At 37.3% G+C, this 68824-nt stretch overlaps 6 protein-coding genes and 2 long non-coding RNA genes across 13 annotated transcripts in view; 3 read left to right on the top strand and 5 right to left on the bottom strand.

The window, feature by feature from the left end:
- LOC109825047 (DNA polymerase alpha-associated DNA helicase A) overlaps nucleotides 1–5817 on the top strand; it is a 9462-nt gene extending 3645 nt beyond the window's left edge. Inside the window, 5 exon segments of the mRNA XM_020391744.1 lie at nucleotides 1–192; nucleotides 637–1668; nucleotides 2743–2911; nucleotides 4121–4278; nucleotides 5260–5817. The exon segment at nucleotides 1–192 is cut by the window's left edge and continues 10 nt beyond it. Coding sequence (XP_020247333.1) covers nucleotides 1–192; nucleotides 637–1668; nucleotides 2743–2911; nucleotides 4121–4278; nucleotides 5260–5502 — 1794 coding nt within the window. The 3' untranslated portion in view covers nucleotides 5503–5817.
- On the bottom strand, nucleotides 6650–7494 carry LOC109825700. Its single transcript, XR_002243076.1, has 2 exons — nucleotides 7204–7494; nucleotides 6650–7023 (listed from the first exon to the last, which is right to left on the bottom strand). It is a non-coding gene; the product is annotated as an uncharacterized LOC109825700 (long non-coding RNA).
- LOC109826366 (lon protease 2-like) lies at nucleotides 10933–12542 on the bottom strand. The gene has a single exon (XM_020393392.1). The coding sequence runs from the start codon at nucleotides 12379–12381 to the stop codon at nucleotides 11503–11505; it is 879 nt and encodes a 292-aa protein (XP_020248981.1). The 5' UTR covers nucleotides 12382–12542; the 3' UTR covers nucleotides 10933–11502.
- Nucleotides 16032–24149, bottom strand: LOC109825591 (WAT1-related protein At4g19185-like; the record flags this gene model as incomplete). Its single annotated transcript, XM_020392452.1, has 8 exons — nucleotides 16032–16311; nucleotides 16426–17094; nucleotides 18777–18928; nucleotides 21512–21667; nucleotides 22931–23216; nucleotides 23301–23417; nucleotides 23824–23886; nucleotides 24010–24149. Coding segments are annotated over 7 exons (1122 nt in total), but the record flags the coding sequence as incomplete, so codon positions are not given.
- Nucleotides 26306–29993, bottom strand: LOC109825494. Of its 2 annotated transcripts, XR_002242998.1 has the most exons (4): nucleotides 29968–29993; nucleotides 27963–28022; nucleotides 27763–27875; nucleotides 26306–27672 (listed from the first exon to the last, which is right to left on the bottom strand). It is a non-coding gene; the product is annotated as an uncharacterized LOC109825494 (long non-coding RNA). The 2 variants fall into 2 exon arrangements; XR_002242997.1 differs by lacking the exon at nucleotides 29968–29993 and having other exon boundaries at nucleotides 27963–29959.
- On the top strand, nucleotides 30983–44417 carry LOC109825004 (CRM-domain containing factor CFM2, chloroplastic-like). 4 transcript variants are annotated; one of them, XR_002242876.1, is made up of 2 exons: nucleotides 30983–31547; nucleotides 44047–44130. XR_002242876.1 is itself a non-coding variant. In XM_020391661.1 (2 exons), the coding sequence occupies exons 1-2, from the start codon at nucleotides 31350–31352 to the stop codon at nucleotides 44363–44365; spliced, it is 231 nt and encodes a 76-aa protein (XP_020247250.1). In that variant the 5' UTR covers nucleotides 30983–31349; the 3' UTR covers nucleotides 44366–44417. The 4 variants fall into 4 exon arrangements, 2 of the variants coding, with proteins under 2 accessions (XP_020247250.1, XP_020247249.1); XR_002242875.1 differs by lacking the exon at nucleotides 44047–44130 and adding an exon at nucleotides 43136–43754; XM_020391661.1 differs by lacking the exon at nucleotides 44047–44130 and adding an exon at nucleotides 44333–44417.
- LOC109825003 (ABC transporter G family member 14-like) lies at nucleotides 43624–48383 on the bottom strand. Of its 2 annotated transcripts, none has more exons than XM_020391658.1 (6): nucleotides 48144–48383; nucleotides 47360–47689; nucleotides 46064–46484; nucleotides 45448–45639; nucleotides 45162–45364; nucleotides 43624–44732 (listed from the first exon to the last, which is right to left on the bottom strand). In XM_020391658.1, exons 1-6 carry the CDS (start codon nucleotides 48264–48266, stop codon nucleotides 44082–44084), a joined length of 1920 nt encoding a protein of 639 aa, XP_020247247.1. In that variant the 5' UTR covers nucleotides 48267–48383; the 3' UTR covers nucleotides 43624–44081. The 2 variants fall into 2 exon arrangements, with proteins under 2 accessions (XP_020247247.1, XP_020247248.1); XM_020391659.1 differs by having other exon boundaries at nucleotides 45162–45343; nucleotides 48144–48381.
- On the top strand, nucleotides 62259–67248 carry LOC109826142 (succinate dehydrogenase subunit 7, mitochondrial-like). Its single transcript, XM_020393123.1, has 4 exons — nucleotides 62259–62401; nucleotides 62505–62564; nucleotides 66623–66725; nucleotides 67110–67248. The coding sequence occupies exons 1-4, from the start codon at nucleotides 62351–62353 to the stop codon at nucleotides 67154–67156; spliced, it is 261 nt and encodes an 86-aa protein (XP_020248712.1). The 5' UTR covers nucleotides 62259–62350; the 3' UTR covers nucleotides 67157–67248.

Here is a 68824-nt window from a genome sequence, read left to right as displayed (position 1 = left end):
CGGGTTTGCAATAAGAGGGGTGCTGGAGCGACTTCTTGCATACAGGGATTTGTTAATAATTTAGGTGAGGATGGATGTAGCATTACTGTTGCTCTAGAATCCCGTCATGGAGATCCTACTTTCTCTAAGCTATTTGGTAAAACTGTGCGCATTGATCGGATACCTGGACTGGCTGATGCATTAACTTATGAGGTACGTTTTTCTAATTACCGTTATTTTTTAATCCATTATGATAAGTGCAGATCCAACTGAAAAACATTGTGTCCCTAGGTGTATTGCTTTTCATCTTGCAAGATATTTTTCTACATGTTGACCATAGACAAGGGCCATGACACAGATATTGTTTTCTAATAGCATATAGCTCAAAGCAGTTTACAAGACATATATGTCTAAGACATTAAAATTTGAGGTCTACTTGTTAAGTTTCACATACACACACATGCACTCTCCCCACATGCCTATCTCTTGGTAGCTCATTTAGCGAAATGAGCCACCAGCTCATACCCATCATTTCTACACACACACTCCTCCATAATTATATGCTTGTAATTACTGAGAACCACCAGTATATCTTAACATGCTAGTTGCACATGATCTTTTTATGTTAGTAATCGTTTTGTGTATATTCTATTGCAGCGCAATTGTGAAGCACTAATGTTACTCCAGAAGAATGGTTTACAGAAGAAAAATCCATCAATCGCCGTGGTAGCTACTCTATTTGGGGACAAAGAAGATATAAAGTGTCTAGAAAAGAAACAATTAGTTGGATGGGGTCAAGTAGAACTTAATGGTTTGACGGAGAAAGGAAAGTTCGACAGCTCCCAATTAAAAGCTATTGCATTAGGCTTGAATAAAAAGAGACCGCTGTTAGCAATCCAAGGGCCTCCTGGTACTGGCAAGACAAGACTGCTTACTGAATTGATAGCCCTTGCTGTTCACCAAGGTGAGCGTGTACTTGTGACGGCTCCTACCAATGCGGCTGTCGATAACATGGTTGAAAGGCTTGCAGATATCGGACTGAACATTGTGCGAGTTGGAAATCCCGCTAGAATATCTCCTTCTGTGGCTTCGAAATCTTTAGGTGAAATCGTGAATGATAAACTTGCAACTTTCAGGAAAGAGTTTGAGAGGAAGAGGTCAGATCTAAGGAAGGACCTAAGACAATGTCTAAAGGATGATTCTCTAGCTGCAGGTATTCGCCAGCTCTTAAAGCAACTTGGAAAGACTTTGAAGAAGAAAGAGAAGGATACTATAATGGAGGTTCTTTCGAGTGCTCGAGTTGTACTTTCCACTAATACTGGAGCTGCTGATCCCCTTGTCCGAAGGTTGGGCGGGTTTGATCTTGTTGTTATAGATGAAGCAGGACAAGCAATTGAACCGTCATGTTGGATTCCAATTTTGCAAGGAAAACGATGTATATTAGCAGGTGATCAGTGCCAGTTAGCTCCTGTGATTTTATCTAGGAAGGCCATGGATGGTGGGCTTGGTACATCTCTGCTGGAAAAAGCATCAGCCTTGCATGAAGGCGTGCTAGCCACAAAACTGGCCACTCAATATCGGATGCATGATGCAATTTCCAGCTGGGCATCAAAGGAGATGTATGATGGATTGCTGCAGTCATCCCCAACAGTCTCCTCACATCTTCTTGTGGATTCTCCATTTGCCAAGGTATATTTGCATTTCACTTTTGTCGAACATTACTTGAATTGAGTTCTAAATTTTGATTTTCTCTCCTATTGTTTATTTTTATTGTCTGGAGGTCTACATTCTCCATTTGTTGTTACTTGTTACTTTCCGGGGAACATATAAACTCAAGCTTCTCAAGCCCAATTACAGGCCTCATATAGAAATTATCATATTACTTGGATTTACCTTTTCTAGCTTGTATTGCTATTTTTTTTGCTTTTAGGTTATTTTGTTTAGGGAAAATTTGCAAAATAGACCATTTTTATGAAATATATAGCGAAATAGACCACTTTGAAAAATAATTAGCAAAATAGACATCTTTTAAAAAAAAGGTCGATTTTGAAAAATAAGGCTCAGAAAACATACGGGACTACTAGTCCCGTATGTTTAGAGCCAACTAATCACGGATTAGTGACTCAGAAAACATACGGGACTAGTAGTCCCGTATGTTTTCTGAGTAGAAAATTTCACTAATCCGTGATTAAAACATACGGGACTACTAGTCCCGTATGTTTTCTGAGCTGTTTTGCAAAATAGACCTCTTTTTGGCCTGTTGGCCAAAAAGAGGTCTATTTTGCTAATTATTTAGCAAAACGGTCTATTTTGCTAAATAATTAGTAAAAACGGTCTATTTTACAATTTTTCCCTTTTGTTTAAAAGAACCTGACAGAAGGTAAAGTAATTTGGAGTGGTTGATAAGACACTTTATGGGTCAAAGACACAAAATCCCCATATTCCCACCAAAAAAAAGGGCCTCGCCTTCTCAGGGGCTTCTATTATTTGGCTTGCTTCCAAGTAATATTTCATATTGGTGTATCTGTATCAGCAATAGAAAGAGACAATAGAAGGAAGCATCCTTAAGTATATGTATCATGGGCATAGCGTACGGTTGATAAGTTATGCTTCTTCAGCATCCATAAGTGCATTGGTGAATTTGGAACATGGTGCATCTTTGGTTTGAAATTGCAACTTTAAATTATGATTGATCTGTGATCAGTTATATTTCTTTTATTTGGACTACTAACTGTATTTAACAATAGCCTTGATTTCATTTAGGCTACATGGGTTACTCTTTGCCCATTGCTCTTGCTTGATACACGAATGCCGTATGGAAGCTTATATGTTGGATGTGAAGAGCATCTCGATCCAGCAGGCACAGGCTCCTTCTATAATGAGGGTGAAGCTGATATTGTTGTGCAGCATGTATTTAATATCATATATTCTGGTACATATTTCGTCCTCCTACAGATATATCAGTTTCCCTTATGTTTATGTATTCCCTGTGATTTATGCTTTCTTGCCTACAATTCAGCAACCAAAAGAGTTTGTTAACGTCTTTGTCATGAATCAAATGCTTTTAACTATAATCTAACTGCTAGATATAAACTCCATTCCAGCCTAACCTAAATAAGGAAATAAGTCAAACCTTTATGACATGTGAGCTTCCATCTACTCACTTTATGTTGCTTCTGATCATCTCATGCCAGTGATTGCGTTAGCTACTAGTGTACTAAGGACATTTGTCTTTGAAGTTTTCTTACTTCTTGTTTATTTGAAGTCATAATTAAAGATTTGCAAACTCTAGTTTGTAAATCTTTAACATTGCTTTCCTAAATCATAATTTGAATATTTTTATTTTGTTTGGATAGAAAGTGGAGTTATCTCAAACTCTACTCTTTTGTGTTTTTTCCTTCCACATTTGGAGCTAAATTTAATCCAACCTGGGTTTTCTTAAATTCATTTGACTCCAACTTTAGAAGCTATCTATATTCCATGCTTTTGTCCGTGAGTGATAGCCAATCAGACCTTGGGTTGGTTTATTTGTAGTTAAATGACTTTTGACTACAAAATATAGTGTATAGTTGCACCTATGCAAACTTTAAGACTTATATAGAAAATGAGTGTGTTTTCGCACCATATACCATTCCAAAAACATTTGGTAATCTGGTGCATCTGCTGGATACTGCAAAACTAGATTCATACTGTCATACAGTAATTGTAACAATAGAAGTCTTTTTTTACTAGTCCTTCAAGTTGTCAATGTCCTACGTATCCAGCTTTGTGTTCTTGAAAGAGTAAATTTCACATCCCCGGGCCTACAAGCTCGTCAGCGCAATGTAACCCTTGGGACCCACTGAGTGCAACATGTGGTTTGGCTCAATCCATTGCCAATATTGGCTACCCAAAAGCCAATGTTGCACTGGACTCTCAAGACCCATCATTTAAATTCTCAAACTCTATCAATTTCCTGATGTGGGACTATCTTTTGTAGGGGTATCACAGTAAATCTCCCTAAAATGCACCTAGTTCGATAGGAAAAGGTCTACATGATCTTAAGAGATATTCCAGAGACAGCTTCAGTTTGATGGTAGAACAAATACATGATTGTGTAGTTGGTGCCCTTTTATCCTAATACTTGTTTGCTATCCTTCAGGGATTTCTCCAAATGCAATTGCTGTCCAATCTCCCTATATTGCTCAAGTGCAGCTCTTGAGGGAGAGGTTAGATGGTTTTCCAGAAGCTTCGGGAGTTGAAGTGGCTACCATAGACAGTTTCCAAGGGCGGGAGGCTGATGCTGTAATTATATCAATGGTACATTTTCTTAAACAATATAGAAGTTTCTAAAATTTTAGTTTCTGCGTAACAAATATTTTAAAATCTTTCTAGCTTAAAGACGGTGCTTTTTCTTTGGTGTTAAGCGTGCTTTTTCTTTGAGGCTGAGAGTTATTTAATGAATAATGAAGGGAATTTTTTCTCAATGGAGTAACATTCAACTTGATTTATTTCTAATGGATTGTGCCTTGATGCCTTTAATCTAGGTACCTAGTAAGCATTCGCGTGATTGCCTTGAATAAACAAACTTCAATACTTCGTTGTAGTCTATGAAACAGAACATGAATAATATTGAGAAGTTTCTTATTCAGCTGTTTTAAGTGGCTGAAAATGATGCAGGAAAATTGTTTAGCTGGATACTCCATTGCAGTCATTTATGTCTACTTGTCATATTAATGCCCCCAGTCGATCATCTTGTTAATGAATTATTAGACTTGTAATTTTTCTTTTGCCAAGCTTTATTTTTTCAAAATTTTTTTCTTCCCTAACCTCCGTTTTTAAATTTCAATATATTGGAGAATTTCGCTCTTATTTGAGCCTGGTGGGAGGCTCTGTATTTCATAAATTTTCATTAAAACTGTTCGGAGATATTAGATCTAGATTGATATTTACCATTGTGTTTTTAGAAGTGAATTAAACCCCCTCTGTGAGAGCCAGTTATTAGTATTGCCACCTTCAAATTTTGTTTAGAAAAATAACGCTTTCACGGCCTCACTTATCTTCATACTGCTGTAAATGGATAATCTTTTGCATTAAGAACTTCACAAACAAGATCAGGTGTCGAGAATTTTCTAAAAAACCAATGTCATTATGATAAAACTGTTTGTAATCCTTTATCTGTTTCGATATCATCATTATCCCATAGCAGGCCCCATGGACTTTGAATCGATAGGTTATACAACGATATTATACCCATGCATTGGCTTACAAAGTTTTTAAGGTTTTCTATTTTTCTTTTAGGTTCGTTCAAACACGCTGGGAGCAGTGGGATTCTTGGGTGACAGCAGAAGAATGAATGTGGCCATAACTAGAGCGCGAAAGCACGTTGCAGTAGTATGCGACAGCTCTACCATATGCCACAATACCTTCTTGGCGAGGCTCCTTCGTCACATTCGGCACGTTGGGAGGGTGAAGCATGCCGAGCCTGGATCTTACGGAGGATCAGGACTAAGCACGGATCCTATGCTGCCTTCCATAGGTTGATGATGCTAAAGACCTCTGAAGTTTCTCTGGTTATTGATCTCCTGGGAAGGTTCGCGTATTTCTGTTCAATTACAAAGAAAATCATTACACGTCAAATTCGATACTCATTACAGATTGTTTCGGAGAGCACGATGTATAAATATTCTTCTTCTTCTTCTTTTTTTTTTTTTTGGGTCAGTGTATAATCTGTTACTCTCCTTGACAAATACGTTTATTTTTCATTTGTGTAAACAAACGCATTCAATTGATAAAATGAAAACTCTATGTATATACTTATTTGTAAATTTACCGTTAGTTTGAAACTTCCGTTCGCTATGTCGCCTGTTCCCCCTTTTTATACTTTCTTTCTTGCTTTTGTTTAAAACTAGTCACTGTTGTAAAACAATTGAACTCAAATGATAAAAGAAGAGATGAATACACCACGTGTAATTTGGCCTTAGTTTGAAATTTTGTTTTGCTATATTACTTGTTCCTTTTCCCTTCTTCTCTTGTTGGATTTTGCTTCAAAATTATATGAGGAATATGCTTTGTAATTTTGCCACTATAGATCGCAGGCTGCGCCAAGACTTGTGCATGTTTCTAACCCTAAGCATTTATAGGCTTCTCTTCAAAGACTATTTAATGTTGCTTAGAATCACAATCGCAAGTCGATGATCCATTGATGATTCCCATCTATGGTCCTTTTTCGCTTTCTGATTTAAAAATTAAGCAATTGTATTTATTCCTTACGAAATAACAAGTTCATATTCATGCTAGTAAAGCATCTCGCAGGAAAATATAGCAAGTTTTGTATTGATTCTTTCCTTTCGAATTTGGATGTACTTATTTTACCTCTAAAGAGCGCAAGGAATACGATGCACTGCTTCACTAGGAAGCTTCCCATAGTCCATGTATAGGAACCAATACTGCTGAGCCATCAAAGAGCAAAGGCTTATTGTCGTGGATAAAAGTTGATTCTATGAGCAAAAGGTTCATTCCCTATGCTGTTAATTGTGTTACTTTAGATTACTCAATTTCTCATTTATATCATTAATCTTTGTAAATGATATATATCTCAATACCAAATTGCTTCTGTGTTTCTTTTTCCTGATTAATGAGATTAATTTGCAAATAGCATGTGAGACAAATTCAGAATAAAGCTTTCACAGAAAATCAAATGGTTCTCAGAGAATTTAACACGTTATCTCAAATAACTAACATGTCCAACAAACAAGAGGCATTATCTCAAATAACTAACATGTCCAACAAACAAGAGGAGCAAGGCACCAAAAATTGAGATAAAAACCCAATGATTGCTAAAATAAATCTGCAAGAAGATTGCATGCCACCTATGCCACCTCTTGTTGCAATACTCTTCCAAGTTCTTGTTTATATTTTCGCTGCTACTAGGCGTTTGCGTGAACCACACTCCCATGGTGAGGCGATTGAGGGAAGCTACTTCGCCACAACTTCCTGTTGAGCAAGAGATTATCTCTTTCTTCCTGAGCAATACCACGTCTTTGTCTGTATCGATGATATTATCTATAAAAAAGACAAAGTTAGTTACTCAATGCCTGTACCTTCGTGTAAGAGTTCGTAGGCAATGTAATTGAGGATTTCTGCCTCGGTGTTATTGGTGCAGTGTAGATGAGGGAGCTTGAATACTCCATTTGTGAAGTTAATGTCATTGTAGCAACTGGATTAGCTTTTCTCAAAGCTCACCCCTGCTTGGAAGAGCTCTATGGCGCGGCGAATGCTCCAGTTGTCATCGTGGTAGTAGTCTCCAGAAGAGGTGGAAATCTTCTTTTGAATGTCAAGCAACTAGTGGCACATTCCAATAATGGTTTCGTATCTTGCTGCTGGGCCTTCGCCAAAATAATTTATGAACGCAGCAGTATCCTCAACCTATTGATGATGATCAGTCCTTTATTTGCAGGGGCAACATCTAGGGTCGTGATCCCAATCGTGCCTTACACCAAGGTACAAGCATCGCAATAACTAACTTTGCCTTCTTTATGGATAATATCATCGATACAGACAAAGACGTGGCACTGCTCAGGAAGAAAGGGGTAATCTCTTGCTCAATAGGAAGCGATGATGAAGTGGCTTCCCTCTTCAATCGCCTCACCAAGTGAGTGTGGTTCACGCGAACACCCAACTATAGCGAAAATGTAAACAAGAACTTGGAAGAGTACTGCAACAAGAGGTGGCATAGGTAGCGTGCAATCTTCTTGCGGACTTACTCTAGCAATCTTTTTTGCTCCTCTTGTTTCTTACTGTACATGGTCACGGCTTACTATAAGAAATCTTGATTGCCCTCAACAGCCATACCGACTCTCGAGGCAATTAGGTTTCCTAGCAAGGAAAACAAAAAAGTGAGCAAGCATTAATGCTTCAAGCATGAAAAGAGTAATTTGAAGATATAAAAGCAACAAATAATTGTGGTCAAAGGATCATTAAGCGAAAGATTAATTAATTAGATTCTGAATATATGTGCTAATGTAGAAGTTGCAAAATTTTATTGAGTGTTATCTTGTATCCTGTGCCTCATGATTTAGTACATATCCATCTTATTTACAACTTGGTTTCTCTCTTATGATGCTCGTGATGCGGGAGAAAGATAACAATTCAGACTGTATTTAAACAATTGGGAAAGAAATTTCTTTAAAATATTTAATCTCAATAACCATAAGGGTTAGAAGAAAATTTGATCTTACGCATGAAAATAGCAATATTCAACGGTCTTGCCAAACAAAGCTGAAATTAGGAAGCATAGTGATTACAAAATGCGATAATAAACACGTATACATACATGCGTGTTTTAAAACAACTTTGGCTTATAGCAGTATTTTAAAACAACTTTGGCTTATAGCAGTACCACCTTGTTTGTCAAAGCCGAAAGAATCGAGTTAAAAAGTTGAACAAAAACCTATTCCGTAAGGTAAATGAAGGCATTTGATCTATGTTGGAGACAGAATGCCTGCAGTATTGCCGATGTTGTTTTCATCAGTAAACAAAAGCAATCATCCAAGTGCTTCTCTATATCTATAATATGAAGTCCTCCCTCATGTGAAGGCATGTATTTGTATCTTTCATCAAGAAAATAGTAGCATATAACCTCATTATCAGTAAATAAAAGCAATCATCCAAGAGCATTAAACAAACCAATCAAAAGATTTTAAAAACTTCTGAATTAAATTTAAATTGTCTGCTTTATACTGGTAAAATAATATTCTAGAACGACCTTGTGATACAAAGTCAAACAATCATGATGCATCCACTAAGCAATAACAAGGAAATCAAGATGGTTTTTGATAATCTTCACCATCAGAAATACATATCCCATTGTAAGACTTGTATTTGTATATGACAATTTTGTACCCAAATGTACTTATGAATATCTTGACGATCCTTACTATAAAGTATTTGTCGGATTAGGGTAGTAAATGGATACTCAAAATATCGAATACACTCCACATTTCAATCCATGTAGTTTGATATGACGGAAATAAAGTTCAAATAATACCTATATACATTCCGTACAACAACCAAACAACATATTTCAACATATTATATATATGTATTCCATATATATATTCACGGGACATGAATTAAACAATCAAAAAAGTTATTAGTACCCAAATTAGAGTAAAGACTGTAACCAATATACTACATAATGCAGCTGAGCAACTGAAAATTGACACATTTATCTTAAGGTGCTACACAATTGGATTGCTTGCTTCATCAAACAAGTGTCTCTCCTCCCCGACTTTGTTCGAGAGTGACATAATAACTGACCGAATAAAGAAATATTGACCTACATTTAAAGATAAGGCTTAAAATAATATTCATCAACCTACAAGACTATCAAACTATATAGACACCGCAATACACTTGAAATATCCTTGATAAAATATATGGCTTTTAACGAACTAAATATGACATGGATTACATACAATTATTGGATGAGAGGGAGATCTGTAAGGATTTTCCTAAAAAAGTACCACAAATTCTCATATATAAATAGGAGATTTTTTTTTAAAGACCAATTTTAAAAATTAATTAGCAAAACGACCTTTTTACTAAATAATTAGCAAAATCGACCTCTTTTAGTCTGTGCAGTATCAAATAATACACGGAAAAGTCGAACACACGGAAAAAAAAAATCAGAATCCGCAAATAAATCTTCAATTCATGTTTAAAGGAGGACATAAAGCGGAAAAAAAAAGAACTTTTGGAAGTACAGATCTAAACAAACCGAGAGGAAAACAAACAACAAACCCTAATCAAGAATCACTAGCAAAAAAAAAGGAAAACAAAGAGATTTCCTGAAGAAATCGATCCTAAAATCAGTCGATTAGTAGAATAGGATCAACTATAAGGTTATCAGAACGGATCAAAAGTCCCTCCACAACAGCTTCAGTATGATCACAAAAAAGATTTCTAGAAAGAAATCGATCTACAAAATAAATTAACGAGGCAAATAGCGCCATATAATCTAAACAAAACCTAGACAAAAATTTAAAGAAAAGGGGATAAAAAAAACTAACCTTGAGAGAATTCGGGAACTTCACGAGACAGAAATCGGGATGAAAATAGAAAGAAGGGCGAAGGAAAGAGGAAGGGGGAGGGGCCTTACTTATCGCAGGGGACAAAATTTCAAATTCCCCCCGTTTAGAAACTCAATTGACAAAAACTTTCCATTTCCAATTTAATTGCCAAAATCCACAACTACCCATTTCTAATTTAATTGTCACTGGATCGATTTTGACAATTAAATTTGAAATGTATCGTTTTCGACAATTAAGTATCTAAATGGGTCGAATTTAAAAATTTGTCCTATCGCAGGCCGGTGAGATTACCGGATACTGCATTAGAAAACACACACGAGCTACCAATACAGTGTGCATTTTGGGTGATTAGCGACGTGACTAGTAGTCCCATCTATTCTTCAACACTAAATTATGCAAAATCCATTTTTTTACCAGTCTTGGTGAGCTAGTCAAAAAAGAGATCGATTTTGCTAATTATTTACTAAAATATTAGTTTTTACCATTTTTTTTAAAAAAGGTCTTTTTTTAAAAAAAAAATCTCCGTATTAATACACTGAACACAGGTGCTAAAGATCTTTAATCAATATTGTATAAAAATGAAGACTCGTTCAAGGGTTAAATTTCTCAAACTCACCGCACAAACCAAAGTAATATCAGTAGAAAAATTTACATGTGAAGAAAATAGACCACGGGAACAATCTATCGATCATTAAAAAACTGAATGCTTGGACCTGAAGAAAGTCTCGGCGATATTTAGAACAAAAAAAAAAGTGAGATACAATACAAGAAGAAAAAAACATCAGAAAAGATTGAATTTTTAACACAAAACCGCACAAATCAGTCAACAAGGAGTACAAATAAATTTGATATATTGATATTATCAATTTGGCAGGGAAGAGGAGAATTTACTTTCATCATCAAAAGAAGAGAGAATTAACTGTAAAATCACATTAACTGAAGACGGAAAATATAAAATTTTGAAGGAAGTTGGTCTCTGACGGTGGCAACAAAACTCAAAAATACATTGCTGCTTCTCCTCTCTGATCTCTGGACCAATTCTCAGAAGAGCGTTAAGCAGGGGAAAAAAAACAAGAAGTAACGAAATTTCAGCGCCCATATCCCAAATATACCCCTCGAACCCCAATTAATAGTAGCGCGTAAAATTGGAATAACAAAGGATAAGCAAGGATATAAATGGAAACAATGTGTGAGCGGTAGAGGTCAAATTTTGGCACACTGCTTTCATGAAAGAAAAATTCCTTAAGGACCCAGAATATGTGACCAATAGGGGGGACAAGTGAGATGTCCACCTCCTATTGGATAATGAGTTAGCCATCATTCCCGTAGCAAAGCTCTTCCTGAAATATTAACCTGTACAGATTTCAAAAAACTTTGCAAAACCAAAGGCTCAATATATAGGCAGAGGCTGCTGCTATATTATTTGCTTATTTACAAGAATAACCGACTGCTAGTTTTCATTGGATGAAGAATACTGAAAGGCATCTCTAACTGCAGACGCAGCAACCAAATAATTGAGTGTGTTCCTCAAAGTTTCTCTCTCCCTCTTCAGCCTCAGACCTGTATCCTCCAATTCCAGCAAGGCCTGCTGCTCTCTAGGGGCACCCTCAAAAGTACTCCCAACAAAAAACGAAAATGGCGTCGGAAATAGATTCCTTCGAATATCCTCATATTTTTCCTCAAATGTGCCATTGAGCTTATTGGACAACCTGATCACATCCTTCATGCAAATCTCAACTTCAAGAGCGATCGACTCAAGATCTTGCTGCTCACTCGAAGAAGGCCTATCTTCGAGAAACCGAACCTTTGCTACAGTATAAGGTTTCGTCTGAACGAGACTGATAACTCGAAACCTCTCTTGCCCTTTGCAGAAGATGAAGAACCGATCGTCCACAAGCCTTTCGTGCTTTACTATCTCTGCTGCACATCCAACACCAGCTGCCCCGTTGAGTTTGTCCGAATATATGACTCCGAATCTTAGGTCACTTTGGAGGATCGTATGCATCATTATTCGGTACCTAAACTCGAATACTTGCAAGGGAAGAGTTACACCGGGGAATAGGACTAAAGGATGTGGGAGGAGGGGGAGTTCTACTAGGCTGTCCGAACCTGGCAAGTCAATTCGGCTCCGGTCTGAAGACGAGCATTTTAAGGGAGAGGGGCTACTCGCCTTCCTCTGGGAATAACTAGATATACTGAAACCAGGTTTGCGAGATTTGAAGTCGGCGTTGATGGTCGAGGAAGCTGCGCGGAGTGAAGCCGGGTGGTTGCGACACTTATCGATCGGTTTCGCTCTTAAGCAGGAAATGTGGCAAACATGAAATGCCATATATGGTTCTCAAACGTGGGAGTACGATTCACTTCCAGAAACAGGGATTGGGAGGATGGAAAGATAATGAGGTTGCATGTGCTTTGAAGTAATTGAAAGAGAACATTATGAGGTATAAATACGATAAGATACGGGCAGTGATGGAAATGATATAGACCGAACTTATCTGCAACAAAACCAGCATGAGAGTTCCTGATAAAAAGATAAATGCAGAAGATTGGAACTTCTAAAGTAGTCAAATTTTACTGACGAAGAAATTTTGAAAATCACCTCAACAGAATTTTTTTAAAAGAAATAGACCCATTCACTTTTAATTATAGAAATTGACCCACTTTGAGTTAATTACGGAACTAGCTAATTAGTCGGGATTGCCAACCCCGACTAATTAGTAGCCTAATTACAAGCAGGGTTAAGAAGCGGGAAAGGTTTGCGACTGCTAATTAGGCTACAAATTAGTCGGGTTGGCAACCCGAGTAATTAGTACCGTAATTAACTCAAAGTGGGTCGATTTCTATAATTAAAAGTGAATGTGGTCGATTTCTTAAAAAAAAAATTCCGTTAAGACGATTTTGAAAAAAAAAATTCTTTTACTGACAGAAGGGCAGCGTAACATAAGTAGACCGAATTTTTTATTTTATCAGTTGGATTTGCTTTGAGATTGATGCCTTACTTTGCATTGCGCACCAACATGAATCTCAAAGCAAAATCAAGTGATAGAGAAAGTTGGTGGGCGAAAGCCCTTAGGCCACTAGAGTTTTATTCTTATTTTTTTTCCCTATAAATTTATGCATGAAGATTAGTAGTTACATTATATTAAGGGTTAATTGCAAATAGACCCTCGTAGTATTACCTAATTACAAATAGACTCCATATAGTTCTATTTATTGAGAATAGACCCTTGTAGTATTCGCAGTTTGGCACAAGTGCGAATATACCTGCTTATTGAACTTTTTCAACTCTTTTAAAAATGAAAAAAAGAAAGAAAGAAAAAGCAATTAGAGGTCTATCTTCACCAATATATATACATATATATATATCAGCCTCCTCAAAACTTTTTAAGGATTTAAGAGTTAAAAAAATCAAGCAGGAGGTCTGTCCGCAACAAATAGTTAGTTAGAATTGTGCATAAAAATTAATTGGATGGATTCTCTATTATTTCACTCTGTTTAACACAGTGTATTACTTGTGTTTCCATTTTCACATCTTAAGTTTTTTTTCCGTGTAGGGGTTGTTTGGTTCGTTTCCTTGATACAGAGAAATGCAATTCCATGTAAAGAAACACAAGTTTTGAGTTTTTTAAACTTTTTCAAGAAATAGATTGTTTTGCTTTGGTTCGCACATAAAAAATGGTGAGAAACCAATGTATTTATTTTTTTTTGTTTGGTTCGTATAGAAAAAAAAAGAAAAACTTTTGTAAACAAAGCAGAGAAGGAAAAAAATCTGACGTGGCAGAGTTTTCATCAATTTTACTTGGTTGGGGAAGAAAACCGGAGAGGGAAAAAAATCTTAGTTGGCAGCGATTTCAGCAGAGTTTTCCCTCTTCCATTTGAGCGAACCAAAGCGACACAAAGAAATGGACGGAAACAAAAAAGCTGATGTGGAGGGCTAAAAATCTGACGTGGAGGGGTTTTCTGAAATGGACGGAAACAAAAAAGCTGATGTGGAGGGCTAAAAATCTGACGTGGAGGGGTTTTCTGAGTTTTTCACCCCTTATAATAGCGAACCAAAGGCTAAAAATCTGACGTGGAGGGGTTTTCTGAGTTTTTCACCCCTTATAATAGCGAACCAAACAGCCCCGTAAAAAAATTTATGAACAACTTCCATAATTAATCTCCAGTTATAACCCACCAAACTTCCCTAAATCAGGAATCAGCGTACACAGATTTTAATGGTAAAAAAAAGTTTTTCTAAGTATCATGGAAACAAAAGGTTGGGTTCTAGAATCAAGTCCTTAACTAAGATGGGGATGTTAAATCGCTAAATAAATTCTCCAAAAAAAAATTTACCAGCGAGGGCCCCTCGATCGAAGTTGGAAACTGGAGAGGATAAGAGCTAAAGAACAGTAAAGCTAAGATAAGCAAACGGATAAGGGCCTGTTCGTTTGTTTTCTAAAAACCAAGAAATGGAAATGGAAATGGTGAAAATCTCAAAACTCACCATTTCCTCCATTTCCATCCCTAAAACTCACCCACAACATCCAATAAAATATTTTTTTTTATCCAACAACTCATCCACATCATCTAATAAAATATAATTTTCATCTAACCACTCATCCATCACATCTAATAAAATATTATTTTTATCTAACAACTCATCCATCACATCTAATAAAATATTATTTTCATCCAAACATCACTCAACTCATCTCTTCTCATCATTTCAAATCACTCACATCATCCAATAAAATATTATAACAATTCACCTCATCTCATTAACATTTCATTTCTTCATTTTCATCCCAAAAAGTTATGAAAACACTTTTCTTAATCTTTCTTCACATCACCCAATAATACAATGACAACTCATCTCATCTCATTTCATTTCTTATTTTTAAGAATGAACCGAACAAAAGAAAACAAGAAACTACAGGAAATAGGTTTCTTATAATTCATTTCCTTATTTTTTTTCGTCAACCGAACACTCCAAAACTAGTTTTCTTAAAAAATCACAAACATCATCCAATAATAAGGTGACAACTAACATCATTTCAATTTCATTTCTTTGATTTCCTTCTTTTTTAGCCAACCAAACACTCCAAAAACAATTCTTCATTTTAATAGTTTTCCATTTCTTTGATTTCCCTCTTTTTTTTAGGCAAACGAACAGGCCCTAAGATGAAAGAAAGGAGAATATAAAGGCCACGAGCCACGTGTTTAGAAAAGGCCACCCAGTGAGAAAAGGGGTTTTTGCATAAATATACTCCTCAAATCTTCCATATTTATAGATTTACCTCTTAAATCTTAGTATTTGTAAAATTACCATCCGATTCTATCACATTGGTTTTTTTTACCTCTTAAATCTTAGTATTTTAATAATTTCAAATAAGATTGCAATATTTTCTCGTTTAAAATAAAAAACGCTTAAGCATGAGGGATAGAAAAGCTCAATACGACAGAATTGAAGGCATGAGCAAATATGAAGATTTGGCTGATTAGTATGCAAATATGAAAGATCTGAGAGGTATTATGCAAAAAAATCCATGAAAATGGTAGCTAGTTATGCACCAGAATTAAACACACATCTGCTGTTAAGTCACCCAATTCTTAGAAATTTGTTTCAAATTTATCCCTTCAATCAAATTGGAAGACCTAATGGCAACGTAATTAGACGTACTTATTTCAAAATATCAAATATTTAAGGGTCAAAATAACCCAATTTAGCTTAACACCCCAGCAAATGATACAAGCATCACGCTTTACTTTCTATCCCTTAGGCGTCACATGCGATCATGAATTGATCCTTTATGATGAGAAATAATCATTTCATAATTGACATCTATAAACCTAAATTATTTTCCGCTTATAATCACTCTTGCTTTTTCTCATTAGTGCACTAATCACTGCATCATCTCTGTTAACCCGGAGATGCATCATGTACTGCACGCAGTTAATAGAGACCATAAAATGCACTAACTAATAAAAAGGGAGACATTTAAGAAAATCAAGTAATTCAGCTATCATTTGCTGGTTTCTCATACTTTCAAGGGGGCAATTCACAAAAACACCCAAACATTACTGATATGGCCAAATAATGAGAAACCACAAGCTGTACATATACTAGTAGTATGTAACATGTAAGTAGGATATCACACCGAGTACTATGATTATCCCCCACTGATACATGAATCCAGCAACAATACCAAGATTATCGGTCAACGCTAACCCTCTCGGTCCCCTGATAGGCTTGTACAGCAGCACTGGGGACTATTACCTGCAACATTCATCAAAATCACTTAGCATGAGTTTCTCGACAAACATAGAACTTTATTGCACAAGAACTAAACACAGAGTACAACAAGCTTGACGTGAGTACGAGGAAAAGCACCTCTTCTGTTTGCTATGGCTTCTGTCCACCTTCTTTGCCTTTGCTTACTGAACCTATGGTGACCATGTTTCCACAGAGGGAGGAAACTTGAGGTTTTACCGCCTTTATTATGCTGTGGATTCCTTGACCTCATCAAGTTAAAGACATAAAACACTATTGTTTGATTGCTAACAGTCTTCAGGAAATACAACTGCCAAGCTAGTAACATACAGTTCCGCGTAAAGAATAGAGGTGTAGATAGAAGTTTGAGAAGTTTAATGAGTGATAAAAAGGCAAATGGTCCATGAGTAATGACCCTAATCTATTTTTCTTTTGAAAGGAGGGATAGATCAATCACCGGGAAAGGGTACTAATTGCTAGTGTGATGTGTCCAATCTCTATATCCTTTAAAAAAGGAAAGAAAAAAGGAAAGAAAAAAAAGGAAAGAAAAAAATGTAGTACAAAGTAGAAGTTCAAGATTTTCATGATTCATGCGACTCAACCCAAGGTCTAGGAAATGCCAAGGATGGGCCAGAGAAAATGCCAACTCTCTTCGAGGGTGATATATCATCGCGAGGAAGTTCTGAACTGCCCTTCATATAAGCAATCCCTGTGGCTGCCTGTCTCTCTTTAAAGCGAGCCCATGTAACCAGGTATAGGCCAGAGATGATTAAGAGCCCTCCAAGAATGCTGCCAGCACAAGCTAATGTCAGTTAACCGTATAAGGAAAAATTAATATTAGATAAAAACATGAAGTTTTATCTCATATTACAACCTGCCCAAAGATATCCTACAACAGCATAGTTGGAGTTCAAACTTAATTATGTGAAAAAATGTAAGTAATGCAAGAACGTTATACATACATTAGTGAACCAAACTGCAAAATGAATAAGAAGCATCTTAAAGGCCATACACCAGATTTCCAAGCTTAAACAGGGATAGAGTTAGACAAATGAATATAGGCAAAGCTAGTAAAATACAATATGCTAATTATCAACTTAGTCAAAAGTAGCATGCTCAAGGATAATTCAGTAAGAATAAAATGTTCTGCGAATTTCAGAAAGACCCAGTAAATTCAGAAAATATTGCTGCAATACCTCAAGCTTAAATAGAACGCATATAGAAATTGTTATCAGATGTATGTTGTCTACTTCTATTGGGATACACAAGCAGCTAAAAGACTTAAAGTGGTAGAAGCTCTGTAACTTTCTCTTTGACAAGGGTTCCAGCCTCGATGAATGCACTTAATGTCCTGCAGCTTTATTTTTGGCTGAAATCCAAAACATTATAAGATAATTTGCAACGTACACAAATAAAATGCGAATCTAATGATTTATGGTCAGCTGCTTAATTCACGAAGCAGCAAATGGAATTCAATTTGATTTGCCTGAGCTCTGAGTTGGTAACTATTCAAGTCTTCCAAAAAGTTATCATGTTCTGTGACTGGGATTTGCCAGTACAGCAAGAGATGGTTTTTAACAAAGTAGAGCTACATGGAGAAAAATAATGCATCCAACCCCAAAGGTTAGGGATCTAAACTTTCTTGCCTTGTTGTTCTACACGTTACTGCTAAACTACAGGTCTAAGTTTTGCAACTGCCAACTGTTCCTTTTATTACCCTTGATTAGCAACTAAAAATAATGAACATTTTGATTTGGTCTATGCATTTTAAAATAATATAGGCAAAGGCATCTGGTGACGGTTTTTGTTTTATAAATTGCATAACCCCGGAATTTAATTGCAAAACCACTGTACTTGTTTGACAAAACATTTCAAGTGTCTAAGGATCAAATTTCACATCCTCTGAAGCCTCCTACCCCTCATTAGCTTGTGGTCAACTAAATAATGGAAGTTCCTTTGTGCTATGGCTCAAGCTAAACGTGATCAGTAGTGTGAGATTATAATAGCATCATATACTGGAAGCACGCAAGATTAACCTTAAGAGTGAGTTTGGATAGCTTACTTTAACAGGGGAGGGGAGGGGTTGGAAAGGTTACAAGGGTAACCATCCTAAATTTGTGTTTGTTTAGATTTTTTAGCAAGAGTGTGGAAGGATTAGGAGGGTTAAAAAGAAGCAAATTTCTTCACTTTATTAACCCTCCTAAAGTGGACGGATTGGGAGAGGAGCAGTTGGATTTTAAGTGAATTGGTTCCTTCTCTTCCTATTTTCAACTTAAAACAAACACAAATTAGATCAATCACACTCCTCCCTCTCCATCCCCTAGTTGTCTACCCAAACATGTATATTATGCATGTATTACTGCCGAGGGTAAGAACTATTCCTTCAGATTGAAACGCTACTAACAATCCAGAAATTCATAAAAATAAAGCAAAGAGAAAGGAAAATAAAGATATCAGGAACTATGTCAAACCTTCCAAGATAAATGGTACTTCCAAGGAAAAGTCTTGACAATAAAGCAGATGCTACAGGCTGCATTGGCATGTATAGAGCCACCAGTGCAGGCCCCAGAATCTTATTTGACCATGTCAATAGCCAATAGTTAAGAGCAGATGCAATAATCCCCTGCAAAATCAAGCAATCCACGGTAAGCGTTCTGAAGTAGAGATGCTCCACTACATAATCCAATATGTATAAAATTTTAGGAGCATCATGAAAGTTCTGTTCATTCTACATTTTCTGAAGTACAGGTGCTCCACTAGATAATCCAGGATCTATAAAAGAATTATGCGCATCATGCAAGTTTTCTTCAGAGTTCATTCTACAAGTGTACTACGTTAGCTAAAACGCTCCGTGTGATTTCCTTACTTTTCCTGATTAGTAATAGTTAGTTATTTGATAATTAAACAGAATTATGGAACATTTGGATTTGCTAATGTAAAGCTATTAAAATTAAGGATATGTTTTTTAAGTTTGAGAATTCAAGTTACTGGTTCATAAGTTTAGGATCTAATAGAATTGTTGTTATTTGACTATTGGATTAGGATTCAATAGAACCCATCAATCGAGAAGAGAAGACAATCAAGCGGGTTATGATTGTGGGCCAGGAAGCTTGTAATTACTTATCCTGAAATTAGTTAACAAAACCAGTATTTTATCGGTATTTGATAACGAATTGGTCTTTGCAAATCCCAAATTCAATTCTTGGACATATGATACTTACTAGTCACTTCGTTAGTAAAAATTGGTACATACAAAAAATGATTCTAAGTTCCATGCATTTGCCTCCTCGACGTGGTGTTAACATAGCATATTCTATGCGCAAGTGCTAGAAAGAATAGGACATAGATAATAAAAGTTACTATCCCCATGCAGCGTACGATGTTTGTTTGAGAATTTTGAAGAACATCCTATCTAGAAATAGGAAATCGGTTTTCGGTGGCAAGATCATTCTGTGAAATGTTGTGCTTCACATTCTCAACCCCATAATGGACAACAATATTGTTCCATGCATATAGAAGCTTACCCATGCTTCATTCTCTCATCATTTTGTCGATGCTCCCTTATTAATGTTTGTTTTCTTATTAGCTGTCAAAAAGTTGAGCTTGATTTTGAATCGGATAATGATGATTATAGAAGTTTATCAATTACTTCAAGCATATTCTTTGGTTCTTGACTCTTTTTTTTTCCCCCTTCTTTTTTCCGCAAGTATCAGACTATGACAATCATCGTAGCACTTTGGTTGTTGACTCTTGTTATTTCATTCAAACCATTGCTTTATCGCGTATCATTTACTTTGAGCAGTCTCTCTACATTCTGTTGACTGCTCTGCTTAGGACATAGAAGCTGGCCTCCCTTCATTTTGGAGATTACACATTGCTTTAAACTTTTTTTTATGCTTATTTCTAATTCTTCAGGATCTGTGTGGAACATGTACTCAGCACAGGAAGTTGTATGTGGAACAATGGGCAAAAAGATTGTTATAATTCTGAGGCAGACATGACACATACAGTTACCAATCATAGTTTTTGAGAAATATGAAAATATTTTTTTTCATGTTTGAATAATCATGCTCATGTATGGAAAATTTGACGCTCAACCATTTCTTACGTTTTCTTTGTTTACAATTAAAAACAAGTGGGACTGCTGCACTGAGAAGTGAGAACACTTTTATTGTCATTTCTTAGCTTGTATACTGTGTCGAAACATATTTTGTTGCTCTGTTGTATGGGACCATGTTTCGTTCCCAATTGTAGCTTTTTATTATATAAGACGTTTTTTTTATATTCTGGTTTTTCTATATTATACTTGTACGTTCTGGTTCGCAACTGTGATGAATTGTTTGTTACCAAACAATTGTTGAATTAGTAACAAATAATTATTGGATAAGTCAAACAATTATGCATGAATTTGTTAAAGAAATATTTATGAATTATTACATACCATCTAAATATAAATGAATCAAACTCGAATGATATTTAGTATCCAAATCGGATTGAAATTTACCAAATGGACCAATTTCAAATCTGAATATTCTATTATTTGATTTGGTTTGTTTCCAGGCAATAAGGTATAGTGTCAATGACCTGGCTTATACCAATTTTACAACATGCATGCTTCCAAGTAAATCTGAGCCTCTGTCTGATGGTCATATGACCAACATGTCAGTAAAGACTGATTGAACTTATTAAGCCCTTGCATCTGAACTTAACTGGAGAAACAAAAACATCAGACTTAAAAGCAAGTAGAATGCTATGATCGACTCAAAACTAGAGATTGCTGATCTCTAGCTCATCCCCCTAAATGAAAGGGGATTCTAAAAACTGCAATGGTTCGCAAAAAGGTATAATAACTGTCTTAATGTTTGGTTTAAGTGTGGAATCTCAACTCCACAAGAACGAATTCCAGAAACTAAGGGATGTAACTGCCAGGATGAATAGTGTTTCCACCACATCAACGATGCTAAATCATAACAATTATTGTTCCCATATTTACTGCATGTTTTCTACACGCTATTTGATAATTTGTTCCTTTGCAGAAAATAGTCGGTGATAGCATATAACTAGGTCCAGGATTGATTCATGAAAAAAAAATTCTAATACTCAAGAAAAGTTTGAGATGGAAGGAAGTTAGCCAAGAACACTGAATTTGGCTGAGCTTTTGAAACCACGATAAAAAAAGTAAAAGATCTTAATATAAAAAACTTACAGCATACAAGACAGCAGCCATTTCAGATCGTGTCAATGTCCAATCTGCATAATCACTAGTTGCAAATAAACCAGATACTGCCATCAATAGTGCCCCAAAGAAGTACGAATATGCAGTCAAAGATAAGCTTGAGGGGTACTTTGCCAAGACTGGGGCCTGAAAACATTAAAGCATCATATGGAGAAGTGTTCAATATAAGCACAATCGTAAACACAAAAAAATCAAAATGCTTTGGGGCTTTTTTTTTTTGGGGAATTCCAAACTTATAACAGGTTAAGTAACAGTTTCACTTTTTTTGGGTCAAGTGTAAAATGCCTAAATTTATTAGAAGTTTAGTGAAATTTATCCATACAATTAAAAAGAACTTCGGAAACATTTTGCCTCTGAAGCTCCATCAGAGGCCCTATAGTCTAAGTCATAACCGCTGCTTCACTTTTCGCTTTCAACAACATTGCCACCCTAGAGTCTAAGATTTGTACTATACAAAAGTAAACATAAAAGAAAACATGCTTAGTGTGAATAAGTTAAATTGACAGGCAAACATGATGCAAGATTAGACCACTTACTTTCTCATAAGAAACTTGATTTAACAATTCCCTGAAAGTTCCAATAACAGCAAGGGAAACTTCTCTAAATGGTCTTAGATGATGAGCAGGGAAGGAATACGGTGGCGGTAGGCTCAATCAAGAAGATCTATAAGGATTTACCGTTGTTGGTGATGAAACAAGGACTCAAATTATTAATCTCATTGTTGCTAACACTTACTATAGATCCCTAAAGAGAGGAAAGATGAAGATAGAAGCTCACTATCCAACAAAATCCCAAATTCAACAACAAGATGCAGCATTCTCAAGCAGCAAAATTCAACACCAAGATGCAGATTTCCCAAACAGCCCCTATAGTTTTCTACTACTAAAAAACACTTCCAAACAAAACCTGGACCAGATAATAATCAGAATGGTGTCCTCTTTTTCTACATGAACTGAATGTTCATTAGCACCCTGAATAGCCTTATTAAATATTGTCAGATGCAGATCAGCTCGATCTGTTTGCAGTCTTATGTGCTTGAGCAATGAAAACCACCAAGTGCAAGGTTCTATGTAAGTGAAGCTGGCATTTATTACTTTTCTTCCACTTGCTAAGTATTAGTCTTCTGCAAACTACTATTATTTTTTTTTTCTTTAAATGGTTTTTTCCTTCACGTATCTTGTACTGCATTTGAGCCCTCTTTTCTCTTCTGCGCTAGATATTGCTGTCAAGCTTGTTGGATATTCCTGACACTTAATTATTTCTACTCTGGATGCTTTCAGACATCAATTCTACAGATAAGCTTTACCAGCCAAAGATATTGAAACAAAGCACTAAGCAAAAACATCAAATGACAACAATGCTATAAAAGAAATTTTCACGTTATAATACCTGTAGGGCGAGATAAGTAGCCATACACAAACAGTTCCCAATCAAGCATAAGACACCAATATGCCAATGTTCCAGACCCATCTCAATCAAACCAGAAACCAGCCATCCAGCTGGTTCAGGCTGAGATCTAGCACTTATTTCACTGTTAGCCGCTAAGTCATAGTCAATCTCTCCAATTACAGCCGGTCCCCTATACAAAACCATTAATATGGCACCCAAGACACAGATGATAGTCCCTCCAACCTTCGTTCTTCCTTCATTTGTGAGCAAGTTCACAGTCTCGGTTCTATAAGCAGTAAATTACAAATTAGTTAAGGAAAAAACAACTAGAAGCTGCATTAATATAGATATCTATGAGGAGGAATCTCACCCCATAATCGCAGCCAAAATAAATGTAAATACTGGAATCGAGGGCTGAATAGCTGCAGCATAAGTAGGGTTTGTGTAGCTAAGACCAATAAGAAACAAAAGCTGGTTGCCAAATATCCTGGTCAATTTACAATGCAACACAATTTCAGTTCTTTTAGCATCCTAGGGTTCTAAGTTCTTTACCTGCATATAATCCCCAAAACTAGCTGTATTTGCAATTTTACCCTCCAAAGTTAGATGTTTTGATATTCACCACCCCAATCCTACCACAGCGAGTTAAAATGACTCAAAAGTTATTTAACTGAAATTTAGATATTTTTCCGTTTTCATTTAGCTGTAAATTTCCCCGTCCATCATTGAAAAACAAACTCACAATTGCGGCCATTTTTAACTCGATGTGGTAGAGTTGGAAGACAAATTAGCACATATCTATATTTAGCTGTAAATTTGCAAATATGGCTCACTTAGGTTTACATAGGGTGCTAAACTTTTACTTTAAAAAAAACAAAAACAAATAATTTTACCCAGTTAATCCCAGAATGAAGAATGACGTAAGCAATCGCCGATTCAGCGGAGGCCGGATCTTTCTATCAAACATCAAATCATAACAACATTCAAACCAACAACAATTTAAACTCTAATTCTTTTAAATAATAATCAAACAGCTCAAAAGCTTCCGCAGAAAATCACGGCAAAAACATTATTAATACCGATCGATGAAAAAAGCCGCGGGCGCGAGAATCGAGAGAGCCAGCAGATCTCGGAAAACGCAGAACACGACCTGATTCATCCCAACATTTAGGGCTAGCTTCGCGATCACGTGATACCCAGCGCTGATCCACCCATGCCAACACCGCCATCACCGCGCTGCCACGACCGACCACGTCGCCGCCGCCGCCGCCCAGCCGGTGCTATCCAGGATCCCACCGCCCGCGCCGTGATCGCCATCTTCGCCTTTGCCCTCGATTTGACCTAAATTTGGTTGTTAACGAAGCTAATTGGGGTTTTGGTTGCTTTTTTTTAAAGGATTATCTAGTATTTTGTAACGGAAGAAACAGGGGAGCTGGCCCACACTGGTTGTGATGTCGTGATCTGAAACTAAGATATTTAATTAATATATAATCTATTTATTAACAGTTTATGGTTTATGTAACTTATCATAATAAATAGGTCAAATAAAGTCACTAGTTAATTGTATTTGGACGGTTGAGACTTGAAAAAATGTTTCGGTTTAATTTCCACGGAGTCACAAAAGCAATTGTGGGGAAAAAGGTGATTTGCACATAGACTCACCAAGCACGACGTTCTAATGTTATTATTGTTATTTTTTTAATTTTTTTTTGAGAAGACAATTTTAAGGATAACTAGAGAGTTTAATAATATTGATTGGCAAAATGAGATTATAGTGAAAGAAAGTTTAATAATATTGATCTAGGAAATTATGTGATAACCAGAAAGTGTTCAATTGCTCCAATTATTATCATGCATCCCAATTTTAAGGAACGAAATTAGATCACTATTATCTCGAAAATCATTACCTTAAAAATAACTATCACTATTATCTCGAAAACCACTACCTTAAAAAAAGCTATCGCAATAGCGGAAAGGAAATCCCACATAGCTTAATCACATTAATAGAGGAATGAGTGATAAAAATTATGGGCATTGCGCCCTCATTAATTACAACCTAATTAAAGAGGATCTCAGTCCAATAACATCATGTAGTAAAATGGGTGTGTGTAATATTATTCCGTCTTCTTTTGTTAATTCTATTTTAATTTCCTCCAATTTATTTAACAGTTTTTTTATTTTTTTTAACCTATTTGTCTATGAAATTAAGTTTCTCACTCCTAGTTCGAGGAAAAAATTAAATTCCCAAAAGTGCATTTTTGAATTATATAAGAAAAATCTGAAAATTTAACATTTAAAAAAACTCTGTTGTAAAACTCTGAAACACAACAGATTCAAAGAGAGAGAGAGCAATGAGAGAGAAGAAAAATTAAAGAGAAATGGTTTGAAAGAAAGTAGGAAATAGTTAAGGTTCGAAGAAAGTAGTCCAGTGATCACGAAAATTGCAAGGGAATATACAGTAATAAAAACATTGAGATGAAGATTTCGTAACTGCATTATGCCTCTGATTTGATCCAGTGCAACGCCTGAGCTATTTTGACTCAGAAAATTCTCTGAACTTTGAAGGTGTCCCAAACGACGGACAAATTTTCAAAACCAACCTTTTTGATTTTTTATTTGTAAAAAACGATCCATTTTCAAAATATTTGTAAAAACCGACCTGGTTTTAGCCTCAGCGCTGAAACCAGGTCGGTTTTTGAAAAAAAGTTTCCGAAACTTCTCGGGAGTTGAACTCCCGTGAAGTTTAGCAGCTTTTAATTAAACTGCTAAACTTCACGGGAGTTCAACTCCCGTGAAGTTTAGCAGTTTAATTAAAAGCTGCTAAACTTCACGGGAGTTCAACTCCCGAGAAGTTTCGGAAACTTTTTTTCAAAAACCGACCTGGTTTCAGCGCTGAGGCTGAAACCAGGTCGGTTTTTGCAAATAAAACTGAAATAGGTTGTTTTTTATAAATAAAAAACCAAAAGAGTTGGTTTTAAAAATTTGTCCCCCAAATGACCCCGCAACTTTTTTATAATCTCTAAACTCGTCCTAAATTTTGGAGCTTCTAAAAAAGCCCTTGAACTATAAACTTTTCTTAAAAAACACATCTGAACATTAAACTTTTCTCACTAGACATGCAGTTGGCAAGTAACTTACATTTTTCCTAACCTGTATGTTCTTGAGAGGGTTAGTCATTTATATGCAAAGTACCCCGCTAACCCCCAAGGGCGTTTAAAGGAGAATTTAGTTATTCGCAAATTACAAATAACAGGGATCCAGTGAAAAAAAAATTATCTCCAACACCCTTAATTCAGAGGTTTTTTCCGAAATTACAAACTCTAAGACAAGCATCTTTTCCATCAATAACGTGAAAATTTGATGTAAATGCGTGTATAAATCAACTTGAGCTGTGGATCCATCATTCATATATTTGAATTTCAACTTCTTAGTATCAGATACATCTATCTATGAGAGTTAAATATGAACAAAATACAAAGCTATTATAATTTTGGGTACATATGGGAAACCCTTGGGGGGGAAAAAAAGCAGAACTCCCTCACAAAGCCACAGGCATGCTGTCATGAACAAGGATCAAAGATCGATCTGCTAGTGTTCAACTCTCTTACAATTTGCTTGGCAAAATTGCTGGAATGCTAGATCATAGCTTCTACTGTGTACGCTTCTGATAAGGTCCAACTCGATGAACCAAAGGGCAAAGGTGGCCACAAAAGTAGCAGAAGTATCAAGTATGGCTTGCAACTGTAGAATACCTCGAGAAAGAAGCTGCAGCTATCATCAAGTACAAATACAGAAACCGAACGGTTCTTAACACTTGCTCCTTCAATCGCTGCTCAGCTTGAGGGACAGAGAGGTGAAGGCTAAAGGTGGAGAACGAGCGGCAAAAGATTTAACAATATCTAACTCATAAAATACCAACCCTCCACTTTCTATGCAGAAAGTGCTCACGACCACTCTCGGTCGGAAGTCGACATGGCTCTCGGCTTTCTCAGAAGCAGTAATTAAGGAATGCTCGGTATCTGGGGAATGGGTGGTGTGGGAAAGACCACTGTACTTCAGCACCTCAACAATGTATTGAACAACCTGCCACTAGGTTATCATTAGGTCTCATTCGTAACCTAAGCCATGGATGGCAGGGCTCTACCAGTTATAAAAACGACCCAATGAAATCCAAGCGATAGGTGGTTGGTCAATGCATTGCTAGGTGCTGAAAACAGTGGTCTCCCCAACCTCACCCACTCCCGTATGACGAGCACTCCTTCATTATTACTTCTGAAAAAGTCTAAAGCCACATTGACTTCCGACCAGATCTTTGATCCCGCCTTCTGACTAAGAGCAGCCGTGGGCACTTCATGCACAAGAGGCGGAGGGTTGTGTTTAGTGAGATGGATATTCTCCATCTTCTACAGCTCAGTCTCCATCATGGACTTCACCTTCATGACCCTCAAGCTGATGGAGTGGCTTGCCCAGCTATTGCAAGAGCACTTGGCTAGAACTAAGCAGTTACCGTTTTCATACATGAAGAGTTTTGTTTGAGCATAGCACGCCAATATGCCACTTATCTAGCTAGCTCAGGCTGACATATAGCACTTATTTCACTGTTAGATGGTAGATCATAATCACAGTTTCCAATAGTTGCTGGTCCCTGTACAAAACCATTAATACTGCAACCAATACACAGATGATAGTGCCTCTGAGCATTGTTCTGCCTTTCATTCGTGAGCAGCTTCACAGCCTCAGTTCTGTTAGCAGTAAATTCCAAATTAATCAAGAGAAAAAAAAAAGTAATTGGAAGCTTCATTGATAAGAAAAGCAATGATGAAGCATCTTACCCTATTATTGCAGCCAAAACAAATATGGACATCGGCATTAAGGCTGGATAGCCATGTAAGTAAGATTTGTGCAGCTAATATCGTTTACAAACAAAAGCTAGTTGCCAAATATCCTGGTCGATTACAATACAATACCAGTTCAGTCTTCTTAGCCATAAAATGCTAATAAAGAATTAATTAAGTGAAAAAAAATATATTACCTAGTTACCAGAATGAAGAAGGACGAAAGCAAGTACTGATTCAGCAGAAGTTGGATCTTTCTATCAAAGCAAAGCAAGATCAAATGCACATCAGAAAGAACTCTATTTTTAAATTGAAGAGATCTAAAATTTCTGCAGAATTGCAAACAATCTTCTCTTTTTAGAAACCATGAAGTCTAAGCATGCCAACATTTCAATAAAAAGATAATAATAAAATAAGAAACAAACTAGAAGGTTACTGTTGCAGCGGAGGGGCTTCACAGACACAGAAGATGTCTATACAATAGTGGACAAAGAGAACAACACACAAGTATTTAATGTGGTCCAGGCAGTATGACCTACGTCTACGGGCACTAATCACAAAAGAGAAGATTACAAAAGAGGAGATCACTCTCTAACCAGAGAAGAGAATCACACAAAGAAAGATTTCTCTTTCTATCTCACTCTCTTCTCTCTAACTAATTCTTTTCTTTTTCTCTCCGACTGATGATCTTAAACCCTTCCACACCCCTCCTTATATAGCTTACAAAAATAATAATATAATAAAAAAAATGTTTGGTGGAATGTTAGGTGGGGTTGCAAATTTTGAAAAATGTGACACAGAATTAGGCCGAGGTTGAATTTCAAAGTCACATGTTTAACAAATCTCCACCCTGACTTTGAAAACGAAGATCTTCTCTTTACTCTTGATGTCTAGCCCGAGCTTAACCTCCGCTTTGTTGAACTTTAAGCAATTCGAAACAGTGCTCGAACTTGCGCAAAGGTACGAGCTTCGTCATCACATCTGCTGGATTATCTGCAGTACTAATCTTCTCAATCTTGATGATTTTAATTTCTTTGATAAAATGATACCTGACATCTATATCTTTGGTTCTTTCATGATACATCTGATGCTTCGTCAAATGTATAGCACTCTGGCTGTCACAAAATACCGAAGTGACACTTTGGTGTAAGCCGAGATCTTCAACCAAACCTCTCAACCAAATGTCTTCTTTCACATTTTTAACAGTTACAAATGGCTTCTCTCAACCAAATGTGACTTTGAAATTCAACCTCTGACTAATTTTGCGTCACATTTTTAACAGTTACAAATGTGTGCGTATGTGAAATCTCATATATATAGTAGGATCTATCAAAAGGAAATAAATAAATAAACACAGTGCATATTCATAGGTAGAAACAAATTGTGCGCATCACAAAAATCCGTAGCTAGATATAAACTCCAATCCACACTATCATACGTCAGCCTTTTTCCGAAAAGAATTCAAATCCTAACCACGACAGCAAAGATGACTCTGAAACAGTCAAACGTAATGACTCCACCAAGATTACACTCTTCGTTTAACTGAAGAAAATCAATTCACAATGATTTCTCTATTCAATCCTACTTCATGTCGCTCCCTCCTTTACAATAATGAAGACAAGATGAATCATGGTGTTATGAAAATATATTGTGACTCCTCACTCTCTCACCGAATCAAGATCTACCTGCCCATAACTAGCCAAATCATAAATCAAACACAAGAACATGAACCTCGTGTCCTAACTGGAAGAAAAAAAAAACAACTACTTGGGAGAATCAGAAAATGTGAGACTTTTTATTCTAACCCCGCATCGATACGTCGATCCTCTTCATCCTTCTCATTCAATCACCACAACAATTATCATCTAGTATCACGACCATAAAAAATTATCACGAAACACAACAGATTGCCGTCGCTACAACAGAATCCGATCATTCTCTCATCGAATCAGGAAAGCGCGAAATAACAGCCGCGAACCGTCCCATAATTATATAGATATCGGGAAAACAAAAACTGAAATCTCGAAATTAGGCCACAAGAGAGACAATAACAAGTTCAAATCTATCCTAAAAGATCAGGTCCTCTCCGAAACTAGCATCTCGCAATCAGTTCTACCACATCGACGATCAAATCTGGTGACTTTCAAAATCTAATGTAAAACCCAAATTTTTGGATGTGTGGAAAGCAGAGAATCTTTATACCTATCGACGAAGAAAGCGGCCGNCCGATGATCACCGCCATCATCTTGTTCTCCTCTTTTTTTTCTGAGCTCTCATTTGACCTAGTTTTGGTTGTGGCATCTAGGGTTTGGGTTGCTTTTATAAGCGGTATCGGTTATTTTTTTTTATTTTTACTTTTTTTATAAAAATCGGTGATGGAAGCAGCGCGGAAGTTGGCCCGCACGAGCGCGCTCGTGATGCGGGGATGTGGAGAGTTGAGATGGCAAGTAAACACGCATTATGAGCAGGGATACGGGTAAATGAGTACAAATTTTGAAAACCATTCTATTTACAAAATAAATTATAAAGAGCAATCTTTTCTAAAAAAATATTATTAAACCCTTACTTACAGGCTGTTTGGTTGTAACTTTCTTCTAAGTAAAACTATGGAAAGTATAAAAAAGCGGGTCCTAATGTCAGCTTTCCTCCTTTTTAATTGTTTGTTTATAGTTGTGAAAATAGTATAAAATGATTTACTATGCTGATGTGGCATGAATTCACAAATCCCTTCAAAATTGTCTGATTTTGAAGGAAAACTGACATATGTGTCAGAAGTGAGGGGCTACCCAATGGAATCATTTAAGTAGAGACCACATAATAACCACTTTTTACACTTTTTAAACAAGCAATTAAAGTTACATTTTGCAAACCAAACAAGCAATCTATGATTCCAATGGAATCAAAAACAAACAAAGAAAAGATGTTCAGTGAAACTGATGAGGTGGACAACAACTTTCCAAATTGTGTAATAAATACACAACTTTATCAACAACAACCAAACAGTCCTTTAGTATCGGCCATCGAGCTAAAACTGGATTGGTTTGGACTAAAATTTCACGGGACGTGAAGTCTAATGAAGTTTAGCAAGCTATAATAACGTTATTTAAGGGCGACAATTTTTTCAGATAGGGTCGGATCTTGTAAGATCCGATTCGGGATCCAAAGCAACTGTTCCTTCCCCGCGTGTTCTCAAGCTCTCCCTCTCTCCCATCCCTTCCCCTCCCCTCCAAAACCCCTAAACCCCTCAAACCCAACATCCCCCGCTCCTCCCTCTCAACCCGACCCGAAACCGCCTCCACCTCCGCCATCCAACGAATCTCCGACAAGCTCCGCAGCCTCGGCTACCTCCCCCAAACCCTAACCCTAACACTAACCCTAACCTCACCTCCGCCGGCGAGATCTTCATCCCTACCCCTCACGAGCTCCCCAAGCACCGCGTCGGCCGCACGATCGACTCCAGCTGGAGCTCGCCGGAGAATCCAGTACATGAGCCTGGAACTGGGATTAGGAGGTTTCGAGAGCTGTGGCGAAAGGAGGAGGAGGAGGGAAGGGAGCTGAGGAGGAAGGAGAAGGAGGAGGAGAACATGCCGACGGTGGCGGAGCTGAAGAGGCTGAGGAGGGTTGGGATTAGGCTAGAGAAGAGGTTGAAGGTTGGAAAAGCTGGGATTACGGAGGGGATTGTGAATGGGATCCATGAAAGGTGGAGGAGCTCAGAGTTGGTGAAGATTAAGTGCGAGGATCCTTGTAGGATGAATATGAAGAGGACCCATGAGATTTTGGAGGTAATTTTATGCGATAAAAATTCATTTTTATTGATAAATAAGAAACGAGGAAAAAGTGGACATTTTAAGCTATGATTTAAATAACCCATTGGCTTCATTTTGTGTTATCAAAGTCTCTGCTACTAACATTAGCTCTCTGGAAAATGACTGCAACTCCACGGGGCTTGAAAGTCCCGTGGAGTTTCGGCACTTTAACAAATTTCACGGGACTTCAAGTCCCGTGAAATTGTTGGCGACTTTAATCCATTAACAATAGGCGGTGCTAAACTTCATGGGACTTGAAGTCCCATGAAATTGTTGGCGACTTTAATCCATTAATATTAGGAGGTGCTAAACTTCACGGGACTTGAAGTCCCGTGAAGTTTCATAGCTTTTTTCGTCAAAACCGAATTTTTTTTGTAAATAGGATGGTTTTCAAAATTTGTCCCCGTTTATACCCCAAACTCTGTTGATATCAGAAAAATGAGATGATAAGGGGTCAGTTAAGAGTAGTGCTAGGCAGGAGAGGTGGAACAATTTTGACCTGGTTTGAGGTCAAAAACTGGTCCAAAAGTCCTGACATAGTTAGATCCAGTTAAAAGCCAAAATGAGATTGATTTTTGCTCCCAAACCGCTCTCAACTCTCGTTGGTATCGCTCTGCTTTTTTTTTTCTTAAGCTTTAGAAGAGATTCCTTACTCTTTGCACAAGTTTTTTGCGTTTGTGCACTTCATTCCATGAAAAAGGTGGATGGAGTATGGAGAAATTATATTGAATATCTATGTCACATAGAACCTAATCATACTCGGTCAAAGTGGATTATAATTTCTGTTTATGTCATAAAGTTAATTGTATAAGTGGGAGGATATTTAGAGGAGTTTTTGGTCCAATAATCTTCTCTAATGACTGATAAACTAAGGAAATAAGTCCTTGCATAAATAACAAATGTTAGAGGCTCGGCGGATGTTTCCCAAGTGTGCCCTTCGACGCTCAAGTCAGTGATAGATAAAGCAATCTGAAGAGAGAATGTAGAATCCGGTCTAGGGTTTTGATCAAGTGTACCTTTGTGTGGTGGAGTTGGTCACGATTTATAGAGGATTCATGGGGGGCACATTGGTAATTCTACCTAATTGACGGAGCTGGCGTTCTACTTCCACTTTACATGCATTGGCGGCCGGTTGGTGGATGTAAAGGAGTACCAATCTCGTATTTAATATGATAGCAACAGAATGGTAGAAGTGCGGGCAACGTCCAAGGAGTTATTATGAGACCGACCATACATTTAATGCGATGACAACTGGACATCGAAGCATGGGCGCCGGCTGGCCATGCATTGAATGTGAATGACGTTGATGAGACTAACAAGTTACTCTTTCATTTGGGCTGTCCCCTAGTAGAGTCCAACTAAAAGACGCCTTTCATCTCGGACTTGGACTTCTTTGATGGATTTTGACTTGAAGATGCCTTTCGTTTCAGACTTGATTTGCTAGAAGGGTCAGCTTGTTTGGTCGATTTGTGCTTATATCCAGGTCGAGCCTTTTGGTCATACGGCTTAGCCCATTAATTTGACCCGTGATCAACTTTTAAGGGCTTATTAAACTTAGTGAATTCCAAATATAACAATATTTTTGAATTATAATCCACTTTTGCATGTTTGATTTATCGATTATTTTAGATGCTTCCTAACCAAAACAGACTCCTAAAATAGTACCTAAAATAGTAAAAAACTTACAAAAACGCTGATATCTCTCAATCTGGAGGGAATTTGGCAAAACGGGCTGCGGCAAACCGAACAACGGTGGGTTTGGTTGACTCTGTGTCGAAAAAATAAGCGATTTTCATATATAATTCATCCAATTCCGACTTACGGTTTGAAAGATATGACCCGTTCTTCATGACAAGTTATTTTCCTCGACCGGGTCCGTGTTTGGGCTTGTGTTTGTCCCGCTTCTCCATAAATATGTCCGCCGTGTATTCTACATCAAACAAAATCTCTGTTTCTTTTGTACAATCAGATTTATTTCCAAAAAATTTCTATTAATTGTTACATTCATGACTTCTTTGTTGCTAGATAATTCACCTCATTTGTGGTTCCATTTTCTTCCAATTTCCTGCTTATCGTGAATTCTTTCTTCTCTACTTCGGTTTCAGACGATGCAGAGTAAGCAATGGGCCTTTAACCAGCAAGCATAAGTGTCATAATGCACACATCTACCCGCATATGATTCAAACAAACAGACCTAATCGCTGTATAATCCACCACTTTGCACATAACTCCCCTTGAACACCCATGCACATCTTCCTCCTCAAACTGAACTCCAAACAACAACTTATAAATAAATATAGGTATCTGCCACACATAATACCCACCAGTAGTAAGAAACAAGAGGGGAGTAACCAAATTAAGGAAGAGTAGTTGTTTGTTTAACCTCCACAACAACGGCACCAATCGTGAGCCCGAGGCTTCGTAGGACTAGAGCATTGAAGAGGACGACGAAGAGGGAGAGGAGGCAGGTTATCGAGTCAGGTTTTAAACCGCCCATCCAGTAGATGACGGTAATTGGGAGGGCGAGGTCCATTAGTAGGTCGCTAGGGGTGCGAGCGAGGATTTCTTATTTGTTTTTAGAGAGCTAGGTAGAATGAAGTGTTGCAATTGCTATATTGCATGCGAACGGATAATCTCATGGTCTATAATTCTAGAATATTTGATGTTTAGCTCAAGTCTTGAGTGTAATGAAATTTCACATAGATATTACTGAAGATGATTCTTAGGATTAGGACAATATTTGATGAGTGCTTGTTATCTATATTTGGATGTTAATTAATAGTACTTACATATCATTCTATTGTAGGCTTGACGTGTGAGGGGATTCAGTCTCCTTGCGCAGAACCGTGACTTAAAAGGGGCTGCTAGTGAATGCAAATGTACTGAACCTGTAAAATTTTAAGTGAATGAATCAAAGAAAAGATTATTTGCCCGTGATTTCAATTCTTATAGTGACCCGTGAGTTTTCTGAGATTCCAAGTCCCAGCCCACTATACGGAGCACCTTAGACATTGCAAAAGAAACACCATCTCTTTTCTTATTCTCTCTCTCTCTACCTCGCTCTTCTTGTGCACTGCTTTTGCTCGTTCTTCAATTGCATATGTGCCTCTTGACTCATTGGATTTGGAGCTCATTTCCTTCTCTTCTGATGATGAGGGGTAACCGGCAAATTACCCGCTCTGCAGTTCTGATTTATCAACTCATCATCTCGTATATGTTGGCATACCTTGGACTATACTGAAATGTATATGTTTGTCGCGGCGAGAAGCAGCTCTAGCTATTTGATTGGATTGGGTGGTATAGGAAACTCATATGGGAATGTCTGCACTACATTTGCCCAATGGCGGGAGTAAAAACTTTTGCTTTTCTCTTTCGTGGCTTTGGTCTAGAATCCTTTCATGAGAACCGAGACAATGTTTCCGTGTCAAAGCAACTTATCTCTTCGTCAAAGTATATTGGATGGTGCGCTCATCGTGAGGCCTGAAACCCTAATCGAATTCATTCTGAAGATTGTTGTTAGTAGAGGTCCAATCTTTTTGTTACCGGCAGAGGACAGATTGGAGGATCAGCGATCGGTTAAAGGGATATTTTTATTACGGATTAGGTTTTTTTTTAAGAAGGGATTGGGATTCTGATGCTAGAGTTTTCACTTATTAGACATTGTTATTGTCAAGCAAAGCTTCAATGCAAGTCCCTAACATTTTAGCCCTATTTCAGTTGAGTCCTTAACATTTGAAACTCATCAAAGAAGGTCCGTCTTTTCCAAAAGGAAAATGATAAGTATACTACTCTTGTGATACTACTTTGGCACTACGAGAAATAAATGAGTGAGGTCCTTTCTTAAAAGTTGTTTAAAAAAATGGTGTCTCGACATCACCCACATAAGCGACATGTCGAATATTTCAATATCCAAATATCCAATAGAACAAATAGAACCGGAAAACAGTTCAAAATCCCCAGTTTGCATTCACTACATCATTCGTGTTTGTCACTGACTCACCTAAATTGACCAAGCTTAAGCCTCAATTCAAAATTTACATAAAGGTCCTGCCACCTCAGCAAGGAATAGTGGAACTTCAAAATGGATTAAATTTGATGACAGAGATAATGTTGGGGACCTTCTTCAATAAGTTTCAAATATTAAGGATTCAATTGAAATATGGTTAAAACGTTAGGACTGGCATTGAGTTTTTGCCTTATTATTATATTCTTGATGTCGATGATTTTATGAATACAACTTTAATTATATTTGATCCATACTCCGTAGGTGATCCGCATAATTCATTATTGTTCTGATTAATATTTCTGATTAGAAGATTGTATAAGATCACGCCATTAGACCAGGAATGAGTAGATGTTTTCAATTTGTATTAGGGCAAATTACATTAAAGCCCTAAGAACTTTCAATGTTTTGCAATAAACCCCCAATAACTTTCAAAATCTCATGAAACCCTCATTAACTTTTGGAACTGCAGAAAACCTCCAATAAGGTTCAGCGTTTGTAGATAATCCTCACAAATTAGAAACGTAAAACAGCATAAAAAGATATCTTGATGGACAATTTCAGTAAAAAAAACTAGGGTTGAGTCCTCAAGCTGAGGGCCAGTAAGAGAACAGCAAATGACAAAAGATGAGATATTTTTGTTTTTAGAGTTGCAAATATAAAAAAGATCATAAAGCCCTTTTAATAATTTAAGGGGTATTTTGTCTTTTCAAATCACATGAGTTGCACGTGCCACGTTAGATGTAACAATGTTTGCTTTGGGTGTTTTCTGCAAAAGTTACTGGGGTTTAATGCGATTTTTAAAGTTATTGGGTTTTCCTGCAAAACACTAAAAGTTCTTCGGGTTTACTGTAATTTACCCTTTTGGAGATACCACTACTTTTGATCATAATCGTTGATCTGATCATTTAGCGAGTGATTATGATTTATTCTAAATTTAACATTCATCGTATCCCAATATACTACATTTATTCCTACTTCACACTCAAAGAAAAATAATAATTATTCAATAGTTAATCAATGGTTGTGATAATATTATTGTGTGGGTTCAGTGCAAATTGGTGTCATACAAGTTTGATCCATTGATAAGTGAATCCTAGGAGCGAAAGGATTTGTTGGGCTTGTTGCGCGCAGCGGAAATTTCGGCAGCACTTCGGCAGCACAACAAGAGAGTCAGGTCGCAATAAGAATTCTTGTTTCTCAAAGGGAACAAGAATCTGAAGTCTAATATCTCATCAAAGTGAGATATTAGCTCTTCCTCTCGTCAGCTCTAGGACTGCGCGTCGAGGGAACCTAAAAAGCTATTATAAATCACCCAAATAGCAGTACAACCAATTTTACGTGGTTCGGCAAATTGCCTACGTCCACGGGGCAAGAAGGGGGGAGATTTACTATTAGAGGGAGAGAATACAACTAGGGTTTACAATCACTCTCAATCTAAACCCTCAAACAAACTCTCAAATCCCTCACAATATCTCTCTACAAAAGGATAAAATCAACCGAAAAAAAAACAAATCCCTGTACACTGCAGGCCTCCTTCTGCGCTCCAAAAAGAAATCCCCAGCCGCACAAAGGAAAAACCAACAAATCAACCTCCTGCAGCCGCGTGAAGAAATCCCACGCCGAACGGAAAAACAAACCCACCTCACGCACCCTGCCCTAGGAAACAAAAGCCTATATATAGGCTTTTGTTCTTCGGGTGGGCCTGGTAACATAATTCGTGGGCTCCGTTCTTTGTTTTGTTTTTTTTTTCTTTGCAGAAATCGGTTCACGCGCACGCGGTTTGCTTCACCTCAGTCACAATTGTCTTCACGTGTGGCCCCCACACGTACAACAATCTCCACATCGCCATCTTCAAGAACATCTCGAACGAAGTGATAACGAACGTCAATGTGCTTCGTCCTCGCATGAAAAACCTGATTCTTCGCCAAATAGATAGCACTCATGCTATCACAATGAATAGTGACGGACCTCTGCGATATACCAAGTTCCTCCAAAAGTCCTCGAAGCCAAATAGCCTCCTTCACAGCCTCCGTAACTGCCATATACTCTGCCTCCGTCGTAGACAAAACCACCGTAGACTGTAAGGTGCATCTCCAACACACCGGCGCACGGGTCAAAGTGAACACATACCCCGTCGTAGACCGGCGCTTATCCAAATCCCCAGCATAATCCGAATCAACATAACCAATGCATAACTGCCCACCTGTAGTGTCCCGTTCATAAACTAAACCAACATTGAGCGTACCTCGAATGTACCTCAAAATCCATCTCACAGCGTCCCAATGACCCACTCCTGGATCGTGCATGTATCTCGAAACCATGCTTACCGCCTGTGATAAATCCGGCCTTGTACATACCATCGCGTACATCAAGCTCCCAACCGCACTCGCATATGGAGTCTTCGACATTAACTCTCGATCTTCAACTGACTTCGGTGAAAGACCAGCTGAAAGCTTCAAATGGGCTCCCAATGGTACACTAACTGGCTTCGTATCCATGCTAACATGGAATCGCTGTAGAACCTTCTTCAAATAAGCCACCTGTGTCAAACAAATTCTGCCATTCTTCTTGTCTCTGCCGATCTCCATCCCTAGAATGCGTTTCGCCTCACCCAAGTCCTTCATCTCAAACTCATTTGAAAGCTGAACTTTCAACTCATCTATAGCTGACCTGGAAGTAGAGGCAACCAACATGTCATCGACATAAAGTAACAAATAGATGTACGCACCTCCTTTTAACTTGCGAAAATATACGCAAGGATCAAACTGGCTCCGAGTGTACGAATGACCAATCATAAAACCATCGAATCGCCTATACCACTGTCGAGGAGACTGCTTCAAACCGTATAGCGATTTCTTCAGTCTGCAAACCAATTTTTCCTTCCCTACAACTCGGAATCCCAATAGCTGAGTCATATGTATTTCTTCATCAAGATCACCATGAAGAAATACCGTTTTCACATCCAACTGATCTAATTCCAAACCATACTGTGCCACCAAAGCTAGCAAAATCCGAATCGAAGAATGCTTCACCACCGGAGAGAAAACCTCATTATAGTCAATACCTTCCTCCTGTGCATAGCCCTTCGCAACCAACCTAGCCTTGAACCTCAATGAAGTGCCCTCAATGCCCTCCTTCTTCGTGTATACCCACTTGCAACCAATTGTCTTTCGCCCGTTTGAAAGCTCAACAAGCTCCCATGTATCGTTTTTATGAAGAGATTCCATCTCCTCATGCATAGCCATCTGCCACGAATCAGCTTCCGAACTCTGCTCGGCCTCTCTGAAAGTAGTAGGTACTAACTCATCGATACTCTCCACCGGAAGTGCATACGCAACTGTGTCGGCATACCGTGCTGGCATCTGTATGTTTCTCCTCTGTCTCCGAACCGCAATTAAATCCCGAACCTGAGCCGTCGGTTCCTGATCCTGCATATTTGTACTCGTATCCTCCGTGTCACCGTCGTGCTCGCCTGGTGTCACCTCAGTCGGCACCTGCATGGATACTGTACCATCTGGACAATGTGGAGCTGCATCGATCTCCACCACCTGCGATATCTCCTCCGTCGGGTTGCTCTCCACCTGATAAGAGCTGGGAAGCTTCAAGATAGAAGTCTCATCGAATGTGACATCCCTACTCAGCACAATCTTCTTATCCACTGGATCCCAAAGCTTGTATCCCTTGACACCACGCTTGAATCCCACAAATATGGCCTTCCTAGCTCGAGGTTCTAATTTATCAGTTCTAACATGATAATATGCAGGGCACCCGAATACCTTGAGCTGATCATAGTCATGTGCTGGCTTTCCCGACCACATCTCTATAGGGGTCTTCCCCTCAATCGCAGATGAAGACAGCCTATTAATGAGGTGGCTCGCATATGTAAGTGCCTCAGTCCAAAAGATCTTCTCTAAACCACTCTGCGACAATAAGCATCGGATCTTCTCCAGTAAAGACCGATTCAACCTCTCTGCCACCCCATTTTGCTGCGGTGTATGACTAACCGTGAAGTGTCTCTCTATGCTCTCGTCTCGACATAGCTGCTAAAAGGGGTCAGAAGTATACTCACCACCGTTGTCGGATCGCAACGTCTTGATCTTTCTCCCAGTCTGCAGTTCCAATCTCTTCTTCCACTCCACAAACAAATCTAGGACTTCACTCTTCTTCGTCATGGTGTACACCCAACAACGTCTAGAATAGTCATCTACAAAAGTGACGAACCAATGTCTACCACCAAGTGATGCAGTCTTGGTAGGACCCCAAACGTCTGTGTGCACGTAATCCAGGATGCCCTTCGTCTAATGAATGACAGTCCCGAACTTCACCTTCGTCTTCTTGCCAAAAACACAGTGCTCACAGAACTCAATCTTCCCACTCTTGGCTCCCTTCAATAGCCCCTGCTTGCACAATGCAGTGCTCACAGAACTCAATCTTCCCACTCTTGGCTCCCTTCAATAGCCCCTGCTTGCACAATGCCTACAGTGACTTTTCACCTATGTGCCCCAATCTATAGTGTCAAAGTCTGCTCATGTCCGCTTCTGAAATAGCCGAAGCAACCTGGCCAATCTCGGTGCTTCCCTTCAGATAATACAAATTCCGATTGCGGACTCCCCTCATCACCACCAATGATCCCTTAGTAACCTTCGCTACAGCGTTTTCGAAAGCCACCTTGAATCCCTTCGCCTCCAAAGCTCCAACTGAGATAATATTTTTCTTCAGTTGAGGAACAAATCTCACCTCTTTCAACTCACAGACTACTCCATCGTGCATCCTAATCCGCACGGTATCTATCCCACAAACACCACAGGATTGATCATTTCTCATGACAACAACGCCCCCATCGACTTTCTCAAAAGATGCAAACCAGTCTCGCCTAGGGGTCACATGAAAGGTAGCGCCGGAATCAAGCATCCAATCTGATGCATCCACATGGTTCACCTCCGGAGTAATCAGTAGAGAAAAGCACGAATCATCGGAATCATCGCCTTTCGCAATGTTCACCTCATTGGCCTTCGGGCCCTTTTTCTTGCCATTCTCTTTCTCCTTGAGCTTCGGGCAGTCTCTCTTCCAATGTCCCTGCTCCTTGCAGAATGCACATTGGTTCTTTGTTAATTGGTGGCGGCCTCTAGACTTTGACCTCCCTCTGTTACCACCTTTCGGATATGGGCTTCTACCTCTTGTCGACAAGGCCTCTCCTGAAGTACTAGCGCGGGAAGTCTCCTTGTCCTTCCTCCTCAAATCATAGTTGGTCAATGCGTTAGTCACTTCACTATAGCTGATAGAAGATCTCCCGTTCAACAAAGTGAGCACGAAGGTATCATACTCCTCATCCGGTAAGGTTTCTCAAAGGGAACAAGAATCTGAAGTCTAATATCTCATCAAAGTGAGATATTAGCTCTTCCTCTCGTCAGCTCTAGGACTGCGCGTCGAGGGAACCTAAAAAGCTATTATAAATCACCCAAATAGCAGTACAACCAATTTTACGTGGTTCGGCAAATTGCCTACGTCCACGGGGCAAGAAGGGGGGAGATTTACTATTAGAGGGAGAGAATACAACTAGGGTTTACAATCACTCTCAATCTAAACCCTCAAACAAACTCTCAAATCCCTCACAATATCTCTCTACAAAAGGATAAAATCAACCGAAAAAAAAACAAATCCCTGTACACTGCAGGCCTCCTTCTGCGCTCCAAAAAGAAATCCCCAGCCGCACAAAGGAAAAACCAACAAATCAACCTCCTGCAGCCGCGTGAAGAAATCCCACGCCGAACGGAAAAACAAACCCACCTCACGCACCCTGCCCTAGGAAACAAAAGCCTATATATAGGCTTTTGTTCTTCGGGTGGGCCTGGTAACATAATTCGTGGGCTCCGTTCTTTGTTTTGTTTTTTTTTTCTTTGCAGAAATCGGTTCACGCGCACGCGGTTTGCTTCACCTCAGTCACAATTGTCTTCACGTGTGGCCCCCACACGTACAGGGCCTATACTTAATTGGAATAGGCTTGGAGGGGTAGAGGAAAATATTTGTTACTTAAGAATGATAGGTTTCGAGAGAACCCTGTAATCGCTTTTTGTGAGGAGACAGAGCCTCGGTTATCCGTTTGTAATGATTTAGATGTCGTTTTCTTCAGAATGACGACGTCGTTAAACGGTTCACGCGCACGCGGTTTGCTTCACCTCAGTCACAATTGTCTTCACGTGTGGCCCCCACACGTACAGGGCCTATACTTAATTGGAATAGGCTTGGAGGGGTAGAGGAAAATATTTGTTACTTAAGAATGATAGGTTTCGAGAGAACCCTGTAATCGCTTTTTGTGAGGAGACAGAGCCTCGGTTATCCGTTTGTAATGATTTAGATGTCGTTTTCTTCAGAATGACGACGTCGTTAAATATACATTAGTGGTTTCTTCGTGGGGATTAGAGATTTGGAGTGGAGATGGGTTTTAGGATTTTGATGTCCTAGAGGTAATACTATATTTTCTCTTGTGATCAAATGCTCAAGATTGGTTGTAGCTTTTAGGATTTGTACTCTTGATTCATAGAACAATATTTCTCTCTAAATTGCCCCCACAGACATAGATAAATTTGCATGCTACATTAAATTTTGGTGTTTGCTTGCTGTGATATTTTTCTTGGTGTCGTTATTTGTTTCTCGTGTCTAATTCCACAGATGAACTCTATTAAATCCTAACAAATATTATGGTCCCTCCACTGCTTTTTTGTAGCGGAGAGGATCCGAATCCCCACTAAAATGATGGTAGTTGGAAACGCTCGAGTTTCTTCTCTGAACTCGAAATAGATCATAAAAAATTTTAAGACTAGAGAATGGATTGTAAATGTAAATGATGAGCATCTCCGAATAAACTCTTTACAGTTAAAAGTTCATCCATCACAATCTTACTATTTGTATGCTTGTGACAAAGTTACTTGATGATTCCGGTTCATAGTTGTGACTCTGTCTAATGAGATATCACATGTTCTATTTTCAGCTTTTAATTACAGGTATAGGATGTCAAATGTGTACGTCAAGTATTTCTGAGTTCGATTCGTATTCCTCTTGATTTATAAGACTGATTCAGATACATAAGAGTTTTGTGTCCGCCTTGATTCAAAACAAGAGCTCAACATTAGATGTGAGAAGAACAAATGCAGGGAAAGGCTCATTTGTCAATGTTTATGTCGGCTCATTTGTCATCAATAAAGATCTGAGAACTTCGTCAGATCACTGGTCAATGTTTATGTCGGCTCATTTGTCATCTATGTATAATTATTGGGATTTAAAGATCCATTTAGATCACACGGGGATATTTGCACAGTACATTTAAGTTATTGATGACTAGTTTTATGAACTTAATTGTTAGCAGGCTGGTGATTAAAGTCTTGCTGTCATACTATCTCACATGGTACATTCTCTTCTATTATCTCACATGGTACATTAGACGTAAGAAGAACAAATGTATGAGTAAGTTTGTGTAAAATCATTGATAGACATCCTATATAGATTTGGGGATTTAAGCTTGACTACCTTTTCGCTTTTTATTTATCTCTGTATACACCAGTACTAGCATTCAGCTGCATCGTTGAAAATATACTCTTTGGGTTGCAATACATTTGCCTTCCAGCGAGCACATCAATTTTGGACAATGGTCTCCCCATCACCATTTTAATTCAGGACATGCCCCGATATCATCTTACAAATCTCTGCCACTACACAAAAACTCCGTCTCTGCACCAAAACTCTGAAGTTGCGTTGATGGTTGAGGGTTGTGAAAATCATCTTGAGGCTTCTTTCAAAACATGGTATTTGCACCTTGAGGTTTCCATACATTCAAATCACGCAATGTTGCGATGTTATTGCAATCTTACTATTAAAGTGGTACATGTTCTGTTTATTGGACATATTGTTAGGAGTTGAAGAACTTGTAAATGAGATGTCAGAAGCTGTTATATATCTTCCCAACTTTTTTTTAAGGAACAGTTCCTTGAGCTAGGCTTACAAGATGGGAAGTAAATCATGAAGAAATGCTTCCTGCAATGCTATCTCCTCTCTTTACTGTGCCAGGTTCCATTTATATTTTTATATGTAAACCCAACAAACTGTTATTTGCATATTGCACAAAAAGCATGTACATTTTTTTCTGGCATTATCAGGGCCTTTAATGAAACTCATACTGAATATTTTTACTGTGCCATGTTACGTTTTCTTCTTGTATATTTTTCATGCTTACTTCTCTAAATGTCTTCTTCTGAATGATTATTTTTGTAGCCCTTCTTTCATACGTAGGAAACAAAATCATCTCTTAGCTATCCAGGCTTCAGTAACAATCTCCTCCTCATAGCTTTGCAATGGAACCTGAACTTCTTCACCTGAAACATTCCACTCATTTCTGTTTCTTTTGTTTGGTTCATTTTATTTCCGAGATATTTCTGATTAATGTTACACATCCATTATATGTTTCTTTTGTCACAGTCATCTCATCGACGGTTCTAGTTTCTCTCAGTTTTTCACCTCGGCTTCAGACGGTGGAGAGCCATAAAAGCAACGAGTCTGTACCCAATAAGCATAAGTGCCATTATGCACACATCCACCCACATATGTTTCAAGCCCACAGACTTAATCGCCGGATAGTCCACCACCCTGCACATAACTCCACTCGAACACTCATACTCATCATCATCCTCAAACTGAACTCCCAACAGCAACTTATAGCAATAAAAACTATAGCTAAGGTACTTCAACCAAACTATGAACACAGGTATCTGCTGCACGTAGTATCCACCAGCAATAAGAAAGACAAGTGTGGTTACCGACGCAAGAGTTGTCGCCTGCTTGACATCCATAAGAATGGCGCCAATTGCAAGCCCGAGGCTCTGAGAAACAAGCACATTGAAGAGGACGACAATGAGGGAGAGGATGAAGGTTAACGGATCAGGTTTGAGACCGCCCATCCAGTAGATGATGATGACAAAGGCGGTTGGGAGGGCGAGCTCCATGGGGAGGTCGCCTGCAGTGCGAGCGAGGAAGTAGGACGATAGGCGGTACATTGCGGATGATTGTTCTTTGATGAGCATTCGCCGTTCTTGGGGGAAGGTGAACACAGCGTTGTAGAGGGGGAAGAAGCCCCAAAAGACCGAGAAGAAGAAGAGGAGGGCAATCTGCGATAATGTAAATTGATTGAGTTTCAAACGTTGCAACTGCTAGCGCATGCAATTTCATTTGTTCAGCTTAATCTAAAATTTTGCCGCTTGCAGTTGCAGTGGTAGTTACCTGTTTGTTATGACTTCGAACTTGTCAGAACTGAAATGCTATTAACTTTTTCCCCTTGTCCTCGTGATTTAAAAAAATCAATGACATTTCATTGCAATAGCATTTCAGTTATAGTTGAAGTGAATCAAACAACTACTCACGCTCAAATCTGCATAAATCATTGGTGCGGTCGGATATCATTTCGCAACCGCAAGTATTTCTCGCGGTAAAACAAAAGGCTGCAACTGGTAAAAAAAACGTCGCGATCGCGTGCAACTGTAATTGCGAACGCTCTAGTTACCGCATGTGAAAACAGGAGTTCAGTGAAGTCGACATACCCTGTCTTGGATGTTGTTTGGAGATGTATGCCACCAAAGCAAGCCCCCAAGAACAGCAACGCTTATAACTTGAAAGATCCTGAGCTTGTTGAAGGCCTCGTATCGCCTCTCCTTAAGACTCCTACTTAGCAACACCCTGAACTGCTCCCACCAGCTCGTATTCCATCGTTCCATCTTCCCTCCTACGGCCACAAAGTTTTTTTCTTTTTTTTGAGTTACCTCCTGCGCCCACGAGGTATAGATAGAAACCAATTGGTGTGATAAAGTTTGGCGGGAAATGGCTTACTGTGGCTCGGTGAATCTCTCTTGCACCCGTTGTAGTTGTTGCTCTCGGTGCTGCGGAGCTCTGCTTCGAGAGCAGGGGCAATGACGCGGTCGTATGCAGAGAGGAGCTCTTTTCTTACCAATCTCTGCTCCTCTTCTGATGCCTTGCCATCAACCTGGTCCATGGTTGCAGGGTTTGAATCTGGCGGAATCCCTGGACCCGAAAAAAAAAAAAGAATAGAATTAGTAACAGTTTCATTCTAATGCTTACCAGTTATATAAGAACAAATACATGTAATATAACTACACTGGCTGATATCCAGTGTAAAACTAGTTCCAAATAATTTCTATAAGTTTTTTCCTCTCAAATCTCCGTTGAATTCAGAGTTTAGAATTCTGCTCGATGTAATTTTCAGTAAACGGGGACGGTGTGTCCCTCCTCGTTCTTAGTACGCGTGTTGATGCTGGTGTAAGACCATTAACTATGATTTGAACATATTGTCGTTAATCATGGATGTGGTGTCCGGATGTGTGCTACATCAGCAACACGCCAGCATCCTGTACACCCTATGGTTTTTTATGTCCTTACCATACTTTCATATGCAATAGTAATGAACCTTGTAGGGTTTTCTACTTACCGTTGGCAAGATCAAGCATGTGATCGGCCGGATTAACGCTCACAGGAGCCACAAACCCAACAGAGCCGAAATACTCAAGCGCCGCTGATGCTCGACCGTAATATATTGGCGACCCCTGCGACAGAAGAATCACCTTATCGAACAGATGGTACAGTCTACTCGATGGCTGGTGTATCGTCGTCACCACCGTCCTCCCACCCTTTTCTGCCAGCCTTTTCAGGATCGTCACGATTCTCTGCGCCGTTGTGGAGTCTAGCCCTGATGTTGGCTCGTCCAGCAACAACAGGCTTGGGTTGACTAACATCTCTTGCCCAATGCTGACTCGTTTCCGTTCGCCTCCGGACACGCCACGAAACAACTGCCCGCCGATCATGCTGTGCGCTACACGGCCGAGTCCTAACTCCGTGATCACTTGCTGAACCTGCAGCATGTTAATGTTTAACTGTTGGTTTTGTAACTAGGCTCGTGTTGTAGTTTGCGGTGTCTCATGGGGCTGTGAAGGCTGATATATTTTTGAATTTATGTAAGAAATGAAAATTTCCTCTACTTTCCGTTTTAACTCCCGAAAACTTGTGGGTTCTAAAGTGCAAGTGCCTGCTTAGATTTGTATCCAAGTATACAAACCAGCCGCGTGTATGGAAAACAAAAGTCCGTTACAAAATTAACTGTTTTCGTTCATGATTATAGGGGTCTGATCCCATCTAAGACGCGTGCATAATGGGAGCTTCGTGCAACGGGCTATCCTTCTACAGGGTGAGCCTTGGCACAACGGATTCGGATCCTCTCCACTATCTAAAATGTAGTGGAGGGACCACTCCATAATCACAACCATTGATTGTCTAGTTGGTGGTTGTGATTTTTTTTCTTTTAGTGCAAATTAGGAATGAGTGCAATACACGAGGGTATGATAAGTGTTAGATTTAGATTGTATCATAACTATCTATTAAGTAATCAACGACTGAGATTAAAAGTAGTGGTCTCTCCACTACTTTTTGTAGTGGAGAGGATCCAAATTCAGGCGCAACTATGTGGTTACTGCCTTGTGACCTAGAGGTGGGTTCGGAATCTCAGAAACAACGTCACCATCTGTGCGGGTAAGAATACGTGCATCTGACTCTTCTTAGAGCCTCCAAAAATGGTGAGAGCCTTGTGCACTGAGCTGTCTTTTTAGCTGAGTGAGTTTCTTGAAAAACAGAATGCAGATGGAGAGTGGATATTGTGGCCTACCCCTAAAGAAGACTAATATTTTCACGAAGACAGAAACACACAGAGACGGGGTGATAGGAGATCACGAACTTGCAACACTTTCTCGGCTCTGCTCAGCGTCCTCGGCAGTCGTAGAAGCGCCGTAAACACGAGCGTCTCCGTCACCGTCAGGTGCGGGTACAGCACGTCGTCCTGAGCGACGAAGCCCATCCGTCTTTTAACGGCTCTGTTGAAATTCTGCCCATTGTAGGTGATCCTGCCGGAGAGTTTCCCGCTCAGTCTGCCGCTGAGGGCGGTGAGGAGGGTTGTTTTGCCGCTGCCGGAGGGCCCGAGCATCGCCAGCATCTCCCCCGGGCCGGCCATTCCGGTTATGCCCCTGAGTATGGTCTTCTGTCCCACCTTGTACGTTGCTTCCTCAAACTGCATTGAGTGTGAATAAGGTGCGCAGACACTAAGAAACTTTTCGATCAACAAACAGTAATAACGATAGCCGGCCACCTGGCAATCTGCAGGTAGACGTCCTGGATTCTCAACTTTCTTATAGGAAAAATGATACCGGCACGCCTCCGGTCACACCCCCTAGCTACAGTGCAGGGGGCCCCATTTGAGATTTTTAAAAAAATCTCAAGTGGGGCCCTCTGCACTGTAGCTAGGGGGGTGGCCGGAGGTGTGCCCGAAGGTATGCCTGTAGCGCCTCCCTTCTTATAGTAAGTAAATCAATTGAGCTCAATGTTATCGTGGAACTAATTACGGAGTTGAGAATCCAAGGGGTCTGTATATCTACAACAATAGAAGTATAGGGGGGGAGGGGGCGTATCGGCGACTAACTCCGTCTCCATAATAAAAAAAAATTCGTGTAGAGACATCTTCTTACCTTGAGGGTGACCGGGTATAACGCAGCCACGGGCCCTTGAGAGGCTGCATATTGGATTGCCGATGCGTTCGTCGAGGGTTGGTCCTGTGAATCCTCGCTTGTACCTGGGGTAGGAATCGGCATGATTGATGAGATATAGCCTGGTAATTAATTTGCAGAGGTAGGAGAAGGAGAGAGAGGGTTATTTATTTATTTATTTATTTTTAATTTAGGTGATGTTTGATTTGCAAAGAAGGTAGCTGCATTGGCACATAGATATATACGAGAGGGACAGGGGCTGATGCCGCAGTGATAGTTAAATGTTATGGCATCTTGAGTGGGGGCTGATGTTTGGTTCACACTGAGTACAGGTGAAGCAATCACGCATAGTTGAGTACTAATTACCAAATGATTAGTTATTCTATGGTATTAGTTAGGGGCTGTTTGGATTGATTTTTTGGATAGGTAAAAAGGGGGGAAACTGTCAAAAATGTTAGCTTTTTGGCAGCTTTCCCCCAAAATCACCTTTTATAGAGGTGATTTTGGGGGAAAGCTGCCAAAAAGCTGATATTTTTGACAGTTTTCCCCTCTTTTACCTATCCAAAAAATCAATCCAAACAGCCCCTTAGAGAAGACTACTTTTTGGTTTTGGTGCTGAGCTCAATTTTTAGAATTCAAGAAATGCGCTCCTATTTGAAATAAATCAGCAAAAATGTCTTCACATTGGGGGGGGTGGGCTAATATTAAATGTTCGTTCGCTAGACAATTGGACTAAAATACTCCCGTAGGTTCTGTATGATGCACGCATCACGTACACCAGAATACTAGTCTTTTGTTAATCAAAAGATCGATGGACTTACCAATTTACAAGTTTGATGGGTGACAAAGATGGGTGGACTAGTTAGACAACGGTCATGTTTAAGTGAGAAAGTACAGAAGGGTCCACAAAATTTCACCTCAGGGTTCTATCTGCAAAATTAGAATTGCAGGGATTGTAGGTTCAGGACAACAGGGTTAATCCGCAATTAAAAGTCTAGGTTATAGCCATATAATTGCTATGGATTCATTTAATATCAATTAGTAGCTAGGTAGGGTTTATCTCCATCTATTTATGAAGTTGAATATAAACTAGTATAGTAGGTTGCATGGAACACAAGTCATTTAAACAATTAAAAAAAGTTTTCAAGAGGACTATTTCTGAGCTAGAGGTAAATTTTTGCATGTGAGGTATATGTATTATGAATTAGACAACCCTATATTCTCTATGTAATGAGGTCAATCATGAAAGCATTATTATACCTCTCCATTTACCAATCATTTATAGTTAGTTAAACAAGAAATTAAATCTTCGAAGGAATAATATCCCATCAACTATAGATATGCCAACTAAGTGACTTCAATCTTGTGGACAAGGATATTAATCGCCATAATTCAGGACGATTGGTTTATAATGAGAATTACTTGAAGTTGATATCGCAGCAATGTTAGGATTGTGTCTTTGATTCTTTGTATAACTTCATGAGAATTAGATAGGGTTGAAGATCAATCATGATTAGGAGATTGAGTCTCATCATGATTAGGAGTTTGAATCCTATTCTAATTAGGAAGTTAGGCTAGAGATATAATTTTGATTTTCCTATATATATTCTTCTATCGTTGGAGGAAAAACTAAGCAGATGAGAGAGAGCCAATATTCTTATAATCTAGGGTTAGCAGATGGCGTGGCCCGATTCAAGAATATTGTGCGAGAGGCGAGGGTTTCGTAGTATTTGTTCGTGCAAAAGATTGCATCATTGAGAGAGGGTTTTGCAGTCTTTGTCCGTTCAAAAGATTGTAAGGAGTGGGTTTTGAAGAGAATATGAGAATTGATTATGTATGTGAGAGTTTGAGAGATTGAGAGACGACGGTTAAGTGGTTCCACTTATAGTTCTCCCTGATACATAGTGGATTTCTCGTATTGTTGCCCCGTGGACGTTGATCGAAGTTGGTCGGCCAAACCACATAAATCTCGGTGTTCTTTCTTCTTGATTGTGGTTATTTTATATCTTGTTGATTGTGAGTTGGCTTCCGAGTTGCGGAGATCGTAGTACACGGGGGACTAAAATTACCCAACAAGCAAACTTATGCTAACGAGTCAAACATTTATGTACAACTATTCCAATGCAACTGTAATTATAGGTGGAACCATAATCTTTTCCTTCGTTTTGCATATTTAGCGAATTATTCGTTAGAAGAATTTGAATCACAATATCTTTGTTATGATTTTGCATATTTGCCTAATTATTCCGCTCAAAGTTCTGAATCTTCGATAGCAGAAGGGACTGATGGGTTCTTGCATCATTCTTAGATTATCCTCTCAATGAAGTAAGTTGACATACTAATTAGTTAACTAATGCAAGTTCTTTAAAACTTAGTCCTTGTTCCTGGTCCCTAATAAGTAAATGGTCTCCATCATCACGTCTGTGCTTGTAAAAAGTTAAAATTAACTATGCTCGTATTTTGTAATATCCACATGGTATAACTTTTACTTAGAGAATAAAGCTTCTCTTTTTTCGAAAGATTCTAAAGTAAAGATTGCTACAAGATTTTTGAACAAGAAGAGTGTGAGTGTACAATAAGAGCATTTGGCATTTCTAAAGATAACTCTATGAAGCAAGATTCTTATCTACGAGCTACATGAGAATCAAAGCTATGAACATGCATTTTTCTTCCCTTTGTTTAGAGAGTCCATTGATTCTCTCTTGCACTAAGTTGAATTCAAAATCAAATCTTTATGGGGGGTATCTTTTCATTTCATTGATTGTTTAATCATCACAAATCTATGTTGAGACTTTATGCTCTTCGGTTGAAATAATTGAAAGAGTTTCTCAAATCCTCTATCACTGCCGACTGTGTCATTAGTAAATTTACTAAAAAAAATGGCATGCACTCTGGTGGCTAACTAGAATCTAATGCCTTGGTTGGTGTACTGTGGATGGAATCTCTCTTATGTGTAAGCGCAAAAGAAAAAGAAAGAGAATAATGGAGAAAATTTTGGAACTAACTTTGGAAATGGATGAAAGTAGAATCAATTCCCTCGCTGGCTAGTTTAATTATAGCTATAGACATCAGCTAGTAAGCGACATTATCAAACTGTTGCCACAAATTATTCATGGCATGCATGCTTGGTTCACTGTGGCTATAATTAATTATACAATGTAAATGTCAGTGGCATGCAACTGCAGTTGTTATAGTTATCGTCGCACACAACTATAGTTACAATTATTTGGTTCAGTTTTGAATGTTGTAGTTTACAGCTGTAGTTGTAGGCGTTTGTTATGGGATATGGGGATTTTTAGATTTCTAGCAGGGTTGGCCGTAATTGGATTATAATATCAACCTCATTTGCAGCCGGAAAAAATTGTAGTTATGACTTGTCCGAGTTTATTTCTGCCTAAGCAATTTACATCCCATTATGTTCGCGTTTACAAACAAACACCTGCAACTGAGCTAAAATATCCCAGTAATATGCAATCGCAGCTTTACTGAACTAAACATTTTATTGTAGAACATGAAACACCTCCAAATGCTTATTCCTCAAGTATCATCATTAATTTTTCTCGCCTATATATGTGTCAGGCTTTCGCCCGTTGCAATTTTGCAACGCACTCTCAAATCCCTTGCCTTAAACTAATGACTATTATTAGGTACAAGATTAACTGGCTAATGTAAGATGATTAGAGTATAATTAGGATCGATGATGGTGATAGTTTGGAGACCTTTGAGATCCTAGGTATATAAGCATGGGATGTGCTTAAACTAAGTTATCTTTCAAAAGGTAGAAGTTTTAATGGAAACCCAACTTGTTGGATGGTGCTAATGATCTAAAGCTAGAAAAATACTAATTGATCATTAACATATATATAAAGCTCTGTAAGATGCCCATGTTTAAAGCTAGTGTGAGTTCATCATGAGGATCGAAGAAAGAGAATTTTTTTTTTGGTCATTAGTTTCTCTAGGTGGTGGGAGATGGGGTTGATAATATTTGATATTGTTACTTGGATGCTACGCATACTAATATGATACTAAAATATGTTTCTCACATAAAATACGACTGAATAGTGGGAAATTATTGAATGTTTGTGCGATAGAAAAGCATACTATTGCGTAAAGTTTTCATAAAGGTCTGCCATTGTTTTGTGAGTCTCCTTATTTTTATATATCACAATGGTAGTTTCAGATGATTGTTCTCTACTTTTGGGAGTACATATCAGTTACCTTTAGTTTGCATTATAGTTCATTATAAAAAAAAACCCTTTGGTTCGCATTATAAATATAACGAAAATAGAGAACATTTGTGTATAATTAGGTTGCAAAGATACATGAACTAATTAAGATGGATTACGGTAATTGACTTGTACGTGTCTCGAGAATTTTACAGGTCGCCTTATGCAACGACATAGCGTGCGCATGTGGATCACGCGCAAGGTGATATGAGAGTACCGTTCAGATCTGGAGAAGATCTTACTACTGAACTCAGGTCGACACGAAGGCAGTCCTCTTGATCATGAGCTGATGATAAGGACATGCACCACAAGGGCTCAAATGCGCATGGATACTGGAATGTCTGGAATGGGAGTGATCAGTGTCATGATTCAAGCTTGACTTTAAAGATCAGCCACATTTTGGTTTGGGTCAGGTTTGGATTAGGTGTAGGTGGTTGAATTGGGCCGGACGTATATTTGGCTCTAGTGTGACCCGGTCGTTCTCTGCGTAGGACACACACAGGCACTGCCCGTGGATACCAAGCTTTCACTTAAAAGGTAGCAAGTTCAAAGAGTTACATGTTTCTTCCACTACTTTAAAACTTTAAAGTTATGACGATGGTTAATGATTATACATTTATATTTTAATGAGCTATAGCGCGTTGATGGCCCTTTTCATTACTGAAACCTGGACTCATTGTTTCTCCAAAAAAACGCTCTGAATATGGTTGATGAGACATACTGAAGATAAATTTATTATTATTATCTTAACTCTAATTCACCTAAATTTGGTTTCTAATCATTTTCATTCATTTCCTTGCTTTAAAGACCACCAAGGAAGTTCTCTAACGTCATGAACCCACCAATAAAACCAACCCTTCATAGTGAGACAGATAATTTTAGTCATACGTTAAGGCTTTAAGCAAGAAATAAAAGTCTATAGGACTAGAATTGGATTCCAACTGAAGTCAATGAATTAAGTATGGAAGTTTAAATAGTACTTTGGAACTATGATAGGTTCATTGTACTCTAGAAAGAGATGCTTTAGGGTTAGTCTTTTGCTATTCACCACTCTTCTAGCATTTTTGAGTCAAAAAATTCAACAATTTTTGAAAAAAGAGATGCTCCGACTAAATTCCTTGCTTAATTAGGCCAAAGACCATCCATACATATTATCCCCTTTTATCCTAAACTAGTATGTCATATGTGCGTTGCACGTGATGCATGATACAGTTATAGATTAACATATGTTACCAAATTAGATTTTAATGTTAAATTTATAATTTAAAAAATAAGTTTTAGCTGGTTATCTCAAAACAGGAAAAACTTTAGGGATCCACTCTAATATTGTATCAAAATTAATTTCTTATGAAGAAAATGACTACCAAAAAGTATTCTTATGATTCAGACTCGACAGTTTTTACGTAGTGTTTCGTTTTAGATTATAAGTTTAAGGATATTTTAACGTTATCTAATTTCTTATATTGTTAAATTGAGCACAAATCATTTTTATTTCACCCTTAATATCTTGTAATTAAACTTTATTATTGACTCTTCATCTCTTCAAATAATTTGGTTATACATCCTCCTATATTTTTTTTTTCTAGAAGTTACTCTTTAGTGCTCATTCTCTCCTTTCATGGGACTCCAAATCAAAATAGTTAGATATTATATTAGCACACTGCACAGAATTTGCACATTATTAAGCACAGTTCTATGGTATAACTACAAGTAAGTTCTCCATTCTTCTAAATAAAGAACATGGAGAAATTATTGGTCAAATATTTCTCATATTTAACTTAGTTAAGACTAAAATTATGTCTTTCTACATGTATAAAGAGGCCTTTGCATAATATAATCTTGGTTAGTTGCTCTAAAACATTATCCTTCATCATATTATTGCATATGCATAACTATATTTTTGAGCTGGATAGTAATGTAAAAAAAAATTAAGAATAACTGCTTAACCAAAAATACAATTTCACGGGAACCCCAGAGTCCTCACAATATAACTAACACGACAGTTAGTGCTTAACCAAAAATATAATTTCAAGGGAACCTAATAGTCATTAGAGCCACACAAACTTTAATACTTATAGTTATTGAGAATTATTAAAATTGAGAGCGTATAAAAGAAAATTAAAAGTTTTAACATAGCAATCCTCTTTTATAGTAGCATAGACATAATATTATTGCATATGCATGCATAATTATATTTTCAAGGTGGATAGTAGTTATGTAAAACAAAATTAAAAATAAGTGGTTAACCCAAACTACAATTTCACATGAACCCTAAAGTCCTCACAAGATAACTAACATGATAATTAGTGCTTAACCAAAACATAATTTTAAGGGAACCTAATAGTCATTAGAACCACACAAACTTTACAAACTTTAATACTTATAGTTACTAGTTTTTATGCACGTGCAATGCACGTGGTCAAATATTATAATTGTTGATTTTTAGTTTATGTATTTACTATAACATAGTTGCAAAAAGTTTATTATTATCATAATATATTAAAAAGTTTCAGATATTTCAATATATAAAATCTTGTTGGTTTTAATATTTTACCTTCCACATAATTAGTGAGGTTTGAAGTCTTAAAATATGAATGATCTAAGAGCAATTTAATGATTTTGAATTTTAATTTTAAAATATTAATGATGTAAGCACTAATATCTAAAAAACTATTATTATTAAAATATATATATCTTGAATTCATCAACGTAAAATGATAGGTTTATCTGGTCATAGAGGATTTTGTTTTATTATAAAGAAATCACTTGCATCTATTGTCTACTTCCACTTTCTATTATCTGGTGACCGAGTATTATAGATATTCAAAAACTTTTTTATAGAATTTTCAAAGTTAGAATGTGCAAATTCAATCAAGAAAGAAAATATAAATTATGTGATCAATTCCAAAATATGATATTATAACCTTCCTACATCTTCTCAACTAATTAATTAATTTGTCAAAAAAATTACTCTCTAATTTTAGAAAACTATAAAATATAATTTGAAATGATTTAAACATATTTTGTACACATGGATTGTATTTTAACAAAATAATATAGATCTATCCAATATTAAATAATATCCAAAATTTTATGCTAAAGAGTTAAAAGAATCTAATAACACTCATATCCAAACTGTATGCTTCATAAATGTGAGACATATAAAATAAATAACTTAATTTATTTTGTTAAATAATTTATTACAAATCATAAAAGATAAGGAGAACCATAAGGATCACATAGTCATCCCAAATAAAGATTAAATATCTCTCTGTGAATTTTGTAGCAAAAAATTTCCAGATATACTGATAGACTTGCTATAAAATCCACTCTTATAATATTGATGTCACATGTGTCTTAAATTATGCTTTGTTTAAGGGTTATTTTTAGAAAACTTCCCCTCAACTATGGGGAAATGTTAAATCCCCCCCCCCCTCAACTACTTGAAATGGGTAACCTAAAGTCTTTTACATTAAGGGGATTTGGTAAGAGATGTGTAAAAGACCAGGAGTGTTTTTATAAGACACGCTAAGTCGAAGAGTGTTTTCTAAATCGCACCAAAGTTGAGAATGTTTATCTACAACACCTCTATAGTTAGGAGGCTCTGTCAAATTAAATTAGTTAAGTGGTTTTTTGAGACATTCCCCATACTTGAGAGAGTTTTCAAAGAATTAACTATTCTTTTAAATTTAGCTCAAATATTTTATAATTCTATATTATTACCTAAATTATAAGCAATTTCAAAATTTTAAGGGAATAATGTAGAATTGTTAGAGATTTAAAATCAATGAAATGATATCTAAATTACCTTTAAATATTGCTCTTATAGGCAATATATGAAACATTGGCCGATATATCGCTCTATCGACTGATTTAAAAGGTTAAATACTTTATCTTAATAATATTTATGGTTTTATATTATTTTCTTTTATTTGGATATTTTTTCCCATATATCGATCATTATCGAAAATATTGGCTGGTATAACAAAATCGAGTCATTTTTAATTTGATTGTAAGCTTGGTATTATGTTGTGTTTGGAAACCAAAACTAAAGCACAAGTCACAAAAGTCACAATTCATATCCCAATCTCTCTACTTTCAGCTCTCCCAAATCTCAAGCACATATATTAACACAAATTCTTATGTTGAATATTCATCAATATCTGAGATTATAGATTAAAATGTTGTATTATGTATGAGCATTATCTCATATGACACCCAGATATTTTTTACATAACCCCGATTATTGCAACCCAATATCATGGATTTTATTTGTCCAGCATTTATATGATGCCCAACACTTTATAGTAGTCCTTCGAAAGCCTCTTCTAAAGTTTTCTAAGCAAAGTATATAAATTCAAAAATAATTCAAAATCTTAAGATTATTCAAAATATGATGCTTTAATTTTCCCATATTTCCTCTAGTATATAAATATAAGCTAACCCTTTGGCCTCATATTATATGATGAATATTATTTATCAAAGGGATCATATACTATTGCTTGTGGTTAACAAAGGCTTTAAATCTTTATTGGCTTAATTAAATTACATACCTTACAGTTTATAAAAGTTTCAATTACATACCTCCATTTGTATCTCGTTGCACTTAAATATCCTAATGTTTTTAAAATTGCATGTCTGTACCTTTTATATGCAAGAATACTATTTGTAATTTTCCTATATGAATATAATGATATAAGTTTAGGATAATTCTATATTTTCTACTCTTTCCATTAATAATTTATTAACATGTAATTGTCTATTAATATATTATTAGGCATTACTAATAATTAATATGAGGGTTTCACAATCACATTAGAAGTTTTAGAGACCAAGTTAGACAAACTTGAAGTGGCATATAATATGATTAATTAACAATAATGATTAATTTAGTTTAGTTAGGATTAAAATATAATATTTAAAAAATAGGGGTAATATAGTCCATAGAAAGTTATTTAAAAAATAGGGGTAATATAGTCCATAGAAAGTTTTTTCTACAACTTCCTCTTTTAAAGGGAGTATAATATGATATGATTCTAAGTGAATTATATAATTTCATTTATAATTCAAAATCTTGAAACTTATTCAAAATATGATGCTTAAAATTTTTCACATCTTTTGTACTATATAAATATAAGCTAAACCTCTGGCCTCATATTATACGATGTATATTATTTATCAAAAGAATCACATACTATTGTTTGTGTTTAACAAAGGCTTCAAATCTTTATAGTCTTAATTAAACATAAATAGCTTACAACTTACGAAAGTTACACGCATATACCTCCACTTATATCTTAGTGCACTTAGATCTTCTAATATTTTCTAAAATTGGATGTTTGTACTTATGTACGTAAGAATACTCTTTATAATTTTCCTATGTGAGTGTCACGATATAATTTTAGGACAATTCTATATTTTGTACTCATTCCAAAATAATTTATTAACTTGCAATTGTCTATCAATATAGTATTATGCATTATTAATAATTAATATGAGAGTTTTGCGATAACATTGGAAGTTTTAGAGCCAAGTTAGACAAAATTGAAGTGACATGTAATATGATTAATTAATAATGATAATTAATTTAGTTAATTTATGATTAGAATATAATAACAAAAAAAGAATAGGGGCAATATAGTCCATAAAAAGTTTTTCCACAACTCCCTCTTTTAAAGGGGGTATGATTTGTGAATTATTGAAATTGAGAGGGTATAAAAAGATATCAAAAGTTTTAACATAGCAATTCTCTTTTTATAGTAGTGTAGTTAGATATAGATAAAAGAGAAGTTTATTATGACCTCTATTTATATCTATGTTCCGAATATATCATGATATCAATCTTCCAAACGTTGACAAACTTTTAAATTGCACTTAACCCTCAAGAGCTTTGAATCTCTCACTAAGACCCCGATAACTTTGCATATTTCAAAAAAACCCGCAAAAAATTTTGTATTTTTCATTTAACCCCCAATGACTACTTTATGATGTAACTTTGAAATTAATACGCATTGTCTTCAAATAAACAAAAATAGCGTGCATATTTTGACGTATTATACCGCAAAAGGTTACAGAAAACTGAGTAATGTAGTACGTGAAGGTATTAAAAAAATAAAGACAATTTTCTGTCTATTTAGGTTATGAATATTAAATGCATAGAGAATTATGTTTCAGAAATTTTTATTTCCTCATTTTAAATTAAAGTTTGTAGAAATTCAGAGAATATCCGAACGGCAGGGTTTTATTGGGGACGGCCCGTTAGGTATGATTTAAGAGAGCTCTGGGCTAGGTCACAATAAAAATGGGCCATTTTCGTTAAAGCCCACTTAAGAGGAGCCTAAAGAAATCTAGCTATATTTGAAGGCTAAATAGCACTTAAAACCCTTATACATAACTTCAAACTTTTTTTTTTGACTGAAAAACAAGGGTTATACCCTGTTCATTAAAAACGAAAGTATGTTTACAAAAGAAGGATACGAATTGTATCCAAGAAAATTAGTAGATAGAAAAGATGATTTCTTTTGTTAGGGATGTATGACCTTCTTCTTATAGACATCCATGAAGATGAAGAGAGGGCCTTGCCGTCATTCACCGTTGACATAGATATATGTAAGAACCAAAGCCGGACATACATATGAACAAGAGAAATTAAATTTTCTATAAACTAATTAGACATAAAACATAAAACCAAAAGCTATTTGAAAAAACTACATCATGAGATATTACAAAAGTACTGAAAATGAAGAGAAATCCTTGGCTTCAAAAATCACAGATCTTCTGTAAACGTCCTTGTCACCACCTGAGTTGTAACCTTAATCAAAAAGCCGAGGTATAGGCCTTTCTTCTAAAACCTTTGCCAATTGCAAATCATCCTTCCGTCTACCTGCACCTGACCATTCATGTAAAATATGGATGGATGAGTTGATGATATGTTGAACAGAGAAGGAAACCTGTTCAAAAACAAATTTGTTTCTTGAAGACCAGATACACCAACAGACAATTGAAAAAAGACATCTCCATAGAATTCCTTCTCGTTGCTTTAGGCTAGATATCGATATCATAAAATCCTCAAGAGAGCTAGGCCAAGTAAAAGGTTGACAATAAGTTTTGAAGTGCTGCCAAATAGATGCTCTTTCCTTTTTGAAATTTAGAAATCCTGTTGTTATAACTTCACGCTTATTCTCTTGTACACCCTATCTTTCCTTTTTGAAAATTAAAAATCCTATTGTTATCTAAAAGGCACCGTGCTTTGCAGGAAGCATTTATTCGTGATTTAGCTCCCATATATCTTGTAAGCCTAGACTGTGCTTCAAGGAATTGTTCGTCAAAAAAGTGTTGCAAGAATCTATAACAGCTTCTGACATCTCATTTACAAGTTCTCTAAAGTCCTTAAAAGTATATGTCCAACAAACGGAATATGTACCACTTAATTGTAAGATTATAGTAATTTGCAACATTGTATTTAAATATACAGATACCTCTGGGTGCGAGAATAATGTTAGAGTATTAAACTATAATCCTCTATATATATATATATGTATGTGTGTGTGTGTGTGTGTGTGTATGTGTGTGTGTGTGTGTGTGTTTTGATGGTTTAAATCACACAGTTAAAAGAGAAGGTAATAGGAAGTTGGTTGATATAGGGGCCGCTCACTTTTTCGAATATCCGATTTAGAGTTGGGTTGTTAGTCTCTGCACGCGTAACGACTCATAAGAGGATGGGGATTGGTTCCCCTGTTGTTCCTCCGACGATTAAGTTAGCTAGGTGCTTGAGTGGGAATATGAGAAAATGCAGCAGAATGGAGAAAAATGATGAGAAAATTGCTTACCCTTATATTCGGAATAGTTTTTCTTTTTATAGCCATGCAAGAGGGGTAGTCTAGTCTTTTTGGCCGAGCATGAGCTGGCTGCTGAATCAATGTCTACTTTACAGTTGTCGATAGTGGATTGGTCACGGGATGGGTGATGTCATTTCGTCATTAATAAGATAAGATGGGCGACGCCCGAAGCCGGCGTGGTTCGATGTGTCATAAATAGTGTCCGGGGTGGAGAAATGATGGCGTCTGCCAAGCATTTAATGTGACGTCGAAGCGTTGTCAGCGGGGGGAGTTCAAGGTTGAAGTCGTCTTTTGGCTTGTAGCGAGGGGTGTCGAGAAGCAACACCTTTCAAGTCGACCCCGCGAGGCGTCGAATAACTGGTCGAGTGGACTCGTAACGAGTCATTTTCGATAAGAGGACCGACAAGTACCGCCCTTCGAGTCGACCTAAGGAGATGTCGACTCGACGAGTCGGCTAAGTCGGGATTTTGACAATATTATATTTCATTGATGAACACCTAAATATGTGGGAAAGTGAGGAAGTTCGTAATTAATAAGATGTTAAGGACAATTAAAAGATTGATTATAAGTAACGGTATAATTGCAGATTATCAAATTTTGAAAGGGCAAAAAAGAATTTGACATGGGTATTCTCTTTTATAACTAGTATAGATTTAGTAACTTTGTTAGAAGAAAAACTCACCAACGATGTTAAGAGAGATATTTCTTTGAGTGATGCTATCTAGATTATATGTTTTGTCCTCCTATTGAGAATATATATATATATACACACACATACACACACTAGTGTAGCGCACGTGCTTTGTACGAGAGCATACCTATATTGTTTTATATTTTTAAATTTTTTTTTGTTTGCTGAAAAATACTAAAATGACTTGTATAGCAATATATATTCTGAACTATTATAATTTTAAAAATAAAAAAATATACGATAAAATTGTGTATAAATAAATGTACGATTAATTATTATAGTTTGGGTAATTGTTATACTTTATTCCTAATTTAACTATAATGTATTAAATAATGTATTCTCTTTTAAATATAACAATATTATACATATCATAATTATAATACTATTAGTAACTATATTTAAATTTCATAATTAGCTTATTACACTATTAGTAAATAATTTACTAAATTGTATAATTATTAAATTACAATATAATTTATTAATTTAAAAAATACTATTAAAATTATTATACTATTAATACTATTGTAATTACAATAAATACAAATTATTTTTCATACTATCATCATACTTTTAAAAGGCTAATAAGATGAAAGGTAACATGTGGTCCTCTAGAAGATGTGAAACCCAAAGGCATAAGACATAAGCCTAATGAATTTTAATTATTTTTAATTTTTCTAGAATTTTAAATATTATGTGAAGTTAAATTAGGGATAAATTTTAAATATTCTATTAAATAATATAATTCAATAATAAACTAATAGCGTGACCAAAGGTTTTGAAAAGTGAGGAAATGTATAATTAATAAGATGTTATATATAATTAGTGAATAATTAATTATAACTAATAACATATTTGAGAATTATCAGATTTTGAAGGACAAAAAATGGAAATCAAAAATTTTGACAAGACAATCCTCTTTTATATGTGGTATAGATATAGATATGCCTACCTATTTGAAAGTCAGACATATAGTTTGACTAATAAATTCAGGGTCTTACCAAGTTTTTTTTTAATATTTTTTTAATAATATGCAGCTAGCCTCAACTTCATGGGGTTTGCATACAAAATTGGATACGGTAACTACAAATAAAATTTGTGTACTCAGATTAATTAGGATATTAAGTGTTGGGTTCCAATACTACAACCAAAAAATGCCGAAAAAAGTTCAGTAAGGGGCCGTCTTCATACTTAGGCTGACACTACAGGGGTCTATTCACAATTGGGCAATTCTAAAGAGGATCTATTCGCCGTTATCAAACGCTCGGATATGGGGAAAAAACTGCAAATTACGTAACTTCGGGGGGTATATAGCTAAAACCCATCTTTTTATTATTTTCACCGTTCGCCCCCTCTCTCTCTCTCGTTCTTCATCCCTTTTCCCTGGATCCCTCTCAACCATCCCCCTTTCGGCAAATCGAGATTAAAACGGTGGCCATGGCGCTCTCAAGATCCGATCTTTTCTCTAGAATTCGATCCTCTTCGAAGGTCAATTTCAATTTCTCAATTCTCCATTTACATCAGTTTTTTTTAAGCGTAATTTCTAATTGATCTCCCGCTCCTCTCTCATTTTGCTGCTGTTTTCTTGCAGGCCGAGGTTCTTGTGCCGCGTCGCGGGTACCATATCGATCTCGGCGCTCGCGAGAAGGCGGTGAGATTTCATTTATATCTTTTATCTTTATTAAGAATTGGTCATCTCCGGCTGCACGAAACATAGTTGGGTCTGTGCATTGAGCTAGAGAGAGAGAGAGGCCAACATGTCTTCTAGTGGATATAAATTATTTTTTAGGCATTTTTTTGTGCGTTATGTCATTTAAGCTCCCATAAAATTACTACGAGTCTACGAGCTTGATCAAAATTGCAATCGAGGGATGTGAGCTCTTTGCGAGGCCTGAAACCTTGATCGAATTTCTTATGACTGCCACCAATCACGGGTCAATACTTTGTTATGAGAGGAGGGTAGGGGAAACAGCCGATTGGAGAGAAAATGGCATTAGAAATGAAGATTATGATGCTAGGATCTTCACCTAATGTAATAATTACTTTATTCTCAGTGTTGAAGATTATGCGACTTCGATTATTGATCCTGAAGTCTGAAAATGTGGTCGACGTAATTATTGGTCTTGGTTAGTCACCACTTGAGAGAGAATTTGTTTACTGCGGTTACAAATGCTCATCTAAAATAGTCTTATTAATATGAGCATGATTGTCTGGACCTGCTAATTCGATGCAGTAGCAACAAGAAATGACAATACTAGGTAAACTAAGCTTTATAATGGGCTTTTGGCAATAAAGAGGGGTCCATCACTATTTAATCATTATCATTTGTTGCGAATTTGTTTGACTATGCCTTCTGAGTCATTCTCATCTATTTACCTCCAAACTAAAAAAATGAAATTCTAGAAAAAGCGAAGAACACAATTATACATAACTAAAACCCTTTACAAAATGAGAAAAAGAAACACTATAGTCTATAGTCGATGAGCCCCATGTCATTAAATCTTGAATTTCGTTGTTAACAGCTCAAACCATCTTACAGAATCCTAACTGTCTTTATATCACCATACACCATGTTCAATTTCGAACCACATTCTTCCTTTCCACTTTCTTCCCCTTTGCCTCCATCATAAATTTAGAAAAATAGTAGGTTTATCTCGAGACTTTATATACTCCGACATTTCAGCTCCCTATAATTTGATGAAGACTCCCCAACACGGTTAGTTTTGTCTTGATTGATAACTTCTTAGCAGTATGCCAGTATTGAATAAAAACTAGGCTATATCTCCAGTCACGCTTGACTCTGCCGCCTGCCTATCTTATGGAGCAGCTCTGAGATATGATCCTGCCTGGATTCACTAAAATCGTGGACCATAGCTTCTTTCTCCCTAAGATGACAATGGAGAAGATGAATTGGTTCTAAAAACATTCTTCAGCTTTCAGGAGAATGAGTCTTACACCCTCCGACTGGTTTGGCAGAGATTGAGGATGTAGGCTTGACCTCCTACAAGCTGAAGAATATTGTTGAAACCAATTTAATTTCTCTGTCGTCTCTGAGAGAAAGGAGCTATCGATTATGATTTCAGTGGGAGTGAGAGTGGGCCTCCTCCGATCTCTAAATGGCTCACCAAGATAGGAAAATGATGAAGAATCAGGTGCAACAAAGTTTGTGTAGCTTTCTGATGATCTTTCTAAGCAGTTCTCAAGGGAGCGGGGAGCTAGGACCAATCGTGTTGGGTAGTCTCCATCAATTACATGGAGCTGACATACTGGAGGAGAGTTCTATGGATGGTGCCGACTAGCGTTGTCAATGTGCGAGGCGCAAAGTATCTATACATGTACATGCGCAAGGTGCAATGCGATGCGCGCACTCGAGTGATGCATGGTGCACACTACATATATAAATTTTCAAGATAGATAGTTACGAAAGAACATGTTAGGAATTTACATAAAAAAAGTACGGCAGGATAAATAATCTTACTACCAACTCATAATATATGTTCTTAATTTCTAATGCTAACTCATTCAACATAGCAACAAAGTTCAAAATTTTTCAAATCAAGTGTCAAATCAAGACTAATATCCAAGCAAAATCAAGTAGTAAATGAGGATTAGTGAGGGTCGATAATTGGAGGCTACTAAAAAGGCATAATGATTTATTTTACTTTTAGGGATATTGGTGTCGAGTATAAAGACTCGATTGAAATGTTGACAAACAAAATATACGAGGTTATTTACCTTGCGTAAAGTCAAGATGCTTGCAAGGCGCAAAAGGCGTTGATGCATCATGTGGGGCGCTTCGCTATCGCCCTGCATCGTAGGGCGAATAAGAGGCAGTGAGGCGCACGCCTTTGAAAGCATTGGTGCTGACATTTTTCATTTTTCAAAGGTTTTTCTTATGAGGCGGCAAGGGGAGGAGGAGAAGAAGGGGTTTTCCAAAAGGTATTCTAATGGAACGGAAAGGAGAAGGGGGTAAGGTTTAGAATTGAACACATGTTTTTGATATTAAGGCGGTTAGGTTTAGTAAGAGGGTTTGACTCGTTAATAGCAACTGAATTCGAATTTATATTTTCATGGAATAGCCAAGTATAGTGTTTTTGATTTTGTGAGGAGTTTTAATAATGTATTATGAACATGTTTTTTAGAATTTCATATATTTAGTTTGAAGATAAATGGATGAGATCGACTATAGGAGGTCTTAGTCAAACAAATTCATAATGATAAATGATTAGGAAGAGATGAAACTCTCTTGGTTGACAAAACCTATTCTTATCATTTCTTATGCTGAGTTAGCTAGACAATTATATTTATATCATTAAGACTAGTAACTAGTTAATATAAATACTTGTAATCACCAGAAACAACTCTCTCCCGATGAGTAACTCACCAACACCGACTCCTTGCAAGTTGTAAGTAAAGTGTTGTTGCACAAAGATGAGCTATTATGTAGGCTATCTTTACAAACTCTGGATCCATTATTGGAGTTGTTCCATCTTTCAAAACGGAGAATAAACTAATGACCTTTGTGGTTGGTGAAACCCAAGCTTTAGAATCTCAGTACTTAACGCAAATCTCTCTCCACTTTGATGTTCATCCAACCTCTTCCAATAACAAAGACTTGAACCACGATTGACAACAACTGTAACAAATTCGATTAGGGTTTCAGGCCTCACGATGGGCTTGCAGTGGCATATCAGAGTCTAATCTAGTGACTTCATAAGCAGTGGCAGTGGGAGCAAATTTTTAGCTTTCATGGTCAGATTTATCATCAAAGGATGATCAAATGATCTTCATAGGAGAAGAAGTCAGTGGTGAGGATTCAGCCGTGGGATGAAAAGATCAGACTCTTCTGATGGATTTGGAGGAGATCGGGGTTGTAGAGTATTCTTTTTCGTGTAGATTTTGTGTTCATATAAGCGGGGATTTGAGAATTTGTTTGTGTAAATTTTGTGTACGTATAAGCTGAACAATATGAACTGTGTGCATGAGGAGAAAATACACTAACAGTAGAGTACTCCTACTTCAGACGACTGTTATTTCTCCTATATGATTATTTTACTGGCTCGGGTACTTGTAGTTTTGGTGCTTTATTGCAAAGGATACTCCATAGGACTTCAGAACAGTTTGACAGTGTTGTGAATGCTTACTGGAAGACTCGGAATCACATCACTTGCATTTAAGCCGCCCAAGTAGACTTTTTAGAAAGAAATTATGTTAACTGTCTTTTGTACTTGAGCGACCTAGATTTGTTTGCAGGCTTGCATATATTTCCAAGCGATAATGTTTAGCCTTTGTAATTTCTCTGAGTGTTGTACTTGTGAATTAGGCATTTTATATTGGAGATTGCTATAATGTCTGAACTCTGAAGGCATAAATTTTTAAATTCATTCAACCTTCTTCCTTTTTCTTGGTATTTTAGTTCTTGATCGACTGAATTTGGAGAGGAATTTTGCTGAAATCTGAGTTTTTTCAATCCTATACTCATGCATTTCTTTTCAAAATCTCTGTGAAGACTCTCTTATGTAGAATATATTGTTAGAATGTTTTCCTTTGCAATGTAGCTATTCCTGGAGGAACTTCATCGAGTAAATAATTCCTATATGTTTCTTCTTTCTCGTAATGTAATCTTTACGAGAAAGAATAAACTATTGAGGTCAAGTGGTATTGCAATTTATTTAGTTTCTCATCTTTTATTCTGACGGATATGTGCAGCTATTGGAAGAAGACCCAGCATTGAAGAAGTTTAAATCATACAAGAACACTGTGAAGAGAGTATCAAAAATTGGAACTGGTCTCACAGCTCTTGTAGTCGCCGGTATGAAGTAGATTAAAATTGGTTCTTCTTTTTTGTAAAGTTAACTTATTCAATGATTGTCATCAAAATTTATTAACAGCCTAATCTGAAAGTGATCACGTCTCTTCCAATGTCATTTTCTGAAGAGCAAGATGCACATTTTTGAGTTGATATCATCTTTTATTAGGAAATGTCCGTTATGCCTTTGTTTGCGTTGCGATATTTTTTGAGTTGATATCATCTTTCATTAAGGGAACATATCTATGCTTCAATATCTAAAGTTTCTGTCGGGGAATAACTAGCCTTTTTCTTATATCCCCGTAACGATAATATATGCACATGCTTTGCTAGATTATTTTGCGTAAGTTACTCATGTAACAGTTATTTTTTTCTTGTTTGCTTCAGCATGCACCTACGAGATCTTCACGGTGGCGGCAATGAGGAAGATCTAGAGTTATAATGATGGGGATTCAGACTCTTCCAATAAAAGATGGACATGAATGCCTTCTGAAGCTTCACACAGAGTCCAGATTGGATCTGTTTGATGTACAATAAGCGTGCAGATATTATTTTTTGCCTGTTTGACGGAGAACTAATGTCAAAAAAAATCAAAATTTCTTGATGAGAAACCCAACTTTTTAGTATTTGAGAATTTTGATTTTAGCTTAAAATCTGTGGAAAGAATTATCGGTGCTATATGTAGTGTGCATGAGGTTGCCTATCCTAAGCGCTATATTGTCTTTTTTTTTTTCAATTGATTGCCAGTATAATATCAGTTTGCATCATCATGAAAAGCAATTGTGCTGCAGACACATCCAAAGAAATATGTTTTCTTGTTTGAAAACTCAAGTTCTTTGATTTGAATTTTTGTTGTATGATATCCAATTTGGGGTTTTTAGCTAATAGCATGTATTTTTCGTTTAACATATTTTTTTCATCCAATGATTATTCAGAATTAGTTAACTATGACAAATAAACTAGTATATCACTTTCTTTCTTCCCCCACTTTATTTATAATATATATATATATATATACTATATATATATATATAATATTATAATATATATTATATATATAGAGAGAGAGAGCGAGAGAGAGAGAGAGCAGAGAGAGTCCAATACTATGGGAGACATATTGGAGTTTCCAAAAATTGTTCGGCAGTGGACGAGTTTTGATAACTCATTTCTAGGCGCGCGAATCCATTGATTCGGTTCATTTTGACATTTTCTTGTCAACTCGCGAATCGAACTAAGCTAAGATTCAAAAACAGAATTGAACCAGACATTCAGCTCACGTGGTTAGTTCGCGTTTGGCCTTAGACAATGTAAAGTTATAGAAATTTTTCACTAAAAAACTAAAACCTATTACTCCGTTTCGACGTTTTCACTCACTCATCCCAACCTGAGAAAAAAAAAACACATCAAATTAATGATTTTATAAACTAAAATCAAATGTGTTGATCAATCAAGATTATTTAAAAATATTAGCACAAGTTATCTATTCACCTTGAACAAGCATGAAATTTATAGGCAAACATGTTGAAAATGGTTTGTTCCATTAACGGAGCGTTTGGCAACTCGTGGCGTTTTTGTCGTTCTGTTATTTTTTAACAAAAACAAAGAAACGCGTATTGGCGACGGTATTTTTTTGACTTGTCCCTTTATCAAAATCTAAAAATTTAAACACTTTTTCCAAAAACATCGAAAAATGTGTTTTAAGTATTCCGTTTTTTCATCAAGCCACCGCAGCCCGCTCACACGTAGCTGCCGGCACGCCACTCACGGAACACCCCGCCCTCGGGCCCTGCCGTCACCCCGCGACCCAACCGTCGGGGGCGCCGTCGTCCGGCCCGCGCCCCACGCCGTCGCCACACCGCCCACCGCCCGCCGCTCCCGGCCCGCCGCCGCCTCCGCCGTCAGCCGGCCGCCAGCCCACACTTTCACCCCGCCGGCCACTGCTGCGCCGCCGGCACCAGTCGGCCCGCCGCCGCCGCCCTCAGGCCGACTGCGCGCCACTCCACCTCACACTGCGCCGCCGCCTGTCGGCCGCGCCCACCGGCACCACCGCCGTCCGGCCGTCGGCCGACCACGCGGCCACCCCTGCCACCTACGTCGCCGCT

This window comes from Asparagus officinalis, chromosome 10, assembly GCF_001876935.1.
Source record: "Asparagus officinalis chromosome 10, Aspof.V1, whole genome shotgun sequence".
NCBI classification, from domain to species: domain Eukaryota; kingdom Viridiplantae; phylum Streptophyta; class Magnoliopsida; order Asparagales; family Asparagaceae; genus Asparagus; species Asparagus officinalis.
This window is presented reverse-complemented; position numbering and strand designations above follow the sequence as displayed.

What these genes read in the sequence shown, in the direction of transcription:
- LOC109826142 (XM_020393123.1), top strand. Translation starts at nt 62,351, where the DNA reads ATGGCGCTCTCAAGATCCGATCTTTTCTCTAGAATTCGATCCTCTTCG. An exon ending in GAATTCGATCCTCTTCGAAG is followed by an intron (nt 62,402 to 62,504) that starts GTCAATTTCAAT and finishes GTTTTCTTGCAG; the next exon opens with GCCGAGGTTCTTGTGCCGCG. An exon ending in CACAGCTCTTGTAGTCGCCG is followed by an intron (nt 66,726 to 67,109) that starts GTATGAAGTAGA and finishes TGTTTGCTTCAG; the next exon opens with CATGCACCTACGAGATCTTC.
- LOC109825004 (XM_020391660.1), top strand. Translation starts at nt 31,350, where the DNA reads ATGCCGACGGTGGCGGAGCTGAAGAGGCTGAGGAGGGTTGGGATTAGG. An exon ending in GGACCCATGAGATTTTGGAG is followed by an intron (nt 31,548 to 42,565) that starts GTAATTTTATGC and finishes TTCTATTTTCAG; the next exon opens with CTTTTAATTACAGGTATAGG.
- LOC109826366 (XM_020393392.1), bottom strand. Translation starts at nt 12,381, where the DNA reads ATGGCATTTCATGTTTGCCACATTTCCTGCTTAAGAGCGAAACCGATC.
- LOC109825003 (XM_020391658.1), bottom strand. Translation starts at nt 48,266, where the DNA reads ATGCCGATTCCTACCCCAGGTACAAGCGAGGATTCACAGGACCAACCC. An exon ending in GAGCCGAGAAAGTGTTGCAA is followed by an intron (nt 46,485 to 47,359) that starts GTTCGTGATCTC and finishes AACATGCTGCAG; the next exon opens with GTTCAGCAAGTGATCACGGA. An exon ending in GAGAGATTCACCGAGCCACA is followed by an intron (nt 45,365 to 45,447) that starts GTAAGCCATTTC and finishes CTCAAAAAAAAG; the next exon opens with AAAAAAACTTTGTGGCCGTA.